General features: G+C 38.1%; 2 protein-coding genes across 4 annotated transcripts; both read right to left on the bottom strand.

Moving 5' to 3' along the window:
• Positions 1-8,402: 8,402 nt before the first annotated feature.
• Positions 8,403-10,398, bottom strand: LOC109236461 (premnaspirodiene oxygenase-like). The gene is made up of 2 exons (XM_019402643.1): positions 9,488-10,398; positions 8,403-9,191 (listed from the first exon to the last, which is right to left on the bottom strand). Exons 1-2 carry the CDS (start codon positions 10,376-10,378, stop codon positions 8,577-8,579), a joined length of 1,506 nt encoding a protein of 501 aa, XP_019258188.1. The 5' UTR covers positions 10,379-10,398; the 3' UTR covers positions 8,403-8,576.
• Positions 10,399-30,514: 20,116 nt separating this feature from the next.
• Positions 30,515-58,778, bottom strand: LOC109236452 (histone-lysine N-methyltransferase ASHH2-like). Of its 3 annotated transcripts, none has more exons than XM_019402633.1 (19): positions 58,587-58,778; positions 58,137-58,266; positions 55,312-57,059; positions 54,993-55,200; positions 52,550-52,707; positions 52,361-52,440; positions 50,878-51,009; positions 50,675-50,791; positions 48,111-48,203; positions 47,785-47,862; positions 41,449-41,505; positions 38,196-39,075; positions 38,062-38,117; positions 37,485-37,564; positions 37,292-37,374; positions 37,126-37,205; positions 34,559-34,638; positions 32,880-32,925; positions 30,515-31,936 (listed from the first exon to the last, which is right to left on the bottom strand). In XM_019402633.1, exons 3-19 carry the CDS (start codon positions 56,939-56,941, stop codon positions 30,815-30,817), a joined length of 4,980 nt encoding a protein of 1,659 aa, XP_019258178.1. In that variant the 5' UTR covers positions 56,942-57,059; positions 58,137-58,266; positions 58,587-58,778; the 3' UTR covers positions 30,515-30,814. The 3 variants fall into 3 exon arrangements, with proteins under 3 accessions (XP_019258178.1, XP_019258177.1, XP_019258176.1); XM_019402632.1 differs by having other exon boundaries at positions 58,181-58,266; XM_019402631.1 differs by lacking the exon at positions 58,137-58,266.
• Positions 58,779-72,089: the final 13,311 nt, after the last annotated feature.

The following is a 72,089-nucleotide window of genomic DNA, read 5'->3' as shown; positions in this document are numbered from 1 at the left end:
ATCGCATAGAACAAACAACTGGACAACAGCAGACAGCAAATCTGCAACATTTCTAAGGCTAAAACCATCCCAAAACACATCCGAATCACACCCGAGCCCTCAGGGCTCCTAACCAAACACATGGACTAACTCAACAACATCCTACGAACTTAACCGTGTGATCAAATCGCCAAAATAACATCAAAATCCATGAATCAAGCCTCAAAATCATCATTTTCATTTCAAACTTCATAAACTTTAAATTTTAGATATTTAGGTCCGAAACACGTCAGATGACGTCCGATTTCGACCAAACTTTACAGAAATCGCTTAACACATATTTAAGACTTGTACCGGGTGTCGGAACCAAAATACGAGCCCGATACCATAGTCTTTTAATCAATTTTCATTTCCATTTTCCTTAAGAATTTCAAAAAAACAATTTCACAGAAAAATTTATTTCTCGGGCTCTCGACCTCGAAATTCGACTCCGGGCATATGCCCGAGTCTCATATTTTTCTACGGACCCTCCGGGACCGCCAAATTACGGGTCCGGGTCCGCTTACCAAAAATGTTGACCAAAGTCAACTTTAGCAATATTAATATCAAAATTCTTCAAATGTTTCACAAAGTTCACATATTTCAACATAAAAGCTTTCCGGATTTGCGCACGCAAATCGAGGCAACTAAAAGCGAGGTTTTCAAGGCCTCGGAAGCACGGAAATAGGAAGAAGTCCGGTGATGACCCTTTGGGTCGTCACATTTACCCGACCATCTAAAGTTCTTAAAATTATTGAAGCACACTGTAGGAATTATATGTGGTCTTGAAGTAGCTCAATCACAAAAAAAAAGCATTAATTTCTTGGGACAAAGTATGTACACCTAGAAGTTATGGAGGATTGAACATCACTAATCTTCATAGCTAGGACAAGGCTGCCATTGCTAAAACGTGCTGGGATCTAGAAAATAAACAAGATAAACTTTGGATACGGTGGGTGCACTATTACTACATAAAAGGCCAACCATTTGGAAGTATTCATGTGCCACAACAAGCCTGTTGGATGATACAGAAAATATTGGAAGCAAGAACAACTCTAGAGGTGACTCAATGCAATAACAAACATGGGCAAAGCTTAATTAGACACTTCTATCTTCAGCTACTAGAAGATAGACCTAGAGTTCCATGGAAGTGCTTGATGTACCACAACCCTGCAAGACCAAAGGCCAGATTCACTCTATGGCTGCAGATGCATGGCAAGCTATTAACAGCTGATCGATTAGCTAAATAGGGTATGGAAGTGGAGACAAAGTGCATTATGTGCCAGAAATCTGATGAAACTAGGGAACACCTATTTGTGCAATGTGAATTTAGTACAAAACTATGGGAGAAATAATCAAAGTGGATGCAAGTTCAGGGATCAATTCCACAAACTGGGAGCAATATCAACAATGGGTGATCAACAGAGCTAAAGGGAAATCACAGACCACTCAAATCTTCAAAATGATATATACAGAATGGGCGCATAGCACTGGATTGAAAGGAATTTAAGGACATTTGAAAAGAGGAGTAGGAACTGGGAATCAATAGCAAAAGAAATTGCCTATATTTGTTGTGTGCGAGCCCCATTTAGAATCATAGCTATAGTGCATAGTTATATATTTTAGATAAGTTGTTATGTAGTAGTCTTGCGATTAGTTGATAGCTAGCTGAGATTATATCTAGCTATGGTTTTGTAAAATCCATTTGGTGATTAATAAAATTTTAGCTACCAAAAAAAAACTTAAAATAGCATAAAGTTTTTATCTCTTAATATATAAAAAACTAATACTCAGTCAATGTATAAGACTTTGATATGCAAAACTAAAAATGTCACGACACAAATTCCATCGTAGGTCGTGATGGCGCCCGACACCGTTGTCAGGCAAGCCAACTCTAATTCGACTAATGGGTTCTCATTATTTTTATCAGAACAAACCCATCATTTTCAACTTAACAGTTAATATTTAAACCAGTCAAATGATTAACAAGTTCGTAATAATGTAAATACATCCCAAAATAATAGTCTACAAGTGTGTGCCAGGAACTAGTGTCACAAGTACTAGGGCAACTAGTAGAATGTACAAAAATACCACTATCCTACTGTCTGAAACAAAATAGACAGTACATGATCAACATCAAAATAAGAGAACTCTGGTATGCTGCTAAACGGCTCAGGAGGGCAGCTCACTGTGATATCTCGATCAGGAGTCAGGAACAAGCGTTGGAGGGGTAACTAGATGCACCTACCTCGGATCCTGTACAGTTAAGTACAGAAGCGTAGTATGAGTACATAAACAACATGTACCCAGTAAGCATCCAGTCTAACCTCAAAGAAGTAGTGACGAGGGGTCGACTTGACACTTACTAAGGTCAATATCAATAATATTTAAGGTTTCGCTAAGTATGGATAGCATGAATATAATGATAGTCTCAGAACAAGGAGAAACGGTATATCAGTTGCAGTCATATCATATAATAACTTACATTTCGAAACATTTAAACAGAATAAGTCATGGATGAATTCCACATAAACAACATGCGCACATTATGCCGAGGTCATACGGCCCGATCCACATAATAATAGATGTGCACTACCAGAGGGTCGAATGGCGCGAACCATAGATGCATCTATTTCTACTGAGGCAACCGGCCCGATCTACAAATAGCAATTATTATCAAGAAGGCACACATTGTTCATTTATAGTCAAATGAATTCATACAAGTTCTCAAGTGAGTGTGTACATTCGTTTATATTTATTTACAATTCCTAACATACCCTAAGTGATCTCAGTTAGCAAGCAAGAACACAAGCATTTGCATGTATAGCATGATACGATCCTGAACTACCCGGAGAATTAGCATAATAGTGGCTACGCACGGACTCTCATCACCACGTGCGTACGTAGCCCCCACAAATAGTCATATACATTTATTAAGTTCACCTAGGGGGTTATTTCCCTCTTACGAGGTTAGAAAGGAGACTCACCTTGCTCCAAAGCTTACTTCCAAATTCAAAACGCGCTCAAACCCTCAATTTGAAGCCGAACGATCCAAAACTAATCAAACGGGGTAAAAACTAATCAATACAAGCTCAAGAGTTCATATCCTAACTATTAAAGTAATTTCTCAACCCTAAATACAAGTTTCCTAAAATCCATCCCCGGGCCCACGCGCCCAGATTCCGGAAATTCTCGAGGGAAGTTGTTACCCATAACCTAAGGATCAAGAATATATGATTTCCACTTCATTCCATAACAAGTTTCGTGGTTAAATCTTATTTTTAGCAAAACCCTAGGTTTTACTGTAATCTACCTCTAAACTATGTATTAAACTCATATTATGTAGAAATGACTTACCTCACAATGCTAGGCTGAAATCCCCTCTTTGGAAGCTCCCAAATCGCCCAAGAATAGAATGAAATGTGTTAAAAATGACACATTTCACGTATTAAATGAAGGCACTGCCTTCAGCGATTTCTGCACCTGCGGTTAGCGGACCGCATCAGCGGTCTCGCTTCTGCGAGGGAAGGTGCGCATTTGCGGAATTGGACCGGACTGGCTGGGACCGCATCTGCGGTCCTGGGGATGCTTCTGTGGTTCCGCTTCTGCGGAAGAGGGGCGCATCTGCGGTTCCTGGGCTCCTCCCCTTGGGCCGCACCTACAAAGGGTCGACCGCTTCTGCGGTCTCGCACTTGCGGCTGGCCAACCGCAGGTGCGGTTATGACAGCAACCTGGAGCTTCAGCTCCTTCAAAAATTTCCTAACTCAACTCGAGCCTCGACAAGTTGAAAATCATAAAACAGACTAGCTCAAACCCTCGGAATGCCCGAAGCAACGCTAAATCTAAGAATCACCCCCTAAAACCAATTGAATCAAACTTATGAACTTCAAGTTCTTCAATTCACATTCAATGCAACGAAACACACTTATACTACTCGGATTGACACCAAATTTTACGTACAGGTCTTAAATGACAATACGGAACTATTCCTGGTCCCGGAATTCCTTCCAGACCTCGATAACACAAAAACCCGCTCCAAACCAAATATTTAAGAACTTTAAAATCTTTAAGGAATCAACTTTCACTATTAGGCTCCAAAATGCTCCCGGGTCATCCAAAACCCATTAGACATACGCCCAAGTTCAAAATCATCATACGAACCTGTTGGAACCTTCAAACCCCGATTCCGAGATCGTTTACTCAAAATAATGACCGAAGTCAAACTTGGCATTTTAAGCCAACCTTAAGGAACCAAGTGTTCCGATTTCAACCCAAACTCTTCCAAATCCTGAACCAACCATCCCTACAAGTCATAAATCAGTAAAAGCAGGTATGGGAAGTCTTATTCAGGGGAACGGGGTTCTAGAAAGCAAAACGACCAGTCGGGTCGTTACATATGAAACAAATAAAAATTGCGACATAAAAATAATTAGAATAAAAGTTAAGATGCCATTGTTTCACGAACACATGACATTAACAACTTGTTTGGATGCTTGTTTTATATCCTTTCATAATGTATTATATCGTATTGTATTGTATTGTATCGTTTGACGAATACAATGTTTGGATATATTGTATTGTTTGTTATCGTTTTATGATATCACACCAGGCAATATGAAGAATAAACTTGCAATATTATAAAAAAAAAAACTATGATATGGGGTAAAACTATTATATAGAAATGTAGGATAAATGATAAATAAAATTATTTAATAACAATAAAGGGTGAAATGAGAGAAAAAGACAAGTTAACGACGCGACCACACCAAATCGGTTGTTACATAAAATGGTAAATTTCATCGTTACGTAACAACGCATTTAACGATACGATACAATAAAATTTCGGCAAAATACCTTAAAATCCCCCTAAACTTGACACGGATTATTAGTTACAGCCTTAAACTATTCGTGATCTTATTAGCTCCCTCAACTTGGCCTTTTGAGAGCCATTACCCCCCCCCCCTCCCTAGACGCTGATGTGGCAAACAGTGGGTGCACTCGCTTGCCACATGGATTTTTGCTATATATGTGGCATTTTTTTTCAAAAATAAAATATATTTTTACCTTTTTAAGTATGTTACTTCTTTAGATAATTTTTTTTGGAATACAATTTATGATAAAACTTAGATAGAACTACAATATTTAGGCTAATTTTTTTATTTGGCTAAAAATAATAAAGTTTTAGTTAATCTTTTTTTGAATTTGACCTTAAAATAAAGATTTATACAATTGAAATAAATAGTCAAGGCATCTAAAAAGTTATAAAGATACATAGTTTGAAATTAATTATTTCAGCTATAATTTTTTATATAACTCTAATTTATGGTGCTCTAAATTTTTTTTTTTACAGATATTCCTGAAAAAGTAAAAATACACAATTGAAATAAATAGTCATTGCATTAAAACAATTTCTTCAACTGTGTATTTTTAATTCTTCAACTGTGTACAGTTTCTTCAACTATAATAAGTGATTTTTTGGTTGTTTTCACACAGATTAAGAAATTTACCTTTTAACATAAATTAGCAATGAAATTGACCATATTGACCTTTACTATCTCTTCACATAAATACTACTAGCTAGGGTTGGGCATATATCGGGTATAACCGATAGCCCGAACCGATAAAATACTATTGGGTTATGGATATCGGATTATTGGTAAATAGTTCGATAACAGTTTAATGTTATTTGACTATTGGGTTAACGGTTCGGGTCTCGGTTTGCCCAATTTTATTAACAGTTTAACCGATAGACTAATAAGTTTTAACAAAATTATAATTTTACCCACTAAATATATAAAGCCACCTTATGTTTTCATACTCTGTAACGACTCGCCTGGTCGTTTTGCCTTTTTGAACCCCGTTCCCTTAAATAAAACTTTCCGTGCTTCCATTAGCTAATTTACGACTTGCGGGGACGGTTGGTTCGGGATTTAGAAGAGTTTTGGTGAAATATGCTCATTTGATTCCTTAGGATTTCTTTAAAAGGCTAAGTTTGACTTTGGTCAACATCTTGAGCAAACGGACCCGAATTCGTGATTTGACAGTCCCGGAGGATCCGTAGAAAAATATGGGATCTGGGCGTATGCCCGGAATCGGATTTCGAGGGCCTTAGCTCGAGTAATGAATTTTTATTAGAAATTGTTAATCTAATGTTTTAAGGATTTAAAGAAACTAATTAGTGATTGATTTCCTAAGTATCGGGCTCGTATTTTGGTTCCGAGGCCTGGTACAGGTCCGAAATATCATTTAAGACTTGCCTGTAAAATTTGGTGTCAATCCGAGTAGTTTTAGAGCGTTTTGGCCCGTTGGAAGAAAATTAAGAACTTGAAGTTCATAAGTTTGATTCATTTGGTTTTAGGGGGTGAATTCTAGATTTAGCGTTGTTTCGGGTGTTCCGAAGGTTCGAGTAGGTCTGCTTCGTGATTCAGACTTGTCGGTATGTTCGGGCGGGGCCCGGGAGCCCCGAGCATCAATCGGACGAGGCTCGAGTGAAGTGGAAATTTTGAGAGAGGGCTGAAGAACTACTGCTTCTGTCATAACCGCATCTGCGGTTCTTGGACCGCAGATGCGGGACCGTAGATGCGGCCCTACCATCGCAGAAGTGGCCCAGGGCGACCAGGCCATTTTCGCAGATGCGGCTCCTAAGTCGCAGAAGCGGTTCCGCAGATGCGGCCCTGAGACCACAGATGCGGTTCCAGCCTTCCCTCCCCTTTTCGCAAATGCGGTCACGTTCTCGCAGATGCGGGACCGCAGATGCGGTCCCCTGACCACAGATGCGGAAATCACTGAACCAGTGAGGTTCATTAAAGACGGGCTCTAAGTCATTTTTATGACATTTTCACTCTTCCTTTGGGCGATTTGGGAGCTTTTGAGAGAAGGACTTCACTTAGCATCAAGAGGTAAGTTTATTCCACCCATCCTTATTTTAATACTTGTATTTTAGGTAGTATTAAACACTAGATCTTAGGATAAATCAAAGGGTTAGAGCTAAACCTAAGGTTTTAATAAAACTTAGATTAAACCACAAAATTTGTTATGGAATCGATTAGAAATCATATATTAGTGATCCTTAGGTTGTAGAGAACAACTTCCTTCGAAAAATTTCGGAATCCGGGCACGTGGGCCCGGGGTCGGATTTTAGTAAACGTGTGTTAATGGTTGGGAAATTGCATAAATAGCTAGAATTCAATCTTATGAGTCTATATTAACTAGTTCCCACTTCGTTTAACTAGTTTGGGATCGTTCGGCTCCGAATTGAGGGCTTGGGCTTTTTCTTGGCATTGAAGGTGCACTTTGGAGCGAGGTGAGTCTCCTTTCTAACCTTGTAAGAGAAAATTGTCCCCATAGGTATAATATATTGAGTAATTTGTTGTTAAATGCGGGTGCTACGTACGCCCTAGGTGACGAGAGTCCGTGCGTAGCTACTATTATGTTGATTGTCCGGGTAGTTTAGGGCCCGTATCATGCTATATTGTAATCGTTCCCTATTTTATTGCTAATGTGATCACTTAGGATATGCTAAAGACTTGGAAAAGAGGTAAGCGATGGTATACCTTCATTGGACACTTGTATGAATTACTTTGGAAATAAATGCGCATTCATGTGCTTCCTTGAATTAAATTGATATTTGTGGATCGGGCCGATTGCCTCGGTAGAAATAGATGCATCTATGGTTCGCACCATTCGACCCTCTGGTAGTGCACAATTATTTTCTATTGGATCGGGCCGTCGACCTCGGCATAACGTGCGCATCACATATATATGTCTGAAATCTTAACCATGGCTCGTTTTGTTAAATATTGAAATGTGTACGGTTAACTGCCAAATTGCTAGTGATATGACTTAAGTAATAAATAATACCGTAAGCCGAAGATAGGAAGATAGCTTAAGCCTACATAAAGGCTGAGAGAGAAGAGGAAACTAAAGAGTTACATCATCGAAGTAAATCAGAAGTCTGATTATTAGACCAAGATAATTATAGAAATCATGATTAAGAACATTGCAGAATCACCCTTAATATCAGATGTACAAGATAGATAGTACAATAGTCATATTCTATAACAGATTTACGATAAAGCTAATTAGAAGAGTACTATCCTCATAAGAAGTCAGTATGGAGCTCCCGACCAGATTGTGNATAGATAGATAGATAGATAGATAGATAGATAGATATTGATAGATATTGATAGATATAGATATAGATAGATAGATAGATAGGTAGATAGGTAGAGATATAGATATAGATTACTATTAACCAAAATCAATTTACTTGTTAACTTTCATCAGTTTTAAATCTTTTTTTTTTTTTTGGTAAAGGAATATCATATTTAATTAGAACTGGGTTATAGAGCATAAATATGTCTTTGAGAAAATAAAACCAAAGCTCTAAAAGATAAATTGGGGAACAGATTATTTGGTCTGACGGATTGAAGCAAAACCGTGCAACCAACTATGGATGATGTTATTCATTGGCCATTTTCTTGGCGCTCTTCAAAATGATGGAGACGAAGAATTTGTGTAAGTCGTGCTCATGACATTTCACCATTTCAAACAACATATCAGAATTCTTTATAATGATTTGTGGCAGCTAAATATAGATCTTTTCGTTTTGTTGCACTTAATCCATGTGTTTCAGTCATATCCAAATCTTTTGGATTAGTTCCATATGGGAGCTCCCATTCAAAATGGGGGAGTAATTGCGCCAATGGAAGTCCAACATTAGCTAAACCAAATAGCATTCCTGGACAAGTCCTTCTTCCTGCACCAAATGGAATAAACTCAAAGTGATTTCCCATATAGTCAATAGAAGAGTTCTGAAATCTTTCTGGTATAAAATTTTCGGGATCATGCCAACTTTCGGGATCTCTCCCAAGTGCCCATGCATTGACTAACACTCTAGTCCTAAGAGGTATACTGTATCCATCAATATATGTTTGCTCCCTACATTCTCTGGGCAAAAGAGGAATTGGAGTATGAAGCCTTAGTGTCTCCTTAATCACTAAGTTTAGGTATGTCAACTTCTCAAGATCTTCTTCACCATAACTTTTCTTTCCCTTGAAGACTTGTCTCACTTCACTTTGGGCCTTAGCCATAATATTTGGGTCCTTCATCATTTCCGATAATGCCCAAATAATAGTTGTAGATGAAGTTTCTGTTCCAGCAGTAAAGATGTCCTACGATCAACAAACAAATAAAATAAAGTCAACAAAACACAATCTAATAAAATTTGGGTACTAAAATATTAAGGAGAAATCGTTAAAGGGCTCTGGAGCTATAAACTTCCAACTTTGAGTATGTATTAGTGGATACAACTTAATGTTTTTCCCTCAGACAAGTAATTTGTTGCAACTATCTTGTGTTTTTAGGAACTACTAGTAAAAAATCAAACCTCATTATATTATTAGGATTAATAAGGACTACTAAAAATGCTGTAGGGTGAACAAAGATTATGAGATGAGAGCAAACTTACAAAAATCACTGCTTTAATGTGGTCATTTGTGATTGGAAATTGTAGTTCAGCGTTCTCCTTAATTCTTAGGAAAATGTCAACCAAATCTTCACCTCCAAACTCACCAATTCCCTTGTTCCCTGCTTCTTTATTTTCAATATGCTCATTTAGAATGTCCTCCATAATTTTATCAACCTTTTGATGTGCATTCACCAATCTAGATTTCGCACCACTTAGTTTGTGAAGTAATTTCCATGAAGGGAACAAATCAGCCACATCAAATCCCGCTCCTAATAAGAGTACTTCCTTGATAAGTTTTATTAACTCGTCTCGATCTTTGAACATTTTCCCGAAGGCTGCTCTACAAGTAACTGAGTTTGTAAACTGGACTATTTTTTCTGTTATATTGACTGGAGAACCCCTCATTGAACGGATTGATGAAATGAGACTTGAAAGCTCATCTTGTCGAATTGCACCAAATGACTTGACCATCTTCGCACTAAGAAGTTCTATTGTACAAACTTTACGCATTTGTCTCCAGTATTCACCATATTGGCCAAATGCAATGTCTTTTTGATTGTAAAATATGATGTTTGTGGATGTAGATTGTGGCCTATTACAGAAGGCGAGATCGTGAGTTTTTACAACTTGTTTCGCAATACTAGGTGATGATACGATAATCGTAGGAACTTGCCCAAGTTGCAAGTACATAAGAGGCCCATATTTTTGTGCTAAACTTCTAAGAGTACGATGTGGAACGTCTCGTCCGATTAAGTGATGCAGACTTCCAATAAGGGGAAGTCTCCACGGACCTGGTGGCAACCTTTGGTTTTTGTTTCTCCATTGTCGAACTAGAATAACGAGGGAGGACAAAAGGAGAAGCAATGAAAGAAAGGAGTAAAACATCTCCATTGAACAGTAAGGAAAGAAAAGGAAGTTTATGATGCACGGATATTGCTTTAAATAACTTTACAAACATTTATAATGACTCAAAATTCAATTGACCTAAATAAAGAAGCCATCACTACAAGAAAATAGGACTACGACGACATTTTATAAATGTTGTGTTAAGTCACATAAATATCACAAAATTATTTACCGATATTTATTTGATTATATCAAATGTCGTAAATTTCGGTGTCGGAAATTTTCCGACATTTAAATTAATGTTGGCAAATAGATAGTGACATTTATCGTCGACTTTTATCAAAATATTGCCTATTTGAATATAAGCGCAATAAAGTTGCGACATATGAAGAAATGTCAGCAAATATTATTCGTCATTTCTTCATACATAGAAATGTCAGGTAAATTATCTTTGGTCAGCAACTTTTTTTCTTTATATACATAGAGAACATTAACTTTTCATACATTTCACAATCATTTATATAATTTTGATATTACAATGTCATACACTACAGAAGATATTTGAATTAAAACAAAAGAGTCACTTATACATTATTTTTATAAATCTTACACCACCATTTGGTAATGGTTCTCATAGAATATAAATTTTTCTCCTTGTACATCTTCAGAACAAGCTGAATGCTAACTATATATAAAGTCCAATGCCACTACAAGAACATTGATTCACAACAGTTCACTCAGTGAGCCTCCGTACAAATTAAAGAGGCAACTGAAATCTCTATGGCAACACCCTTTGCACAAGACTGTCCTCTTCTTGACTCTAATTTTTGCATATCAACCTAACATAAATCCAATGAAGTCATAAATTAGAAGTTTTTTTTTTTTTGGATAAGGGTCATAAATTAGAAGTTAAAAAAGATTAGGTAACAAAAATCAGTTAGCAGGTAACTTCTATAGAAATTATATGGCAAGTGGTATCACATGGAATGTTAGGACCTGTGCAGCTTAAGAACTTCCATCATACAAACAAAGAAGAACAATGATCTTACTTATCAAAAAGAAAAAAACAATAAGAAACTTCAAGTCTTCCAGAAACACAAGCCAAAAATGTAAACAAGTGATCCTTAAAGTAAGAAAATGCAAAAGGTGCTTGAACACACATACATCTGTTCAGTTAAAATAAATGCAACACAGAAGGAAAAGTTCCCTTTGTCGTTTTCCTCCTCCTACTCCCTTTAACTATAAGCATGACATTTTAGTTGTAGAGTTTACATGATGTTCTATTAAAATTATTTGCGTAGACTGATATCTTTCACAAGTGAACCAAAAGAATTTTCTTGATCTCATTGATTGTCACGACCCAAAATCCACTAAGAGTCGTAATGGCGCCGGACACTGCTATCAGGCAAGCCAACTAAAATACTTAATTAGATTCCAATTTAGACAATTTTGAAAACCCAGATTTTCCTTCTAATTTCATAAGTAAAGAGGCAACTGCTTCAATTCAAATTAAATAATAAGCAATTAATACAAAATGTTGCAAAACCATCCCAGAACCCGGTGTCACAAGTGCATGAGCAATTTCGAAGAAATAATATAATACAACATCCGTCCGGAATACAGTGGACAGAAAGTAAATACAATATACTGGAAGGGACTATACTAGCTGCGGGCCGCCTCGAATAATGCAACTCACCTAGTCCCCGAATCATCCGTGCTGCTACGCCCAGTAGGCCACTAGAGTTACATATACCTGTGCAACAAAAATGCACAGAAGTGTAGTATGAGTACGAAAACAACGTGTACTCAATGAGTATCCCGTCTAATCTCGAAGAAGTAGAGACGAGATGGTCAACTTCGACACTTACTAGTAGTCCAATAACGATGTCAATATGTCATTAAATCGTGGACTCTTATAAACATGATTTTTTAATGCAATAGGAGGAAACAAGCAAACAATTATTTCTTTTATAGGAAGTTTCCCAAAATTTCCTTTTCATTATTTATCAAAATATTCTCAAGCCATGAAGAGGCAATAACAACTTCAATAAGTTCAAGGAAGCAATAAAAGCATGCGTAAATCATGCCGAGGCGTACGGACTCCAACAAAAAATAAATTGTGCACTGCCGAGGGTCGAACGGCGCGAACCATAGATGCATCTATTACCCCGCTCGCGAACTATCCTGCGACGCGGTCAACATAAAATAAACAAATACCCTGCTCGCGAATCATACATGCGACGCAGGTACACATAGAAATACAAGCTCAAATGGCCAATTGCGAATTTATCAGGGAACATTTATCCAAATAAAGGCTAATTCCCTTTTAACGATTTACGAAAAATGAAGTTTAATCCTTTTAGAAATTCATTTACTAATTCAATGTTCTTAAGCAATTCAAGCTATCAATAGGTTCACAAATAATCCAAGTATAGCATGCTTTTGGGTCCTAACTACCCGGACAATAGTACAATAGTAGCTACGCACGGACTCTCGTAACCTCGTGCGTACATAGCCCCCACAAATAGGAGCACATAATCAATTATTTCACCTATGGGGACAATTCCTCTTACAAGGTTACAAAGGAGACTCACCCCGCTCCGAAGATCCATAACCCGCATTCCATGCCTTTCCGAAGACTCGAATCGATGCACAACGCTCCAAAACTAGTCAATAATTATGTAAACCCATTAATATATGCTAAGGTACTCATTATAATCCAATTTATAACAATTCCTAACCCCGATCGAAGAGCTGACAAAAATGCCCTCGGGCCCACGTGCCCGGATTCCGAAATTTCTCGATGATAAAGTTTACCCATGAACTCACGAACTCAAATATATGATTTTCTCTTAATTTCATCCCCAAAATCGTGGTTAAATTTTAAGAATGCTAGTTTTCTAGGTTTTCCCTCAAACCCCAAGTTTACTACAAATTTCATGCTCAAATTCATACATAATTGATGTATTTAACTCAAAATAGGTGGGATTAGCTTACCTTATCATTGATGATGAAAATCCTCTCTTAAACCCTTCAAGAATCGCCCCCAAGCCAAGAAAATATGATAGGAAATGGCCAAAACCCGACATTAAAACAACATTCTGCCTCCAGCTCTTTCCGCACCTGCGGCTTCCAGACCGCTTCTGCGGTTCCGCAGGTGCGGTTCCAGTACCGCATCTGCGGTCCTCACCAGGCTGCCCCTCTTCCGCTTCTGCGCTCCTTCTTCCGCAGGTGCGGTCCCACTTCTACGGCACCCTGACCGCATCTGCGGTCCCTTTGCTCCAGACCAAAATCCGCACATGCGGCCTCCTAGCTGCTTCTGCGGCTCCGCACCTGCGGCCCCTTTCTCGCAGGTGCGGTTATGACAGCAACCAGCAAGATCAGCCCTTCCAAAATCCCATTTCCGATCCGTTAACCATCCGGAATTCACCCGAGGCCCCCCGGGACCCCAAACAATCATACCAACCAGCCCCAAAACACGTTACGGACTTGCTCGAGGCCTCAAATCACATCAAACAACGCTAAAACCATGAATCAACCTCCAATTCAAGCTTTAAGAACTTTAGAACTTCAAACTTCTACTTTCGATGCCGAAACCTATCAAATCTATCCGATTGACCACAAATTTTGCACACAGGTCATATTTGACATTACGGACCTACTCCAACTTCCGGAATCGGATTCCGACCCCGATATCAAAAAGTTCACTTCCGGTCAAACTTCTCAAAAACCTTCAAGTTTCTAACTTTAACCAAATGGCTTCACAATGACCTCCGAATTCGCTTCTGATCGCGCTCCCAACTCCAGAATCACCATATGGAGCTACTCCCAGACTCGGAATCAAAAACGGACATCGATAACGCTGAAATGCAATTCAAGCCAAACTTATGAAATTTCTTCCAAAATGCTAACTTCCACAATAGGCGCCAAAACGCTCCCGGGTCATCCAAAACTCGATCCAGACATACGCCCAAGTCCGAAATCACCATACGAACCTGCTGGAACCTTCAGATCCCGATTCCGAGGTCGTTTACTCAAAATTCTAATCTTAGTTGATTCCTTCAACTTTAAGCTTTCAAAATAAGAATTCTCTTCCCAAATCAACTCTGAACTTCCCGAAATTCAATTCCGACCACGCGTACAAGTCATAATACCTAAAATGAAGTTGTTCATGGCCTCAGACTGCTGACGACGCGCTAGAGCTCAAAACAACTGATCGGGTCGTTACATTCTCTCCCACTTAAACGTACGTTCGTCCTCGAACGTGCTGAGAACTACACTGAAGTAGTATGAAATCACTGTTTAACACCTCATGCACCTTCCCGTGCTACCACAACTCAGTTGAGCACATTAGCTCGATCAATTCTGAAGATGTTCCCTTTTATTCAAGCAAATAAGCCTTAGAGTCCAATTCCAACATCCGGAATTTTCTGCCAAGCCTGTTTCCAACATACGATCACCATATCAATCACTACACGCTGTGCCCAAGCACGACTGCACAATTTTGCTGAATTCACAGCTTGCATCACTTTATTCACCGGACCACAATAACACTTTCTGATCGACTTAGTCGAAATTCCACGAATCTGATGCTCCCATTGTACCTCATGACATGCATAGGTCTTATTCTAACTCTTACAATACCGCCACGACGGAAAAGATGTGTAGAAATTTATAACCAGCTGCTGAGTCAACAATCATTGAGTCTATACTTCTGACAAGAACCACTACCTCACTCTGAACCAAATAATGATCGTTGCTCTTTAATATACTTCATATAATCCGACTGCACTGATCCTAGATCTGACAATCTCATCTCACCCAGTACGAGCTGCTCAGGCAATAAGTCACCTCGGACGTGACCAAAAGTCTCATATTATGCCACAATGTGCCAATAGGCTACCACTTCGAACGCGATACAAAAGGGAAACGAACTCTGAAAAGGAGATCCAATTACCCCGCTCGCGAATCATACATGCGACGCGGGCAACATACTAAACAGACACCCCGCTCGCGAATCATACATGCGACGCGGGCTCACAGTAAATACGAGCTTTCCTCAGAAAATAGGAAATGAAACACATAAAAACAGATATATAAGGAATTGTACTGAACATCACACTATTGCGGCGCGCAACTCGATCCAAACAACATACTTGAGTTAAATTCTTATATACACACGAATGCCATACTATTCTCTTTCTCTTGTTTCTTTCGGTTAATATATTCACATAGAATTTGACGTGGGCAGCTGGAAATGTGGCAACTACTTCTTTACTTCTCTTTCGATGAAATTTCTACCGTTTGCTCATTGAAAAAATGTTGGATAATAGTAGCTTTTGGTGCTTCTTTTTGACAGATTTTAATACTCATATTAGACATTGGTAGATCTTAAGGAAGCAAATATGTGTTGGCATTGTTGCTGAGAATGTGAAAGACGACTGTATATAACCTTTTATTTTTTAATAAATTAATACATCCATTCGGGGTATAATTCCCGATATGGTAGGGGTTTGTATTTGGCCCCTACTGTATACAACCTTGTAGAGAAGATGAATACTTAAAATTGGCCGAGGAGTTGGGAAGATGAAAGCATGACAAACAGAAAGGGAGTGAGTGATTACTAGTTCATACAGTAGCAATTTTTAAGGTTGAGAACAATGACAAGGCAGAAAAGTATGGACCCTAGTAGAAGCTAAAGTTGTGGATTTAACTAGACTCATACTTTTTACTTGAATCATTATTTATAAATTTGTAAAAATATTTAAAATATATTGCCACGACCCATAATCGACCGTCGTGATGGCGTCTATCGTGAAACTAGGCCAGCTCAACATAACAACCCAACATAGCAACAATAAGTTTGAAAACATAAACGGAAGCATTTAACATTTAAAGAAAACTGTTTGAAACATAAGAAATCCCAATATACGATACAATCCATCCCAAAACTAGGGTGCCACTGAGTACATGAGCGTCTATTCGGAATACAATCCACTACAAAGTCTAAAGGAAACAATTGAAAATACATCAAATGATAAAGAAGGAGACTCAAGGCATGTGAACGATGTGCAGCTACCTTGGTAGTCTCCAAATGCTGGGTCCTCAATCAGCAACCGCCACCGGGAACAGAGTCGCCTGGATCTGCACACGAGGTGTAGGGAGTAACGTGAGTACACCAACTCTGTAAGTAATGAGTCCAAAATTTGGACTGAAAGGTAGTGACGAACTCAACCGCAACAGATATAACAGAAATAAATGTGCAAAAACGTAGGCATGCTTTCAAGTTAAATAGACAGCTTAAGGTAATAAACTAAATACAGATCTGAACGCGACAACTGCTTTGCAAACGCGATACTTTACCAGCTCAAACCTTCGCGAACGCGATCCTTACCTCGCGAACTCATAGACCAAGGACCTGGGGGCCCCAACTGCCTCACTCCTCTTCACGAACGCGGCACCACTCACGCATTTGTGATGCACACACTTCCTTACCCTTCGCGTTCGCGTCCTCTCCTTCGCGAATGCGTAGATTAAAAACTCACCATCTCAGAAACACTCTTCGTGAAGGCGAGGCCCCTCTCTCAAACGCGCAAGAGGAAACCAGAAACAGAATACAGCAGCAGATCAGCTATCCCACCAAAGCCAAAAATGATCCGTTAACCACCCGAAACTCACCTGAGGCCTTCGAGACCTCAACCAAACATACCAACACGTCCTATAACATCATACGAACTTAGTCGAACCTTCGAATCACTCAAAACAATATCAAAATACCAAATTACACTCCGATTCAAGACTAAAGAACTTCTAAACATCCGAATTCCACAAACGATGCCGAAACCTACCAAACCACGTCCGAATGACCTCAAATTTTGCACACAAGTCAGAAATGACACCACGAACCTATTCCAACTTCAAGAAATGAAATCCGACCCCGATATCAAAATTTGCACTGCCGGCCAAAATTGTCAAAAATCTAACTTTCGCCAATTCAAACCTACTTCTACCACGGACCTCCAAATCACATTTCGGACGCGCTCCTATGTCCAAAATCACCTAACGGAGCTAACATAACCAACAAAATTTAAATCCAAGGTCGTTTACACATAAGTCAACATTCGGTCAACTTTTCCAACTAAGCTTTTAATTAAGAGACTATGTGTCTTAATTTACTCCGAAACCACTCCGGACCTGAACCAACTAACCCCGTATATCATAATCTAGCTGTAGAACACCAAAAAAGTAGAAAATGGGGGAACGAGGCTATAACTCTCGAAACGACCGATCGGGTCGTTGCATATATACTATACTAGTAATAAGCTTACACTAATTTTGAATCTTGAATTTGAGTCTTAATAAAATAATGTGGCTTGAGAGTACTTTACTCAAATTAACGCTACTGTTTATAATAGAGGAATTTTCATAAAACAATATAGTTTATAGCCTAATTACCTTTCATAGTTATTGTTCAATCGTTACCAGCTTATATCACTTGTATTCATTCGCTTCAAATAACTGTATTAACACATACAATGCACTAAAATACAGTGATACATATAGTTATTGTATCACTGTATGTGACTCCATATATTATATACATTGTATTTACCATTAGAATTTTTCTATAAAATACAAAGAGTAGCTACGAAATATAATTATTTTGAAGTGAATTTATGTACGGTAAATACAGTATATAAGTTAATTATACTATGTAATCTTTTCTTTACAATACACGCTTCACTGCATGTGTTCAAAAAAAATTAGACGGAGAATTTAAATTTTGAATCTTAATAAAATCATGTAGCCTAATATGAAGTGAGAGTCTAACTACAACTCAAACGAAGGCTAGTATTTATATACACGTCTCAGTATATTGACTGAGATTTCAAACTTCGAATCTTAGCAAAAACATGTCTATGAGGGTAGGGTACGAGCATGTCCTACCCAACTAATTTACTTTTGAGCAGGTTTGATTTTATGTCACCCTTCTTAATATATTCTTAGGTTGGGGTCTGAGCCGAACCCCTCGTCATCTTAATACAGATTATTATTAAAAAAGCACGTGGCTTGATAGTAATGAGAGTCTAATTAAAATTCAATCTAAGGCTATTATTTATAATACACGCGCCTCAATGTACTCAAAAACTTATTCAAAGATACAGACAACAACTTTCGAGTTGTAATAAAAGTTTAATTCGAAGTGTCGGCAAAAAATTATCGTCTATTTCAAAAACAAAAGCCCTTAGCGGCCCGGGATGGGAGTAGGGGTTGGCCCTACGCGCAAGCAACAAGAAGTATTGAGTCATAGTAAAATGCAACAACAACAACAACAATTATCCAGTATAATCCCACCAAGTGGGGTCTGGGGAGAGTTGGATGTACGCAGCCTTACCCCTACCCTGGAAGGGTAGGAGACTGTTTCCGAATGACCCTCGGCTAAAGAAGGTGAATGAGGCCCTGATATCAAGTGATAGCAAGATAAATAGTTAGAAAATTAAATCGGAGATAACAACAATGAATAGCTAGATAGTACCGATAACAAGTAATATCAAGATAGTATATTTAGACGGATAAGTCCAAGGCAGCATGCGAGAATATGACGAAGTCCTGCTAGCAAACTACGGAATTACCGAAGGTAAGTAGTAACAGAACAAGACACGCGGCTATAGCAAACTAAGGAAAAAAGGGTACCATACTAGTACTAATACTATCGAAATAGGGAAGGCCAAGGGGAAACGCCCAACTACCTACTAACCTTCCACCCTAATCTTCCACCTCCACACCCTTCTATATAGGGTCATGTCCTCGGTCAGCTCAAGCTGTGCCATGTTCTGCCTGACCACCTCACCGCAAGACTTCTTAGGTCTACCTCTACCCCTCCTCTCACCTCCCAAGGCCAACCTCTCACATCTCCTGACTGGGGCATCTGTGCTTCTCCTCTTAACATGCCCAAACCATCTCAACCTTGTCTCACGCATCTTTGCCTCCACAGGGGCCACTCCCACCTTGTCCCTAATAACTTCATTCCTAATTCTATCCAATCTAGAGTCATAGTAACATACGTGGCCTAAAAACTTGGCTAAATTGAAACTAAAAACTACGTATTATATATAATACAGTATTGTCATTGTACTCAAAAAAATATTGAACAAAAGAATATATTGAAAGAGAGACTTCAACTTTTGAATCTTAATACGGAAAAGGGTCGGATATACCTTCTCTACTGTCGAATATTATTCAATTCTATCATCCGTTATACTTTTTGGCTATTTATATCCCCGTCTTCCATCAAAGTTCTAAATCAGCCCCGACTTTAACGGGCATGACACGTGGCACACTCTGAATTAAAGACCCTACCACTAAAAAATAACCCACACCTGTCCGACCCCTTTTGCCATCTTTAAATTTGACCCAAACCCCTTTTAATTTTGGATTTTTTATATTCCTATACCATATAGGAAACCTTATTATCCTCAATGTTTAAGGTTTAATATAATTACATTTAGTATACCAAATTACCAATTCTATACCATAGTGTATTTTAAGGGTACAATTAATGCAGCGTATATCCCTACTTAATTTAAGGTACCGTACCGTATATCCCACCCCTCCCACGTTTTAAGCTTCGAGGTTAAGAATTACTGGAGAACAGAAGTTCAAAAACATGCAAAACAGCTGCACTGCGACGTCAATAGCCTACGATTTAGAGATTTCTTTCGCTATCAATGGCTTCCCTCTTTAGCTCAACAAATACGTGAAACGTCATCATCTATGGAACATCTTATGTCCTCTGTCTATCACAGAAACACTGAAGTAATATTGGAGAATTCTACTTTTCTTCAAACTGGGATTAATGGATCGACTAACATCACATATCCAATAAACCAAACTCCAAACGTTGCCCAAGTTACGTCACTAATGGAATTGAGGTTCGATTGTAGCTTGTAGCTTAATTGGTATTTTCGACATAATTGCATTTTTTGCAGAAGATTTGTAGAAGTTTTAGTCGTTTTGGATTTGTGAAAGCAGAAAATAATGCATCTACAATCAGAATACAAATAATCTATAATTCATCTACAAAATATCTACAAACTGGGTATATTGAATTTTAATATCCCAATTCCCATTCGATTGTAGTTTAATTTGGATTTTCGACATAATTGCGTTTTTTGCAGAAGATTTGTAGAAGTTTTAGTCGTTTTTGATTTGTAAAAACAGAAAACAAAGCATCCACAATTAGAATACAAATAATCTACAATTTATCTACAAAATATCTACAAACTAGGTACATTGAATTTTTATATCTCAATTCCCATTCAATTGTAGCATAATTGTGATTTTTGACATAATTGCGTTTTTTCAGAAGATTTGTAGAAGTTTTAGCCGTTTTTTATTTGTGAAAACAGAAAATAAAGCATCTACAATCAGAATACAAATAATCTACAATTTATCTACAATTTCTGCAATATGTCGTCTTCTTCTTCTTCGAGTTTCAATCTGAAATTCAGTCAAAACTAAGTCTAATCTTCACCAAAACCCCTCAAAATTGAGATATAAACTCCAAACCATATTCCCAATTATTTTCAACAACACTCACTCCAAACAAATAATGATTTTTGAAAACCCAAATTTGAATTCAAAGCTTTCATGCTTTTTAATGGCTGTCAATGGTGGAAAAAATCTGGAAGAATATTTATTTTCATAATTGTAGTGCGCCTAAATAGGAATATCTGGAAGAATATTTAGTTCCAGATTTGTAGCGCGCCTAATTAGGAAGGAATCAGCTCCTAATAATTGGTATTTAATGAATGGTATATATTTTGTAGAAAAACTGTGAACATGACGGGTAAATATGAAACTATGCACATTTTTGGTAATAACGTTTCATATATGGTATAGGAAGGAAAAAGTCTCTGATAGAATTTTTACATTCTTATGTCATATAGGAAACTATATTACCCTCAATGTTTAAGGTTTGATATAATTACATTTAGTATACCTAATTACCAATTCTATACCATAAGGTATTTTAAATGTACATTAATTGTACCTTATATCACTCCTAAATTTATGGTACGGTATATTCCTCCAAACCCCATCCCCCCACGTTTCTCTCCCAACCCCACACCCTCACCCACGTATCACCACACACCCAGAAACCAGAAAAACCAGAAAAACAATTGAAACCCTCTGCTAAATCCAGAAAAACAATTGAAACCCTCTACCATTAACGTCGAAAATCAAGGTTTTTTCTTCTACAACCAGTCAAAATTGAAGTCAAATCTTCAAAGTTTCATACACAGCAATAACTTTTGATGGTTATGATTTTGGGTTCCTTCAGTAATATAAGAGGAAAGGAAAAAAGAGCAGCAATTCCACCATTGACAGCCATTAAAAAGCTTTGAAGCTTTGAATTCAAATTTGGGTTTTCAAAAATCATTATTTGTTTGGATTGGGTGTTGTTGTAAATAATTGGGAATATGGTTTGGAGTTTATATCTCAATTTTGAGGGGTTTTGGTGAAGATTAGACTTGGTTTTGGCTGAATTTCAGATTGAAATTTGAAGAAGAAGAAGAAGAAGACGTATATTGCAGAAATTGTAGATAAATTGTAGAAAAACTGTAGAGTGTTGTTTATTTATTTTTGAGCTTTGTGTTTTTGTGTTAGAAATTTTGATGGGAGCTTGTTATTCCACTTCGTCTGTTTTGGAGCTAACTTGTGCAGAGGAGAAGATGTTTTTTAAGTTATATATATTGCTAAAACTTTAAATTCAAGAAAGTATGGTTGTATTGTATTTAAAGAGGCGTGAATTTGTAGAATAGGTTGAATGTGAGGAATGAGTCAAATAAGACTCACAATGGCTTATTTTCTACATTTAATCTACAACAAAACTACATATCATTTGAAAAATTAATATGAAAATACAGAATTTCAATGTTTCTACAAATTATCTACAAAATTTCTTAAGAAGATCTATCCCTTCATCATGTTTTTTTGGATTTCATATTTAGCATAGCAGTTTCGTAAGGAGTAACAAGAGCATATAGGAGAATCACAGAATTGTAGCATCATCGGGATTTTCGACATAATTGCATTTTTTGCAGAAGATTTGTAGAAGTTTTAGTCGTTTTTGATTTATGAAAACAGAAAACAAAGCATCTACAATCAGAATACAAATAATCTATAATTTATCGACAAAATATCTACAAACTGGGTACACTGAATTTTAATATCCCAATTCCCACTCAATTGTAGCATAATTGGGATTTTCGACATAATTGCGCTTTTTGCAGAAGATTTGTAGAAGTTTTAGTCGTTTTTGATTTGTGAAACATAAAACAAAGCATCTACAATCAGAATACAAAAATAATCAACAATTTATCTACAAAATATCTACAAACTGGGTACATTGAATTTTAATATCCCAATTCCCATTCAATTGTAGCATAATTGGGATTTTTGACATAATTGTGTTTTTTCAGAAGATTTGTAGAAGTTTTAGTCGTTTTTTTATTTGTGAAAACAGAAAATAAAGCATCTACAATCAGAATACAAATAATTTACAATTTATCTACAAAATATCTACAAACTGGGTACATATTTGGACTCAACATACTTCCCCTGAAACGAATGTTTCACATTTTTTTATACATATTTTTGTCCAAAACAGTACTAAATCATCCACTTAAATACAATTTTTATACAATGTTGTTCAACTTTCATACAATAAGTAAATGAATAAAAGAAAAATAAATAAACAACAGTCTACAATTTTTCTTCAATTTTTCTACAATTTTTGCAATATACGTCTTCTTCTTCTTCTTCGAGTTTCAATCTGAAATTCAGTCAAAACCAAGTCTAATCTTCACCAAAACCCCTCAAAATTGAGATATAAACTCCAAACCGTATTCCCAATTATTTTCAACAACACCCAATCCAAACAAATAATGATTTTTGAAAACCCAAATTTGAATTCAAAGCTTTCAAGCTTTTTAATGGTTGTCAATGGTGGAATAGCTGCTCTCTTTTCCTTTGCTTTGTATTACTGAAATTTGGACATAATTGCGTTTGATGTAGAAGAACTGTAGAAGATTTAGTTGTTTTTTATTTGTGAATTGTAGAAGAATAATCAATTCGTTTTTGAATTGTAGAAGAATAATCAATTCGTTTTTGAATTGTAGAAGAATAATTGCGTTTGGTGTAGAGACACTAAATTTGAAACGAAACTGACGAAGAAGATTAATGTGCATGATTTGCGTTTGGAAGATCTGGAATAATATTTAATCCCCCAATTTTAGCGCCTAAATAAGGAACCCTACAGCTACAATGATTCCTTATTTAATGCATTGTCTATATTTTATAGGAATACTATTAGCATAAAGGGTATGCAAACTATGAACATATATGATAATATAATTTCCTATATGGTATAGGAACGAAAATTTCCCCAAGTCCAAAAATACTTGCCGTTGACAGAGAAAAAGATATGGACTCCAGACCCAAATCTGTCTGTGCGTCGTATTCTCGATCGAGGGCCTCATACCCATTCATACTATTCTACTCACACTGTACATTTGTCTTGGAGTAAGTAACTTGTTGATATTTTTTACTATTATTTATATTTTCGCTACTAACGAGCAAATTCATATCTTTCTGACTCTAAGATTCACATTTTCCTGTCCTTCCAAATCCAAAAGCTTGTGGCCTCACATGCTCTTCAGATAGTGTCCTAATTTTAAAGAATTATCATATCTTTAGATCCGCAATTCTATGTTAATCATTAAGCTCTGATTGTCACATGTAATACTTCCAAGAATATATTGTATTTTTCGTCGTTTGGATCAAAATCATGATATTCCAAGATCATAATTTTAATCGGGAGTAGAATTTGGATAACTTATCTCACCTTCTATATGAATAAGTTATACTATTAATATTTGGTATAAAAATAATACCATTTTTAGTTAATACGTTCAACGAAATACGAAATAAATTTAATCCTAAAATTTATATCGGGATAATCCACCTAATTCCTTAAACCAAACGAAACTAAATATCTATGTTCCAACTGGCGACACTCCCCAAATAAAATAAAACTTTCCTGAAATAGCTCACGTAGTAGATAAGATTTTCCTAAAAAGTATATTCAGAAAATAGTTTGGAGTTTGTACAGACCCGACTCCCCAAATTAATTTGAATACTTTTCTCACATTGTATATTTATAAGAGCATGTCATCAAGGATAAAATTGAAAGCTTAAAGTTAAATAACTTTCAAATATTAAAATATGTTACCATTTTTAAAAGAGACTAAAAAGACGTCAATGAAACAAATGGAGTAACAATTACGACACAGAGCCTCTGAAAAATGTTCTTGGACAAATTTTTCTTTTTGGTTGTTGCGGAGGAATAACATTACTCCAAAATGCACAGGTAAATCGAAAGAACTGCTGAAACAGTGACTTCTGGTGGCATTAGTATAGCAGTTAGCAGTAACGTTATGAAATGGATGCATAAGATACTGTTTGACTCAAAAGTTGTTTAAACCTTTTTGAACAAATCAATCAAAGATGAAGGGGTAAATCCTAGTTAAAGATAATTAACTCTAGATCCGAGACGAATAATACGAGTAGAAAAACATAGCCGAGTATAAATATTGGGCGTGATTATAGCCAGATTTAATAGCATAAAGAAAGATGCATTGAATAACATTAAATGGCGACAAAATATAGATAGAGGAGAAGATTCACCCGATCTTGGGTGAGTCGGATCTTCTTTCATTTGATAAAGATGAATGATCGATAAAATACAAGACCCATTAGACCCTTTTTGGATCTGATGAAGGTATGGGATCATAGATCCTCTCCTCTCGAAGGAGAGGAATGTTTACATATTTTTCTAGCAAGAGGGAGAGGGAGAGAGCCAGCCCCCCTTTTTGGGAAGTCCTCCCTTCCTATTTATAAGGGGTATTCCTAGAAAAACATTAAAAGAAAAGGTACAATTAGAGGGAATATTCGGTAGAATATTCCTTTTGAGGATTCCAAAGCAGACTAGTTGTTTCATCACTGTCCGACCTTGGCTTGTCCGACCTTGGCCGGTCCGACCTCAGCTTTACTGATGACGGTCCGACCTTGGCTTTATTGGTGACGGTCCGACCTTGGCTTGTCCGACCTTGGTCGGTCCGACCTCAGCTTTACTGATGACGTTCCGACCTTGGCTTTATTGGTGACGGTCCGACCTTGGCTTGTCCGACCTTGGCCGGTCCGACCTCAGCTTTACTGATGACGGTCCGACCTTGGCTTTATTGGCTTGTCCGACCTTGGCCTTATGTCTTCGCGTGCCGAATTTCTCCGATCTAATTTTGACTCATACAGTTAGTCCCTCCGCTTATCGAGGTCGTCTCTTGGTCGAGCTCGGTGAGCGGACCATTAATCGTAGTTCGAGACATTCAGATGGGGAGGTCGACTAGTATGGGTTGCAGCTGAGGATGTCGATGCCGATGCCGAAGGAGAATATCTTGGGGATGGTGGTGAAGAGAGTGGCGATGGTGCCGCCGAGTGAAAAGATAGCTGTCTTTTTTGACCATTGATCAGGGTCGTATGTAATCTGCGACTATTTGCGCAGTGACTTCGTATAAAGAAGAATTTTTCGTTGTTATTCGCCGTGTACTTTCTATGTTTTTGCTTTTCGCGACTTTGGTGCGAGGTAGATTCCCGCATGGCGAGTCCCGATCTTTCTTTCCCTTTGTATTTTCTGACAACACTTGGCCTTAGTGACATTTCGAATTCTCTTTGGCGAAGGCCCATGGCCTTAGAGGGTATTATTTTGATTTTATCGAAATATTGGCCCGTCATCGTTCGATCGAGGTCGAACTCTTCTTTTTAGTGAAGGCCCTTGGCCTTAACGGGTGTTATTTCGAACTTATCGAAATATTAACCTGTCGTCGTTCGATCAAGGTCGTACTCTTCTTCTTTGGCGAAGGCTCCTGGCCATAAGGTCGATTCGGACGAGGCTGAATGTTGATTCGGACGGGGCCGGATGTGGTTTCGGACGGGGCCGATAGTTGACTCGGACGGGCCGAATGTTGATTCGGAAGGGTGAAGGTTGATTCGGACGAGGCCGAATGTTGGTTCGGACGGGGCCGAATTCTGATTCGGACGAGGCCGAATGTTGATTCGAACGAGGCCGAATTCTTCTTTTTGGTGATGGCCCTTGGCCTAAAAGGGTGTTATTTCGAACTTATCGAAATGTTAACCCGTCGTGGTTTGAACGAGGTCGAACTCTTCTTTTTTGGCGATGGCCCTTGGCCGTCAGGGTATTATTTCGAGCTTGTCGAAATGTTAACCCGTTGTGGTTCGAACGAGGTCGAACTCTTTCCTTTGGCGACGGCCTTAGCCGTAATGGTGAAGGTTGATTCGGACGAGGCCGAATTGTTGATTTGGACGAGGCCGAATGTTTGTTCGTACGGGGCCGAATGTTGGTTCGGACGGGGCCGAATTCTGATTCGAACGAGGCCGAATGTTGATTCGGACGAGGCCGAATTCTTCTTTTTGGCGATGGCCCTTGGCCTAAAAGGGTGTTATTTCGAACTTATCGAAATGTTAACCCGTCGTCGTTCGATCAAGGTCGAACTCTTCTTTGATGGCGAAGGCCCTTAGCCTGAGTCCCAGTTCGAGCGAGGTCGAACTGTCAAACTTTGATGGCGAAGGCACTTAGCCTGAGTCCCAGTTCGAGCGAGGTCGAACTGTCAAACTTTGATGGCGAAGGCACTTAGCCTGAGTCCCAGTTCAACTGTTGTTGAACGTAGTCCATTTTGATGGCGAAGGCGCATGGCCTAAGTCCCAGTTCAACTTTTGAACTTAGTCCATTTTGATGGCGAAGACGCATAGCCTGAGTCCCAGTTCAACTGTTGTTGAACTTAGTGGCGAAGGCGCATAACCTTGATTCAATGGCGAAGGCGCATAGCCTGAGTCCCAATTCAACTGTTGTTGAACTTAGTGGCGAAGGCTCATAGCCTTGATTCAATGGCGAAGGCGCATGGCCTGAGTCCCAGTTCGAACGAGGTCGAACTGTCAAACTTTGGTGGCGAAGGCACTTAGCCTTAATCCCAGTTCGAGCGAGGTCGAACTGTTAAACTTTGATGGCGAAGGCACTTAGCCTTAAAAGGTTCCCTGGGGGAGTCCCAATTTGCTTAATTCTGCTTGCATTGGAGAATATGATGCGTTTCTCGGGTGACTGCCCCTGCGTTTATTCCATTTGGAGAAATAGTTAGTTAAAACAATATAAAAGCATTTGTTACCTCAGTTTGATCGCGTTCCCTTCTCCTGTTATGCTTTCGGTGGTCGCTACCAAGTTGGCAAGGCCGTCTATTTCGATGTTTTGTGCTCGGGGCACCTGGTCGAGTTGACACTTGTCAAACTCGGGCAGTAGCTTATGGATTCCTGCCTGATATTTTCGTGGCCTTTGTTCTTTTATTTGGAAAGTCCCTGTGACTTAGTTGATGACGGGTTGTGAGCCATATCGAAGGATGATTCGCCGTGCTCCATACTTGAGAGCTAGTTTCTTGTCCTCTCAACCGTGGTATTTTAGCAGCAGCCAAGTGTAATGTTGGGCCACTTCTTAAATCTAGATTAGATGTCAATGCATACGACAGGGTAATTCCCAAATATTCTACATCTTTTATTCAATAAAACTCCAATAGCTCTGGATTTGGAAATTGTTTAAAGATTTGTCAGTAATAGTCTTTGTTGCATGATAATGCGGACGAGGCGAGTGATCAAATGGAAAGCTCTAATGATTTTATTTTAATGCAACAGACCGAAGGCCTTCTAGTTGAGCTAAATATCTTGAGCTGTTTATGATTTCTTGGAGCAATATTGAGACCATATCTTTACTCACCTTGAAACCATGATTCAACAGAGGTACTTCAATCATTATTTTATTAGGTGTATCAAATTCGTTTGGCTTCCCTGAAGACGCTCCATAGTCGGAATTGAATCTTAGATCTAGAGGAAATTAAAATTTTAACTAGAAAATCCCCACAGACGGCGCCAAGTTGTTTGACTCAAAAGTTGTTTAAACCTTTTTGAACAAATCAATCAAAGATGAAGGGGTAAATCCTAGTTAAAGATAATTAACTCTAGATCCGAGACGAATAATACGAGTAGAAAAACATAGCCGAGTATAAATATTGGACGTGATTATAGCCAGATTTAATAGCATAACGAAAGATGCATTGAATAACATTAAATGGCGACAAAATATAGATAAAGGAGAAGATTCACCGGATCTTGGGTGAGTCGGATCTTCTTTCATTTGATAAAGATGAATGATCGATAAAATACAAGACCCATTGGACCCGTTTTGCATCTGATGAAGGTATGGGATCATAGATCCTCTTCTCTCGAAGGAGAGGAGTGTTTACATATTTTTCTAGCAAGAGGGAGAGGGAGAGAGCCAGCCCCCCTTTTTGGGAAGTCCTCCCTTCCTATTTATAAGGGGTATTCCTAGAAGAACATTAAAAGAAAAGGTACAATTAGAGGGAATATTCAGTAGAATATTCCTTTTGAGGATTCCAAAGCAGACTAGTTGTTTCATCACTGTCCGACCTCGGCTTGTCCGACCTTGGCCGGTCCGACCTCAGCTTTACTGATGACGGTCCGACTTTGGCTTTATTGGTGACGGTCCTACCTTGGCTTGTTCGACCTTGGCCGGTCCGACCTCAGTTTTACTGATGACGGTCCGACCTTGGCTTTATTGGTGACGGTCCGACCTTGGCTTGTCCGACCTTGGCCTTATGTCTTCGCGTGCCGAATTTCTCTGGTCTAATTTTGACTCATACAGTTACAAGAATGGGACTCGAAGTCCTTCAGCCTTCAGTTCTACGACAGAGTAGGGATCATCTAGTAAAGCTTCTTGATGAGGTGGAAGTTAAGCTTGGTGAAACATCATATTTAGCTGGGGAAGAGTTCAATCTATAGCAGATTTGATGCTTATTCCAGTTCTAGGTAGATTAGAATTGTTGAAGTTGGAAGATGAGCGAGTACATAAACAGTCGACCAGATTATTGGGTTATGGTGAAGCAAAGACCAAGCTATAACAAGGTGATTGGTAGGTACTTTGATGGACAGAGAAGTCGAAAAACACTGCTGAAAACCTGGTGCTTCATCCGTATCAGAAGCTGAATTGATTTGTTTTACGAAGAGACTGGAAAAGCTCTACTATAAAGGGTAGCTCGGTGAACTAAGCTCCCGCTATGCACGGGGTCTGGGGAAAGGCTGGACTACAAGGGTCTATTGTACGCAGTCTTACCCTGCATTTCTGCAAGAGACAGGAAAAGCTCTAGTATGATGACCATCAATGCTTACAGTCTAGTGGTACTGATGAGTTCTCTACACAATAGGCGTGGATTCCATTCTCACAATCCCCCTTTCCCTTCCCACATGTAATAGAAAATTTAAAATAATAATTAAAAAACCACGCTTGTACGATGTAACTAGTCATATTCTCGTCCCCCTTCTCCTTCCCTCGTGTTTTCATGAAAAATATTTTTTCTGGAAAATGTTTTCGGTGTTTAGTTGGTGAATAGATAATATATATTACAGAAATCATATGGCTCGGCTACAAGTCAAACTTAAACCAAACTGAAAAGTAGAATGTAGTTTCAAAATATAAATGGTTTGATTCGTCTTGGAATGTACTCAAACCGTGCTTTTCCAGTTTGGTTTATTTTCCCAAACTATATCAGTAAAAACTATGCACGCCAAGAGTTATCTTTTTTACATTTAAAGAAACTCAGGAGTTCCACGCCAGACGCCAGCAGAAGTTCAGCAGGTCCATTACCTCAAAAAATGGAAGGAAAAGAAAAGAAATCTACTATACACAAGATTTACGTAAGCCCAATGCCCCTGGCAGAATTAATTTCTAGGTCCATGCGTACACTAATATGCAGAAGCAACAACCAAGAAATCAAATGGGTCATAAGCAAGTACACGAGGAATTCACACGTACGCCTTTCCATAGAGGCCATCAGACAACTTTTTTTAAGAAAAATCAATTAATAACGAAAAGAATGAGCCAGTTTACCTCTTTGAGGCATTAAGGTCACTGTCAATGCGTACACTAATATGCAGAAGCAACAACCAAGAAATCAAATGGGTCATAAGCAAGTACACGAGGAATTCACACGTACGCCTTTCCATAGAGGCCATCAGACAACTTTTTTTAAGAAAAATCAATTAATAACGAAAAGAATGAGCCAGTTTACCTCTTTGAGGCATTAAGGTCACTGTCAATGTATGACATCAAATAAATCAGAGTAACTTTGGTCCTAAACCTAAAAAAAATTATGAAAGAATCAAATTTAAAAATCTAAATGGTGCTTTTCATTTTCTGTTGGTGACAGAGAATTGCGAGTACAAAAGGAGAAGCACCGGAGAAAATTTGGAAGCTGCTGAGAACTTTGCCTCTATAAGATAAAACTAATACCTGTGGGAAGTATGCTGTCGTAAAGTATGCCCCATATCTTGCATTCCAAGGTTATGCTCCATCCAACTATGAATACTTCTGAACTCATCTTCCCTGCTTGCTACACCTGCAATGCACATGTTATTGCTTGAGTTGTTTCCTGTGTATTCCCAGCCACTTCTTATCCGAAGCCAGGGAGGTGCTAATTTTGAATTATTGTACTTTTGCTTCCTAAAGTATCTCCTTCCCGAGTTACAAGAGTCACTATCTCGTTTAGAGCCAAGTTGGTATCCAGTGCCATCCTGAGGCTGGTCTGCTCCAGATACGCTTGGAGGATTTTGAGCCAAGTGACCAGGAGAAGAAGTATGGCAATCTTGTCCAGTGATTTGAGGTAGTTCACTGATTGCACCCGGATTAGAAGCAGAAGGCACAGATTCTCTTCTATCACGGGGATATGGAGGCAAAGGAGGAAAAGGCTGGAAAGGTATTCCTGGGGCAACAGTCCAAGCATCAAATCTTCCTTTTTGAGGAGACCCAAATTGCTGCACCTCAGAAAATGGAATTCCATAAGAGACAGGCAATCGTGAAATGAACCGCTGCTGCAAGTTCCCCGTAACGACTGGCAGTGGATGTTCTCTGCATCTACGTTCTTCGGGACTACAAATAGCTGCTGAACACGAATCAGATAAAACCATACAAGCCTCAACCGGGAACAAAAATCCAGGAGGGAATTCATAACCAGGGGGAGCGTCATCATCTAGGACCTGCCTTTTGTCATCAGCTACATTGCTCTCATTTCTTGGATCTGGCTTTTCTTCAGCCTCTTGATCCCACCGACTTTTATGCTTACGTTTCCTTGGCCTAGAGGCTGCCCCGATATCAGAACATGAAGCAGAGGAGCCATCAGGCACACAAGCATCTGCTTGAACAGATGAAACTGTTGGATGGCAGGTATTCTGAGCTGCTTCCGAAGGTTTACCACCCAAATCGCACCATTGATTTTGTGATGCTAGACACCTATTGTAAGGTGAACCAGAATGCATGTTGATTCGGCTGTCATCTCTGTCAATGCAGCTTCTGTTCCTGAGAGGTCTGCGTAACCACTTATCTCTAAAGTTCCTTGCAATTTGATGAACCTGACATGCAGTAAATCACATAGATACTTTGTCACCTAATGGTTCTGATAAAGAAAATTTTTAAACAAAGTAATTAACATGAAAAGACTCCTGCAATCAGGCTACAGATATAAATCAAAACATAGAATCAACAATAAAAACATAACAAGAATGTGAAAAATTTATTGCAATGGGTAAAAGAAAAAAAGGAACAGAAGCATACACATAAGGTCGAGAAAAAGCAGTAAGAATAAAGTGCATGCAACCTTTGTCCGGCAGCACTAGTATATAGCATACTAACCTTCGTGGAAAAGACCATAGAGCTAGCCCAAATAGCACCTCCCTTACCAAGTTCTATCAAGCTAATTTAAGTTTAATAGCTAAGATCAGCAGAAAATTGTATTTCACTCCCAACTATAAGATGATAGACCCAGGTCAAACAATCCTTTATCCAGCCTAGCTCTTTCTTCTATCAATCAGTCAAGTAGTGATCGGTTCGGGTACGTTGCATGCTCTTTTAACCCAGGGCTACCTCCTTCCTTCCTTCCTGTCTTACAAGGGTAATTAAGATGCTAGTCTCTTACTTATCCATCATCCCCAAATGCAGTTAATGTGAAATTGGAAAATCAGTAGCCTAAATCATTTATAGTAAGATTAAAACAAGCAAGATGACAACATGAAATAATCTTTGACGAAACCAGCTTTCCTCATGCATCTACACAACATCAAGCAACAAGCACAAACAGAACTGCGAGTTCTTATTTCTTTTTCATTTTTTTGAGAAGGAACAGAACTGCGAGATAACTATGAAGCATTTCAATTTCATACCAATATGAAATTTCGACTCTTTTTAAGAATCAATTAAATGCAGATATTTTGCTGGAACAATTAAAAGGAAAAAGAATGTGATTCTACAACCACTTGATGGAAACAAAAGACCTGCATGGTAACCAGATTGGATTACCTGTTTGTCTTTGTGCTCTGTCAATCCCAAAATTGAGTCCCTAAAGCTGCAGAGCCAAAAACAACACTTTCAGAAGTAATTTGGAATCTGGGGTTATTGCTTGCAAAGGCATTGTATAAACGTGATTTTCAGAGAATTACAAGAAGCAAAAGCAGGTTAAAAATTTGACGGGCGCCACATAAGACAGAACACACAATCCTAAGTAGTCAGTCAGCATTTGGAGAGACGTTATTGCCATAATAGTCAGGAAACACGTGTCATAGCTGTCATCAACTTCAGTAACACTACACGTGGTATATTGTTCTAGGGCAAAGTAATGAACCAAGCATGCACGCAGGAAATTAAAGCAAGTTGCAGGAAAAAGTAGATACAAAAATAGAGTGGAGGAGAGTGTTGGAATGTTAATTCTAAAGTTTGATATTGCACATTGAACAAAAAAATATGTGGTCGTTAGGTTGACGGACAAGTGTGAACAGCGGTAGGAAATATTCCCATAACTGTGGTAATTGGGATTACACCAGGAATCAGCATTGAGCCCATGCTTGTTTGCCCTAGTTATGGAGCTAACAAACAGTATACAATGGGACAAAGTAACGACAACATGACCACGAGCCTGCAATCATTATGAACACGGAGAGGCTTTACGAAGGGATGATCGAGAGTTGACCAAGTTTGATTGGTGTTTACCAAGGTTTGACCAATGTTGACCGCGAGTTGACCAAGACATGACCACCACTAGAGTTTCCGGGATGAGTCAAGCCTGGTCCCACACGCCCCACTAGCCTCACGTCTTTTTTAATTATGTTAGGGATTTTATTATTTTAATGTAATTGAACTTGAGTCCCAGCCAATTGTTTAGCTAGTAGTGTAAATAGGAGTAACATAGGGTTTTACCAGATTTGGATGAATTATTTATGAAGAACTCTCTAGAGAGAGCATCCCTTTGTGTTAATATCCTTTACCTCTTTAATTGAACCTCTCTTAAATTCTTCTTGCAAGTATTCATGTATGAGTTCAATTTCTCTTCCCCTTGAATTATTTCTTGTAGTAAAATTGCTAGTTGGTAGGTATTACTTGCTTGGGTTGACTGGTTGCTTCTTCTATTAAATTCTATCCTTTCTTTCTTATTTTATCTCTATCTTCTCATTTCTTTCTAGTTGTTGCTCTTTCCGTCGTCACGTGGGAGTAGTAGTATGGAATATCTTAAAAGTTCAATGCGAATAAAACAAATGTAATATACTCATCATATATGGATACGAGATGAAATTCTAGCAGCTCTTCCCCGATTTAGAAATTTAAAAACAAAATCAAGTTTCAATTCCACATTTTAGAACTTCCAATATGGTGGCATATTGATATTGCAGTTGTGCAACCTTTGTTTCTTTTAGATGAAATGTGCAACCTTTGTTTCTGCTACCATTTTTTTCCTTCTCTTAAATAACTAATGTAAAAGAGTTCCGCTTCTGTAGTTTCTAATCTACCATTCGCATATCTTTTAGTCTTTACACTGTAATTCATATTTGGGTTTCACATTCGAGTTGCTTTATTAGATCCTTATCACTGCACACAAAAAAGGAAATTCTACCTGGACGTCATATGGAGGCATTAAACCCACTCAGATTATCATAATAAAAGTTAAAAATATTCTACATAAGTAACATGCGATAACATCTGCTAACCTCTCAACTCCAGCTCTGGACGTGTCTCCATTAATGTGCTCAGGAGAAAGGATGTCTCTTACAGCTAGATACTCCAAAACCTGTAAAGTACAGTTGACATTGTAAAACCAGCTTGGTAAGATAGAAATGACAAAATGTTTAGCCAACAGAAGATGTTTAGCCAACAGAAGATCTCACGTTAAGGAAAAAATGGGTACAACAAAATAAAGAAGTGACTAAAGAAGCCACTAATATATTGCTCAATTACATATTGACGTACGTCTCACCGAAATTTTCTGGTACAGCATCTTATTGACAAGAAAGACAATGTTCTTACCCATTTAGATCACCAACCAATTTGCTGCTTTTGTTAAGACTTTTTTGTTAGTTAAAGGCAAAATATTGAAAGGAGCAAATGTTACCTCTTTATACCTGATGAGACTTCGTGAAAATTTTGAATCTCCAAGGCCATAAAGGACGAGGAGAAGATTACTAATAGATTTAGATGTGACATTGTATTTTGTGTTCTTACCAGTGTTGGAAACTACTTCACGTTGTTTTTATCCGTCTACCATTCAATGATTTGAATATATTGTTACTGATTTTAGAATGGATAAAATACAGAGAGTATATCTGGTGTTTCATGTTTAATTAGTATATTATATGTATATTATCCTACTTGTTTAGTGACATCATAATGTCAGACTGTAGGCATATTGTCCATGCTACTCGGCTTTGATCTTTGAACTTACTCACAGTGCATGAAATGATAAATAACTTGCCATATGCTTTTTTTTTCTTTTTGGCAAACTTAACTACAGTGATTATTGCACTTATATGTTAGCTAGTTGAGACCTTTTTTCCATAACCTGTTAGCTATTTAATATATGTTTATACACAAATATGTTTGAGTGACACATTAAGACGTTGTGCAACAACAACAATGCCCCAATGGGGTCTGGGGAGGATAGTGTGTACGCAGACCTTACTCCTACCCCGACGGGGCAGAGAGGTTGTTTCCGATAGACCCTCGGCTCAGGAAGACGGAGATAAAACAAGAAGAGACAATATATCAGTATCGTCAACTTAAACCATAGAAATAGTACAGCATCATATAAACCATAAAATAGATGGCATGCAATAACAATAACCAGTAATCAAGGCAGGAGCTATGAAAAATAGAAAGGATAGTGTGGACACAACAATAACCACTAGCCGTCCCCGGTATGAAGTAGAAAAAGCTCGACTACCCCCTAGCCTACAACCCTAATGCTCGACCTCCAAACCTTCCTATCAAGGGCCATGTCCTCGGAAATCTGCAGTCGTGTCATGTCCTGCCAGATCACCTCTCTCCAATACTTCTTAGGCTGCCCTCTACCTCTTCGCGTGCCCACCAAAGCCAACCGCTCACACCTCCTCACCGGAGCATCAAGGCTCCTCTGCTACACGTGCCCAAACCATCTGAGCCTCGCTTCCCGCATCTTGTCATCCACAGGGGCCCACGCTTACCTTCTCCTGATATTTTCATTCCTAATCTTATCCATCCTGGTGTGCCCGCACATCCACCTCAACATCCTCATCTCTGCTACCTTCATCTTCTGGATATGAGAGTTCTTAACTGGCCAACACTCTGCCCCATACAACATGGCTGGTCTAACCACCGCTCTATAAAACTTACCTTTGAGTATCGGTGGCACTTTCTTGTCACACAGGACTCCAGATGCTAGCCTCCATTTCATCCACCCCACCCCTATACGGTAAGTGACGTCCTCGTCGATCTCTCCGTTCCCCTGTATAACCAACTCAAGATACTTGAAACTACCTCTTTTGGGGATGACCTGTGATCCAAGCCTCACGTCCATGCCTTCCTCCCTCGACTCAGCGCTAAACTTGCACTCTAGGTACTCTGTCTTACTCCTGCTTAACTTGAAACCCTTAGACTCGAGGGCCTGTCTCCAAACCTCCAACCTCTTGTTAACACCGCCTCGCGTCTCATCAATCAGAACTATGTCATCAGCGAATAACATACACTATGGCACTTCCCCTTGAATATGGTGTGTCAGTGCATCCATCACCAGGGCAAATAAGAACGGGCTAAGCGCAGATCCTTGGTGTAACCCATAACAAACGGGAAATGCTCTGAGTCTCCTCCCACGGTCTTAACCCTAGTCTTAGCTCCATCTTACATATCCTTGATCGCTCTAATGTAAGCTACCGGCACACCCTTTGACTCCAGGCATCTCCAGAGCACCTCCCTAGGGACCTTGTCATACGCTTTCTCCAAGTCAATAACCACCATATGCAGATCCTTCTTCTTATCCCTGTACTGTTCCAACAACCTCCTAACAAGGTGGATAGCATTCGTAGTCGAACGACCAGGCATGAACCCGATATACCTCTCAAATAAGACGTTGTGTAGTGAATAAATAATTTGTCAGTTAAAAAACTTCTGGCTCAAGAGTATGCAGATCATGATTAGCTGGTGGTAAAACTGACATTTTCTGATATACCTCTCAAATTCTGGTACTTCCAAGCTAACTACTCAATCACTAGAGTAGAAGTATAGGACAATAGAATAACTACATTACCTTAAGCAACTTTCTGAGAATTGGGATCTTATTGAACTCCCTCCTGTATCGCTTCATTATGTTGTGTAACATCTGTAGACCTACCAGCAAAACAAACACAGATCCAACAATCGGTATATTTGAAAATAGGAAAAGCTAATACATGCAATAAGCACCAATTTATTACCATTCTTGTTCATAATATCCATCAAAACTGTGCGTGACTTTGTTTTCAAGATCGCATCAAGGATCATAGAAAGTTCCCGATTACTGCTAACAAATAAATGCACAAATTAAAAATTATATAAATAAGAAGTAGCAGCAGCTAAGAATTCAACTCCTAGCACTACAAAGAGTCAAAGAGGCGAGCCATTTGTTACCTCTGGATAGCTTCACCATTACAGCCATCCCCTGAAGCAGCAGTTAAAAGGAGGAGCTTCAAGTAGCACCTTGATGCATCCTGCTCCAAGAAAAGGGAAAACTAATAACTGAAAGAAAATGTAGAGTTCCATGGAATCAGCATGCACACATTTACACATATGGCAGAAGTTAAAAACAACAGGAATGCTTCAGAATATTATAGTAGAACGATTAAAATCTAAATGGAGAGGTTACTAAAGTCAAGGCTGAGTTACGAAACTGGAAATGCCTCAGAAGATCAAAATAGGACCATGAAAATGTGAATGGAAACATTACTAAGCTGGGGCTACATTATGTGCCCAGCAATGAACCCTTACTACCACCCACTGTATGGACTCCCAGCCCTCCCTTTCACCAACGTTTTGGCCTATTCCCTTTTGTAATTAACACCAAAGAGGCTGCACCAAAGTGCAGTAGAAGAAAGGTAAAAAAGAGGGGAGCATTCCCACAAACCAGCACAATGAATAATCACAAATCACCAAGCAAGATATAAAAGAAAGAAATGCAGATTATATCTTGTAGCTTTTAACTACTCACCTTGCGTTTGCTTATTCCACCATTATGATCCAGCAACTCATTCAGTTTCTCTTCAACTGCAAATTCAGGTAAACAAGATAATGCGAAAGTACTCCACAATCTGCAGATTCCACAAAATGATAATGATGACATACCTGCTTCAAAATGGCCATGTAAGGAGCCATCCGGTGGTTTCTTGAATTTAGGTTGTGAAACTTGCAACATGTCCACATCAGGCAGGGGTCTGGAATTCACAGCATTATTCCTCTGTTTCACCTTCTTCACTAAAGGTGATTCACGCGAAGTTTTCACAAAAGGACAGGGTTTTAAGGGATCATGTGTCTCTCGCCCATTGCTGGATTTTGACTTTCTCAAAGACTTGCTAACCACTGCATCAAGAGAAGTTACCTCAAATTCCTGTGTGGTAGAGAAAGAGTTCTTTGATACTTCGCCAGCTACTGAGCACTCTTTTGTCACTCCAGACATGGTTTCACATGTATCCTTCAATGACAAAGAAGTCTCTACAGGTTGAACAGAAGAATGAGACATACACTCTGAGGCTTCCAGTGCCACAGATGTTTCGGCATTTAAAGATGATGCAGGAGATCCATCAGGGAAGTTTACGCTTTCCTCTCTAGCATTCAAGCTAACAACAGCAACGGGGTTACCCAAATTAACATTTTCTAGACCCACGACACTGTTCATGTGTCTTTGATGGGAAGTATCCTGATTTCCAGCAAAAGTTTCATCCACTGTATTTTTGTTTTTAGGCGGTTTCCCTTGAATTTTAATTTCAGCAACATTAATAGCACTTGTAGCACAAATACTGTTGTCTTGTTTATGATTCATGTCAGCATCCCCATGCAGCATGACAGGCTCAGGATACTCATCATCCGAATCATCCTGAACAATCACTTCTGCATTTAGCGGGTCACCACCTATATAGCCCCGACAATGAGGTGAGCCACAGACACACTTTTTAACTGCAGCCCCGAAGACTCGGACATAATTGTAGTCAAATGTCACCTCTTCGCCCTGATAATAGCATCCAAAGCACAGTGATCTATTAAGCCAAGAATTGATTCCATTCAATAGTCATACAGGCAGCTTATAGATTTCACAGTAGACTGAAGGGCTGGACACCAAATAAATTATTGCAATCCACGATAAAAACGGGAAGTAAACCTTGATTGCAGTCCACAATAAAAACAGGAAGCAAATCTTGAAACTGAAAGCATGTCCTAGAATTTTTTTTATTATTGTTAAGGAATATCCTAGAAGTTGTTGAAGTCCAGTAACTTTTCTGCATTTAATTTACGCTTTGAACAGAGCCTAGTTTGCTAGTTCTTTAAGTTCCATCCGATTTATGTATTTAGTAATACTCTTTTGATATATATGCATTTAGTGATATTATGGAGAACCTGTTCCCTCTTAACAACTTGAAGCAATTCTTCAAATCAATGTTTTAAAAGGCGGAGGCGTGAGGCGAGGCGTTTAACCTCTGACGAGGCGAGGCGTAAGCTCTGAGACATGGGGCGTAAGTCCCACAGATCTTTAAATATTACTAATTTCAAGAATTTTAAGATAGTATAAAATAAAAAATAATTATAAAAACATTAAAATCATAAAATTATAACAAATAATCTATTTAAAATATTTATAAATTATAATTCAACTATGGATAATACGAAAAGTATGACATATATCATAAAATATGCAAATTAGCTGCAACGGCGTTACAACTCAAACATCAAAAGTAATGTATTCGATAAGAAATTAAGGAGTAATGAATCTTGAAAGAATTTCGATATTATAATTTGATATTTTTCTAAAATACTCCTTTTATTTATAATGCTTTCTATTTGAAAGAGAATTTATATAAAAACATAATTCAAAATTTAAATATGATTCTCGAGCATCATTCATTTTTAAGTTTCAACAAGTTAATAAAGTGACACATAATTCACCATACAATACCATGATAACTAATTATTTGTAAATAGTTACTAGCTAATACTGAGCTATTAAATTAATAAGTATTGTATCTCGTAAACGTGAAAAAAATAGTATTTAGAAAAATAATTATTAAAAAAATTATAGACTATTATATAGTAAAGACATAACAAAAGTTAATAAATAAATACTTTTCAAATGAAAGATTTATTTAAATTTAACTATCATAGCAGTCTTAGTGGATAAGATGCAATAATTTTTATTTTAATTATGCCATAAAATACTCTCAACTTAATGATTTATAATTAGGAAAAAAGTAATTTTGAATAGTCAACGATTTATTAAGAAAATTTGAGGATTTACAAGGTTAGTTACATACAATTGCATAAAGTTCTATTAGGCGAGCCCAGTACGCTGGGCGTATCTGGGACGTAAGCCCCGATGGCCGAGGCATAAGTCTCACGGAACTAAGCCCCACACATAAGCCCAGAGGCATTTTACGAGTGCTCCGCCCCGGGGCGAGTCCCAATTCTGCCTTTTAAAATAGAGCTTCAGATCAGACAAGAAGCAAATTATGTGAGGAAAAATTAATGTTACCAAAGTTTGAAAACTCTTTCTGTATGCATTTTAGCATCTATAAAGCATGTCAAATAAATCACCGGGGGTGCAACCCATGCACACCACTGGATACTGGACACAAGATCCACAGGAATAGCAAAGACCCCCCCTAAAAATTAAAAGAGGTTCTAACAATTCCGAAAATTCCACTTCACCTAGCAAATGTTAATCCCTAAAAGAATCTCTAATCAGCACATCACATTTAAAGTATGTTTGACAATAAGAACAAAAAAGAAATTGCTTTTGAAAAAGCAATTGTTTTGTTCAAATATATTTTGTCGTTTTGATTTGCTAGTTTCCAAAAAGAATAAAAATCAATTCTCTCACATCAAACGCAAAAAATCCTCCCAAAATTAAATTCTTAATTCACAAAAATAAGACAAAGAACAAAACGAAAGAGACACATACACACAATATTTTGTTTTTCAGTCCAGAGACTAGTTGTGAGTGTGTATTGTTTACATCTCTCTTTTGGCAACGTATGCCATGTAGTAGCACATGCTAGCCAGCACTAAGGTCAGATCATAGCAGCCCCAACCTCACCTCCATACTTTTGAAATCACTAGCAGCAACCACCGAAGTACTTATCACAGTTCATGATTTGATGATTGCAACAAAAACACCAGTTACAATTTTCGCTATGTGTTATGCTGATGTTTACAACTTATTAGGTATTAAAGTGCTCAGAACTACTTGTATACTTGTTGGCTGTACATAAGACTGGAACTTAGTAAGGGGTATAGAGGACACATTTTTTTGCTATGTGCAGAGCATTTAAGAAAATATTAAATAGTCAAAACTAAGTAACATGGACTACAATAGGAAAAAAGACTTTACCTGCTTAATGTCCCTTAAAGCAAAGAGTCCAATGCAGACCTCGCCATTCACCATCCACTGTTCAGCAAATGAAAGAAAGTTGTGTCACAACATTAATACTATTGAAGCATGCACTCAATATAAACAAGTTGAGAGAACTAGGTGCGAAACTATATCAAGCATTTTCTGCTGAAAATAATTGGTGGGAGAGGAAGGGGGGAGCTCGGTGTGATTTTAGCCCAATGAACAAGGGATCTCGATGCACAGGTTTAGGCGCATCTATAAGCGATGAAGCTACTTCCTATTTCTAAAATACCTCTAGAATTGAAATAATAAGATGCAAAATCAAAACAGATAATTGGATGGACATAGATAGCTTTCCTAAAATAATAAAAGAAAACAGTCATATTCTCAGATAATACAGTGACCAACGACCAAGGTAAGATAACACTAACTGAAAAAATCTTGCAAATTTTCTAATTCAACCCCAACGTAAAGATGATTGCGTCAGGCTTAAAACTTATCTTTGTTATGTAGTTTGCAAGTGATGGCATTTTTACTTCAATAATTTAGCTTACCTAAGATAGAGTTATGACCATATATAGGACTTTCAATACATATCGAGTCCACAAAAGAACCAATTCAACACTTTTGATCACTTGTATACATTATTGGGCAAACAACTAAGCTGCAGTAACTATTTATAATGTTTTTGTTGAGTTGTCTCACATCGGTGGGATTTGAGGTCCTTCGTCTCCTTATATGGTCTTGAGCAATCCTCACCTCATAAGCTAGTTTTTGAGGATTGGGTAAGGCCCAAGGTCCATTTATCATGGTATCAGAGCCATTGCTGCCTCTTTTAGGTGAGTTATCTCCCTCGCAGCACTAGGGTTCCTTTTTTATCAAAGAGGTCGAGTTTTCTCTCTTCTTGGTTGCCCGCAACACAAACTCCTTCTGATTTCCTTCTGATTGGGCTGAAATATAGAGACATTCAAGGAGACGGTTTCTGGAGAAATCTTGTCTTCGGATGAAATTCAGCTTCTCCATCGCCTCCTAGCCAAACTTGACTCTGCTAACGTTGCCACATCCAATCATGTGCAATCAGGTACTGCCTTTGCTGATACCTTAATTCTTGGATTGTCGATTCTGGTGCAAATAGACACATGACAGGCTCTTCTAAAGGCATTCAAAACTATTCTCCGTCTCCCAAAGGAGATAATGTTAAAATAGCCAATGGTTCTTTAACACCTATTTCTGGAACAGGTTCTGTCATTTGTACTCCTAATATTAAACTATCATCCGTGCTCCATGTCCCTGAGTTCCCTATCAATCTTTTATCTGTTAGTGCCATCACCAAAGCTCTAAACTGTAAAATTGAATATTTTTCCGATAATTGTATTTTTCAGGATCTTCAAACACGGAAAAGAATAGGCAGTGGTAGATTGCGTGATGACTTGTATATATTAGATGGGAATCAAAACTCTGGTCAAGCCTTTTTTGGGGAAAGTAAGGATGTCAACCAAGAAATAATACAACGGCATGGACGGTTAGGACACCCATCATTCTTTGTTTTGAAGAAGTTATATCCCGATTTGTTTTCAAGGGCTCGATTTGAATCTTTGTTCTGTGATGTGTGTGAATATGCCAAGCATACTAGAAACTCTTATCCTTTGAGTGATAATAGAAGCACAATTCTGTTTATGACTATTCATTCTGATGTATGGGGTCCTACCCAAACTGTTTCTTTGTCTGGTAGTCGATGGTTTGTTACTTTCATTCATTGTTGCACTAGGATGACTTGGGTATATTTGTTAAAAGCCAAAAGTGAAGTTTTCTCTTGTTTTCAGTCATTTCATAAGATGATTTGTACTCAGTTTGATGCCAAAATAAAAATCTTGAGAACTCACAATGGCAACGAATACATGGATAAAAGATTTGGTGCTTATTTGGAGTCCATGGGATAGTCCATCAGACTAATTGTCCTTACACTAGTGCACAAAATGGGGTCGCTTAAAGAAAAAATAGGCATCTGTTAGAAGTAGCAAGACCTCTTATGTTCACCATGCATCTACCAAAACCTTACTGGGGAATCTTATCACCAGAATGCCACTTAAACCCCTCAATTTTCAAAGTCCTCTGGAAACTTTAAAGGGTAAGACTGAATATACTGTTCCTCCAAAGGTGTTTGGGTGTGTTTGCTTTGTCCACACTAGAAATTCTGGGAAACTTGATCCTGGAGCTATAAAGTTAGTTTTTATTGGGTATTCTCCGACACAGAAAGGTTACAAATGTTATCATCATCCCTCTAGGAGATCTTTTGTTAGCATGGATGTTACCTTTCGAGAATATGAGCCCTATTTCAGTGTTACCTCATCACCTCTTCAGGGGGAGGGCAGTAAGGAGGAAGAGGCGATTCTACCTAGTTCCACTAATGGACCTTTTGATGACATTCTCACAGGGGAAAGTGAAATTGGAGAAAGAATTCAGGGGGAGACTATTGGGGGTTTGGATAGGCCTGATTTGAAAACGTACTCAAGGAAAAATAGAGCAGAAAAAGCCATCATGCAATCTACCGAAGTTGAACCTTCTTCTACTGGTGAGTTATCTACATTTCCTAATGAGTTAGATGAACCTATTGCTCTCAGAAGAGTCAGATCTTGCACCACCAAACACCCTTTATCTAATTTTGTCTCCTATAATTCTTTGTCTCCCTCTAATAGAGCCTTTGCCTTGTCTATTTTTTCTGTGTCTATTCCCTAGAATTGGAGGGAAGCTTTTGCAGATCCTAAATGGAAGCAAGCTATGATTGAAGAAATGAAGGCCTTGTCAAAAAATGGACATGGGAACAAATGGAAGCAAGCTATGATTGAAGAAATGAAGGCCTTGTCAAAAAAATGGACATGGGAACTTGTCACTTCACCACCAGACAAGAAGTTGGTTGGCTGCAAATGGGTCTTTAGTGTGAAGCACAAAGCTGATGGCTCAATTGAAAGATCCAAAGAAAGATTGGTGGCTAAGGGATTCACTCAGACTTATGGAGTGGATTATCAAGAGACATTTACCCCTGTTGCTAAGATGAACACTATTAGAATTCTTTTATCTTGTGCAGCTAATCTTGATTGGGACTTGCAACAGTTTGATGTGCAATTCTTCATGGAGACTTAGAAGAAGAGATGTATATGGAGATTCCTCCTGGATTTGATACTGCACAGAGTCAAGGAAAGGTATGCAGATTGAAGCCTTATACGGACTGAAGCAACCCCCCAGAGCTTGGTTTGACAGATTCAGCAAAGCAATGATCTCCTTCGGTTACCAACAAAGCAATGTTGATCACACCCTCTTTATAAGACATCAAACGGGTAAACTCACTCTTCTCATAGTTTATGTTGATGACATAGTAATGACAGGAGATGACAAAGAGGAGATGTCTCGATTGAAGAAGTTGTTGGCACATGAATTTGAGATCAAAGATCTAGGAAAATAGCAATACTTCTTGGGAATTAAGGTTGCTAGATCCAAAAGAGGAATCTTTATTTCTCAAAGGAAGTTTACTCTGGGTCTTTTGAAAGAAACCGGTATGACAGGTTGCAGACCCGCAGAATCGCCCATTGAAAGCAATCACAAGTTACAAAGCGGAGTTGGAGAGTCAGTTGATAAGGAGAGATATCAGAGGTTGGTCGGAAGACTCGTTTATCTCTCCCGCACTAGACCAGACATAGCCTATTCAGTTAGCCTGGTGAGTCAGTTCATGCATGATCTCCGAGATCCTCATATGCAAGTTGTCTTTCACATTTTTTTGTGGTATCTGAAGTCTGCTCCAGGGAAAGGTCTACTTTTTCTCCAAACATGATCACCTCCAAATAGAAGCCTTTACAGATGCGGATTGGGCTGCATCTCTAGATGACAAACGATCAACATCCGGTTACTGTACGCTCGTAGGAGGAAACTTGGTTACTTGGAGAAGCAAGAAGCAAAGTGTAGTTGCTAGATTAAGTGCGGAGGCAGAATATAGAGCTATAACCCAGGGTATTTGCGAACTGCTTTGGCTACAAAAGCTACTACAGGAATTGAGACCGTATGAAAAAGGAAAACTTTCCTTGTACTGTAACAATAAAGCTGCCATCAGTATAGCTCATAATCCAGTCTAACATGACCAAACAAAGCATGTGGAAATTGATCAACACTTCATCAAAGAAAAAGTTACAACTGGTGTCTTGAGTTTGTTTCATATGCCATCGGAAAAACAGCTAGCTGATGTGTTTACCAAAGGTCTCAACAAGCGAACTTTCCATACTTTGAGTTGCAAGTTGGGCATGTGCGACATCTTTGCACCAACTTGAGGGGGAGTGTTGATTAGCATGATTCAAGGAGACTTGATTTAGGAGTGTTGATTAGCATGATTTCAAGAGATTTGATTATATTTAGGAGATCTGATTTTATTGTGATTTTAATTGATTTGATTTGATAGCTGGATTGATTGTATAGATTTATTTTATTTCCTTAATTAGCATTAGGAGCTTTGTATAAATTCCCTTGCTCATAGGATGTAAAAATACACAGAAATACAAGAAGCCTTTTCTTCTTCTCAAAATCTACATGGTATCAGAGCCAGGCCCATCCCGATTATCGTTACCGATGTTGGGCCCCCATTTATGTTGTCCACGTTCCAGTTTGCAGGCCTGGGCGTGAGGGGGTGTTGAGTTGTCCCACATCGGTGGATTTGAGGTCCTTGGTTTCCTTATATGGTCTTGAGCAATCCTCACCTCATAAGCTAGCTTTTGAGGGTTGAGTAAGGCCCAAGGTCCATTTATCAGTTTTAAGGCAATAAGCAGCTGGACTTCATTGAAACCATGCATCACAACTTCAATTTTTTATCAGTGAAAAGCCAGAGGTAGTTGTACTTTTGAAGAAGTGAGCCCAAACGTTGAATTAAAGATTACTTCATGTTGAATCTGAGATCCTATAAGGAAAAATGTAGCTGCAACTAACTTGTAGAGCAGCATACCACATGGTGTCCAAAATGTTCTGATTTGCCATGAGAATCAAATTCCGCTTAAAGGAGAGCTTACATCGAGGCAAACCACAAAGAAAGCAAGAGGAATATGATGGAATAAACTGACCATGAGTTTTGAGTTACAACAAATAAAAGGAGCGAAACTTCCTTATTAAAAAAAAGGAGCGAAACAATCACAAAATTTGGGGTTAACATAGAATGACTAATCAAAATCCTTAACAAAGAATATAGCGTGCCCTACCTTGTCCAATTTATGTGGCAAACTAGACCTTGAAAGAACGTAATCATGTCCTATCATTGTCTCAATTTATATGGAAAACTAGACTTTTGAAAGAATGCAATTGTGCCCTCCCTTCGTCCCAATTTAAGTGGCAAATTAGACGTCTGAAAGGATATCTAAATATTTCAAAAATCTAAAGATTGTAGCACATACAATTTTTATTTAGTTTTTGATTGTTCATGTTCATTTTTAAAGTTGAAGTAATTCACAACAAAACTGATAATTTGACCTCAAAATCCAAACTGTCTCATATGAAAAGGTTCAGATTAGAGAATAATTTATCATCTAGCAGCTTCTAGTGTATTTCCTACTGTGAAGAAGAGTAAAGTCATAATGACGCAATGCTTTCCGAAATTCATCTGTCTCGTCTCACTTCCTCTGCCATGTCAGCATTTCATGCACCATAATCACTACCTCTGTCATATAAGCCTGATCTATGATCCATTTGTGCCCAAAAAGATCACAATAGTTTTAAAGCCAAAGCAAGTGCAACAGCCTTCTGATCTTTACCATGACTACAACAACAACAACAACAAACCCAGTTTAATCCCATAAATGGGGTCTGGGGAGGGTAGTGTGTACGCAAACCTTACCCCTACCTTATAAAGATAGAGAGGTTGTTTCCGATAGACCCTCGGCTCAAGGAATAGTAGGGATAAGATAAACTAGCCAAGTAGTAAACAAAGGTGACAACAATGCATTATGGTGACGGGCGTGAATAACTAAGAAACTATTATTATACGTAATTGAAAAATTCTTGAGTAAGCAATAATTGCTGAATATGTACATTGTTCAGGGAACTAATAGACTAATACAATTTAAAAAAGCAAAAGAGACTCCAAATTCAAGGCCACAAAATTACAATGAAAGGGTAACAAAATCTCAAGGGAGAAGACAAGCTACACAATAACATGAAATGGGCAAAGTATAACGAAAGGATAAGCAATTTCTTCTCTGTGCACAAATTCCTCAGTAAAAAAGATTCAATTTTTAGTAAATTCAATTGAATTGGAATGGGAATTTACTGAAGTAAATGCGAAGTGCAGTTGCCTAGTACATTTACCTTTTCGGTACGACAATTAGGGTCACAACTATGGTTGATAAAACGGCCCAAATTCCCCTTAGCACATGCATCAATTACCTGAAAATGAGGCATAAAAAGGACATTACCCAACAACGTGAGAAAAAACAGAAAGATTAAAGAGTCCATAACATACACCGAGTCATTACAAAATTGGATTATTGACTGTAGAATTATAGCGGTTTAAAATAGATACACATACCAAACATTCATCTCCTTCATATTATAAATCTGTCTACATCAAATACCTAACATTAAGATGGAACTTAATATCTATTAGTTAGACATATCAAGGAAAATTGTAATACCTCACTGCCATTAAGTGTCATGAAATAAAAATGCTTATGACCCTTCAATGCGTACTCCTTTTGCCGTGCCTCGTAAGCATGCATATCCAGCACCTATGAAATTTTAAAATTTAAGGCTAAAATATTTCAGTAATGCAATGCAAATCATGCATAGATACATGTCATACGCATGAAGAGGAAACCTGTAGAAATCAAATGACAAATTTCTAGACAATCTTTTGATGAAAATAAAACAAGGATCAATGACACTAATGGTAAAATGACGTGAATTTGGATCAAACTTACACCTATGTGAGGCATTCTCTACTACTTCTCTTTTTGATCTTTAACATACTTCTGATAAATTCACCTCAAAATCAGGTCTAATCGGCTCCTAGGGAAGTGATAAAGTCGCCATCCGCAAGATGAAGGTGTTGCATCAAGAGCAAATAGCTTAAATAGACAATTGGACGTTTGAACTAAAGGAAATGCATCAACCAATAGAGGTTTAACTTCTTTCTAACGGTATGTGTTATGTTTAACTGAAAAGATTTTTAAGAGAGATTCATAGTTGGAGCAAGCCATAACCATGATGTGGGAAGTTCAAGTAACTAGGGTGCAAAGTGGGAAAGGCCACTATGTAACTCCTGGGAAGGGCGGTTAGGAACTGAGGCTTACCGTAACAAATAGCTCAAATAGACAATTGGACATTTGAACTAAAGGAAATGCATCAACTGATAGAGGTTTTACTTCTTCCTAACGGTATGTGATATTTAACTGAAAAGATTTTAAGGAGAGATTCATAGTTGGAGCAAGCCATTGTGGTGATGAGGGAAGGATAAGAGAGATGGAATCTATTAGAAAGCGAACAATGGTAAGGATATATTCCTTCTTCAACGAAAGAATAGACAACCTACGAGTACCAGAATACCAATATATATTCATAGCAGAGAGGGAATTAATGGTTTACATGATTCCTGAATGAGGTATCCTGGAAAGGACCCTCCACCTCAAACCATGATGTTGGAAGTTCAAGTAACAAGGGAGCAAAGTGGGAAAAGCCACTATGTAACTCCTGGGAAGGGCGGTTCGGAAGTGAGGCTTACCATAACAAATAAAATAAATTTCTGAATGAGCTATGCTGGCACCAAGTTTGATGAGGAAAGCTGAGTAGTGTGAGCAACTGCAAAAATGCAAATAAGTACGGGTTGATGTAAACTAATTGTATATCAAGACAGGAAGGCCATAGAATAAGTGGAAGAGGAAAGCCTCATATCCAAATATGGATAGTCAATCCGGGAGAAGAAGTTATGAGGAACTTTCTGAGTAGTAGACAGATGGCCTAAACAAGAGTCGAGAAGTGAAATATGTCCCAACCAGCCCTCAAAGATAAATTATGGGCAAGATAGATAGATAGGAAAATAGCCAGAAACAGTTAAAGACTCAGTCTCTAAACCGCTACTTGAATCATATATTATTGGAGTTCAATGGTAGGAATTTCAGAGAATTCTTGGGTTACAATAATGCAACACTGTTCGAACTACAGTTGAGTCAAGTAGGTAATAACGCCAAAAATTATCAGCAAACAGAGGAATAATTAAGTTGGTGACCCCTTGGTTACATTATCGTTTCTCTTTTTGAATACAGTAGTGTACCAGAGTTTGATAGGTTCAAATCAGAATTCACAAAAAGCCATAATATCTCAGGGATGAAGGCAGATTGTTTAAAGGTGTCCTTATAACTGGAAAGACGCCAAAACAAAAAGAACAGTATAAAGATGACTACAGCGAAGGATGTGCAAAATGAATGGGGAAATCGGAAGATGATTCTCAACTCTCAAGGAACTAAAAGAATTTGGGAACAGCAGCACAGGAGTAGGAATAAAGCATTATTGTGGCATTAATCACCAACAGCTGTGAAGGGGCATGCCTGACCACAAAGATCTGAGTTGACACAAATGAGACAAGCAATTAGCCACAGACACTGAGAGACAGCATCTTAAGGAGGGCGGGAAAGTGTTGAGGATATTGTGATTAAATAAAGGAAGAAGCATGAGCCTAATATGACAATCAACAGACACTAGCAGGAACGTAATGATAAAGAGATTCTAAAGAAAAAGGAACAAGCCCAAAAGCATAACTTGAACCAAAAGAATTGAAATTTGGAGTGACTTATGTTTTATGATACTAGAAAGTCCAAAAGTATAGTTTTGACATAAGTTTATAGAAATGAAATCGTGTAAAAGGGAGCAAAGGTGTTCTGTTCTCTGAAGAAAAATCAGGGTACTGTTGTTTTCTAGGCAAATAGGTTTTGATGTAAATTTGATGCCTATGGGTTTTCCACCTCAAGTTGGTTATTTTCCAAAAAAAAAAATTAGTTACTACTAGCAAGGTCATCTCCTAACTTTCAGTCTCTTTTCACAGAACAGTACCCACCCAGTGGTGGGATTGGGATAAACAGAATAAAGTTTTGGTATTATTAAGGTTAATGTAGGAAAAAAATCTGTGGTTCCACGCATTCCGTCCACAGTCCACTTCCCCTAACTCCCACAACTCCGTCCAAACTTTGTAGAGAAGATAGCTCACCTCCCCGACGTATTCAATAAGAAACTGCCCTTCATATACATCTTCAAGCAGCTGCAGACCATAACCCTTCTTTCCATATTTAAAGCACTTCAGTTTAGCATAGCTGCGTTTCTGGAACTGCAAGCAGTATATGATAGAGATGATACAATCTGCATAGTAGAAGCAACATACAAGAAAAAGTAACCCTTTGCAAGTTCAAGAACCTGTTGATTTGAACAGAATTCTCCACAAGGACAAGTCCCTTTAGCGCACTCTATATTGAGCATCCGGTTCAGGCATCCATCTCCACAACCCATTCGACCATCTGAAGGTGGCTTGCAATGGCAGACCATGATCTAACAGGGAAGGACAACAAAAGGAAGTAGAAGTTACTGAAGGAAGTAAATTACTTTCTGTTACCTCAAGCACATTAGAAATCATAAGTTGATTGTAGATGAACACGGAAATACTTGAAGAAGCAGCAGTTCACAAAGAAATAAGTAGGGACAACGGAAGGTACACTTACAAGCTGTTAGCCCAACATAGCACCAGCCATGGGCATGGTTTGCATCTTGTAAGCATTGCATATATCATTTGATATCTAATTCTACAAACGATTTGCTGCTTTAAAAATTTCTGAAGAATCTCCATTCTCCTCAAAATCGAGCTTATATCAATTGAGAGTTTAAAATATATTTACTTTTTCTTTCCGACTTAAAAATTAAAATATATTTACTTCAGCCATCTAAATATGCTTTAGTTAACAACTTAACATAACATAGGTCCATTTCTTTGTTTTAGCTCCCAGAGGTTAGCTCAATTGGCAAAGGTTGAGGGACTTGTGTCTAGGCCGCAGGTTCGAGCTCTGCGCCAAGCGAACTAACTCGGGTATTTAAATGGAGAAGAGTAGAGGAGCGAGTCCATCATCCCCGAGTTACGAAGGCTGCGGTTGGCCCAAAGGATCAGTTCCAGACGGATTTCTTGGTCAAAAATAAAGTCCATTTTTTTGTTTTAGAAGTTAATTTACTGCTGTAACTATTAATGGAGAACATGTAGGCTTTTTATCATCAGAATGGACAAGAAGCCCTTCTAAAAACATCATTGAAGGGAACCCCAGAAGAACATCCTTCCTTCTCAACAAACAACGATTTCGTTCCTTCTCAACAAACAATGATTTCCTTTCATTTTACCGCAAACATCTACTACACATAAATAATATATCCACTTAGTGTCACAGCCAGGTTGAAAATGTCAGCTCATAGACATTGAAACCATGGTGGATAGTGCAAATCACCAATAGATTCACAACAAGAAAGATCCCAAGTAAAAGCACCAATTAGTTGTCTAGAGGAACCACGCATTACTCAAACACAGCATTTCTTCCACGGGATGCACCTGAATGTCTCATTGTAACCAACAGCAAAAATGTGATTTTATTTATGAATCAACTTCTTCGAGTGAAATTTCATTTTTTATGGCAAAAGCCTTCAATCAAGAATAAGTAACAAGTTTATTTTCAATAAACGAAAAAATCAGGTGATCAAACTTTTAGAAGCTTTTTTATGCTAACGAATTTTAAATTCAGAGAATTTTTTTTGTCTAAAACCACCGCAATTCTAAGGCCTTTATCCTCCTCTTCTTTTTATTCTTCAAGATGTACACCACAGTGTATATAAGGCAATAATGCAGACTAGATCAGGCATCTACCTCATCAACAGTTTGATTTTTGCGGTTGCGATGCAAAAACATGTTTGACTTGATCCGAGACCAAGATGATTGATGGGCCACTGTAACAAACATAAAGAAGGAAAACAATCAGATCAGTGCAAGTCTACCCCGAGAACATGTACCCAAAGACAATACCAGCGCCATTTCATAACAACAATCAGTAGATACCAAGTGGATTTTTCTGTCCTGATCCATTCGAACTCAAGTGCACACGAGAAACATCTTCCTCGTCTGATATTTCCAGCTCAGCATTAATTTCTGAATTTGACTTCTCTTGGGGAAATGAGCAACCAGCAAAAGCTTTATCCAGATTATCCATACAAGTCCTTTAACATTGATAGAAGAACTGTAAGCCATCAAAACTCTTGTAAACCCAAAAAAAACACAATATGCTTTCAAAATCACAAGAGTTTCCATCTCCATTACTAACACCTCCAATACTAAATCGAGAGATTATACAACCCCCCCCCCCCCCCCGGTGGGAAGTGTGAAAAAGCATTTATCATCCTGACTTATAGAGCTAAGAGTCATCTGATGCTTAGTTTTGCAGAAGCAAATATCAAACCAAACCATCACCTGAGCGTTCCGACACCAAACAGCCGGCTATGGGAAGAATTTTGGATGCACTCAAGTTAGAACTTTTTACAAGTCAATAAACAAGAGACGGGAGATCTTCCATTATTTAAAAAATTAGTTACCTTATCAAACAATTAAGCCAATAAACAAGAGAAAGGACAATATGAAAGACACAATAAGTTGCCTAATTTGGGCATAAAGAATGGAATAAGCTATGCCACCTCAGGATTTCGTATTCAGAAATATAGCATGTCACCACTTACAATGATCTCCACATGCTAAACCTTTCATTGTGTGGCAACTTATCTCGGAGATAGTTTTGGTCTTCACAATTTGATCAATTAAAACAAGTAACGAGTACGATGCACCTTCATCAGGATTTCAATACATCTAATAGGAGGATATAATCAGCTATTCATGAATAAGATGCACAAAATGAATTTCTTTTAAGAATCTGAATTTCGTACAACAAAACCTTAAATACTTCGCATATACAACATTGGAGTGGCAGTGTCATTTATCAAAATAAAAAGAAGAAGATAAGCCCCACTTCCCATGGACTAGTTCTCACAACAAATGATATGTTACTTTTTCCTTTTACACCTGTCATTTCTGAGAGGACAAGGTTAATTCCACAAAAAGAAAGTTCATTTCGTAGGCCAACAACTAGAATGTTTAGCTATCTGAGTGCTCAAGTACACCAATAAAGCAAGAAACCTCACTTGGTCAAGATAATAAGACTACACACAAACTACTATTAGGTTCCTCGGGGAAATTGCAAAGCAATGGCTGTTAGTCATATTTAATTTTTTTTTAGCTGTTAGTCATATTAAACTACTCGCAGCTCCAAAGGAAATGATCTATGTTTCTTTCTTATCTCCCCCATAAAACTTGATTTTTTCATTAAATGGAAAAGTTTTCTCTTTCTAATACTTCACGCTAACACAAAAGTATTATTCCCTTTGTCCCATTTTGTATGACACCAGCTGACTGGCACAAGTTTAAGATCTTAATTTGATGTGTGTGTACATACATATACAGACAGACATATACATGTGTGCGATACATATACACACAGACATTTATATACAAGTGTGTGGGTGTATTGATAACAGAGAAATCCGTGGTTTCCAGCTTTGAAACTTGGTGGATAAATCGACCCACCCCATTACACCTAAGTAGCACATTTGGTTCACATCTGGTTTCCGACTCGTGATGTGGTGCCTATCACACATCTCGTGTTGTACTAACCATACCACTGAAACCAAAACCCTGATTTGATGTATATATTACATTAGTGATAGTGGAGTAAAAACTTAAAGTTGGTAAATGAAAAGTTAGTTTAATAGAGAAAAACATCACATCAAAGTCTAGAATTGAAATACATTAGTGGATTCGAATCCTTAAAAGTTGTGTAAGAATAGAAGAGAGTTAAATGTTTTGGGTCACAAAATGAGAAGAGTGTCAATTTTTTAGAAGAGTCTCATATAAACTGGAAAGGAAGGAGTGCCAGCGCTTTTACAGTGCTCTAAGTAAACCCCACAAATTACAGAAAATACAAAAATTACCTAACATGTAGATGACTTAGTGCTTAAGACAAAAAAAATTAATTAACATTTTCAAACTGAGCATGCTTAGTTTTAGAGCATACAGAATCACCCTAGCGTCTAATAACAGAAGGGAGGCTGACTTTTATGGTGACTCACAGAAGCAACGGATTGCAAATCCCAAGAAGGCAAATCTTGCAAGGATCATCTTACTAGTTTTTTTGAGTTACAGCAGGAATATATAATGCATGCATAAACACATAAAAACGCATATGCACGCGCACACACACGAAGAGACGCATAAAGAGGACGAGTGATCTAGCCATAGTCCACCAAGAAAAGGCTGTTCCTTCAGCTGTCAAAAAAAAGGAAAACCAAATCCTTTCACACTGCTGAATTTCGACGCACATGCAGTCAACTAACAGGAAACATAAAAGTATACTATTGGTACGATTGTAGTTCAGAGATTGGATGAGCATATCACATACCATCTGCAGTTTGTTTCTTCTATTTGATCAGCAAGGAAGGAAGGTATACGCCTCCATTTATGGCAATCATCACACTGCACCCAAGCATTTCTTGGTGGCAAGAGACGCTCGCCTACCTCAGTCGGCAGAATGTCCAAGCTCGAAATGCCTCCACCCAAAATTTTCTTTTCAGAGCCAATTTGTCCAAGCCCAGATGGTGTTCCATTTTCTACGACATTAGTTAATATAGTCACAAAAAACTTCAATCTACCTAGGTTAGCCTTACATAACTTGAATTTAAAAAGCTCAATATACTATTACGTGTATCATCCGACAATACCTGTTCCTGGGTGCTGTCTCACTTCACATAAACCCTTAGCAAGGTCACTTTTGTGCTTCACTTCATGCAAAATGTCTTCCTTTTCTTTGTTCTCCTTCTTTTTACAACCTCTTCTTTTTGACGGCTTTGGGACTTCTGACCTGCTCTTTCCTGATACCTTTGGTCTTCCCTCTTTAGAAACTTTTCGCTCATCAGGAGAGGATACCAGTTTCTCTGACAACCCTGACTCCGGAGACTCAGTGCCAAGACTAGAACAATGATTGCCCTCTAGATCACTTTCCAGCTTTGAGGAAACACAGGAGATTCCCAAGCCTGACACTCCTGAACAATGTAACAGTTCTCCTGAAAATATCTCATTGCTGAACATGTTACCCGTTCCATTTCCAGCTGTAGTTAAAACAGAAGTATCACAACAACAAGAACCATCCCTTTGTTTTTCTCCCTGCATGAGATTCCAGAATACTTGTGCATTGCTCATACTTTCTGATCTTTTACTGATCTTCTCATGCATCAAAATTGGAGCATCCCCAGGAGCAGCACATGGCTTAGACAATGTCAAATCATGCAAGTTGTCTGGAACATTGACTGGAGTATCAGGAATCAGGTTGATGACTTCTGAATCAGGTGAAGTTCCAGGATCTGAAAACCTGTTACCGATTGATCCTCCCTCCTGGGAAAGTGACTCATCATGGCAAACTAAAGTCATAGCACCTGTATCTTGAACTGCGCTCTTTCCAGGTTGGCATCTATCTGATAAAGAAAAATAGTCATTATCCAAATTTCCATTGCAACCATGGAGCTGCATATCTAGCAACTCCTCCCCCAACCTATCATCAACTTTGCTGGCAATTTTAGGCAGTTTTTTCAGTTCTTCTCCAGTAGTACAATTTTTGTTAGTATCATTATCAATAAGAGGAATAACATCCTTCAGGCAACGGTGACCAAATTTAACCTTCAAGGAGATAGGTCCAGTTGGTATGAAGCGTTTACCCTTCGATTTCCGTGACTTTCGATCAGTCTGATTCTCACCATGCTTCTCATTTTGCCTACTACCCTTAGTTGCTGTTCTTATATTTTTCTGCTCCCCCGATGTTATCTCAAGCCTGATATTATGTTCAAAAGATTGCACCATATTTTCTAGCAAACCCCAAACTGAAGATCGAGCTTGTTTACTGAAATAGCTTCTTCTCTTTCTTGTAATCTGCAAGGAACTAAGATCTATGGATGCCTTTTTAGTGGCTATTCTCCTGCCACTTGTTGCTGGTACTGTAGCCAGATTCTGGCTTAACTTGATGTTGCGCCCACTTCTTCTCCGAGGGGCAATACATACATTGACAGGGCATTCACTTTCAGAGGCATTATCAGTTTTTACAGTGTCTTTGCTTTTATCATCCATCTTACAGGACAACGCCTCAGTTATGCTAATTGAGTCAAAAGCATTCACAAGAACATCAGTTTCTGAAACATCAAGTGCAACCATTCTCTGAGGCACATCATCATCTTTTATCTCAAAGGGTTGAGGTGATTGCAAAGAGACAGATAAGTTTCCGGTTGTGCAATTGGGATTCATGGCAGATGAAATCTGCCCAAACTCGCAGACATCGTCTCCTATTGATATCTGAGAAGCCATATCAACAGTTTAACAGCAACGTTCAAAGAAAGCATAGGCCTCAACGAAAACTCCTTATACCAGCACAAGAACTAACTGCCATGTAAAGATACCTGTCTCAGAAATTCGTTGCAGTAATCTGTAAGAGCAAATGGTAGTTATTTTAATTAGAAAAGCATAATCTTCATCAAACAAACATTGAAGCAAATAAATACAGAAAAAGGCGAACTGGAATTAGAGAGCAACTCCCCACACATTAATTAGGGGGGAAATGCTATAACATGGACAAAAACTGATCACCATAAACAAAGATGTCAGAAAACATAGCTCTGAAGTGTATTGGAGCTTAACAAATTACCAGGCATGAGAAGGAAGTGAACATTAACCTACTACTGCATTGCATTTTTGCAACAGAGTTATGGGTCTATTCCATGTTTAATATGTCATGATTGCCACCTTGAGGTGGTGGATGTCATGGCAAGTTGGATGACAAGCAGTCGGAGGTCAGAAAGAGAAGAGTTGTGGAAGATTGCTCATATTTGCAGGTTTTGATTGATAGGGAGAAAGAAGTAAGAGAATTTTTTTAAGGTGTAAAAAACTCCTTGTTGAAAGTAAAGAGCTTCCTTTATCTACATTTATACTTTTGGCCCAGAGTATGTTGAATAGATAGTTGGTTAAATCTCGTGGAGTTTGATGTAAAACCGTACTTTGGTTTGTGTCACTAGCTTGGAGGGACATAAATGAAATATTATTCTGGATTATCCAATGAGCCCTGTGCATCCACGTGCTTAAGGGAGTTTTATCAATTAAACAGTACATGACCGACTATTTTCAAATCTGCTAAAGATTAATTATGATTATGCAGCCCAACTCTTTCCAGAACCCACTTAACCTAATTTACTGCTGAAATAATCCACACAAGCACATATAAGTACAATATAAACTTTTATTTTGTTCTATACATATTTTGGTGCGTAACAATGGTCGGAGCTGGAATTAAGACTACGGGAGACCAGGGTTTAAATCCTGGCAGAGTCATATAAGCTGGGTGATTTCTTCCTATCTACCTAAGCCTTGATGGCAGATAGTGGTGGAGCCAGAAATTTTAAAAAAGCGGATTAGAAAACATTTGCGAGTTAAGCAGTTATTGAACTACCTTCCTTATGTTAATTGTCAAGAGGATACAAAAGCTCATATAGATATGAAAATGAAAAACCTTATACTCTATTTGTGCAGTACTATTTTGGGATTCAATCGAACCTCCTTCCTTGACTATGGTTCCGCCATAGGTGGCAGAGTTACCCACTACTTGTATGGAAGAGAGGATGATCACTTGCTGCATTGAGCTAGAAAAACCGCAACACAAGAAAAAACAAATAAATGCTTAGTTTTCAAACTGCAGCTTTAATGCAAGACACAGATAACATATGTCTGCAGAGAGAAAACTGAAAAAGTAACGGCGTCCCGTTTTCTGCCAGAAAATTCCAAAAGCGAAAGAGTAGATAAAAGAAAAAAACCCTAAGCAGCTAACATTTAGCAGTGCATCAAAATCCCTAAAATCAAAGCTCCAACACCAATGCAGATACATACATATATCTACCTCGTTGGCACAAAATCAAAACAAAATTAAATTACAAGAAAAGAACAATCAACATAAAGATCATACCTGGTGGTGAATTTGAAGAAACTTCACGAATAGTAGGAAGACCAATTTCAAGGAATATATGTACATAAGTGTATGTCTGTAGTTTTAGAGAGAGAAATTGGATTTTTTTTTAGAGAGAGAAGAGAGGAATCGCTTGGCGGTAGTCAGCAAACGGTTTTTATAAAGAGTTGTTTGCGAAAGAGAAAGAGAAAGGGCTCCGATGGAAGTCATTGGAGATTTTCTTCTTTTTTTATTTTTTTATTTTTTGTTTCCGACTATTATTAGTATTTGGGCTGTAAATATTATTTCCTGGAACGCGAGGGCAACCCCTTTTAGTTTTGGTGTCTAATTAGTTTCTTAATTTTCTTAACATAAATTTCGACATTTAACAATTACATAAAAGTATTAAAAATTGCACGTGATTTTTAATTTTAATAAGAGTATTTTGGACATATGAACAAAATTAATTGATTCATTAAATAATATTAGTGGCATATAAAAAAACAAATAAAGTAATAGCTAAAGCTTTAACATAAGTACTTACAATAGATTATATTACTTTTAAGTCTTGTATGTCCTTTAAGCTATTGATATATTTATTAAGAAAATTATGTGATACCGCTAATTGAAAAAATGTTTAACTAATATCCTTGTATGTCTTCTGTGAAATAGTAAGTAATGAATATATATCTTTTTATGAGTAACAAGGACATAAGTGAAATAGAAATTAATGCCTTCCTAATTTTTTTAAAGTAATAGTAAATATTTAGGACCAAATTTATTTTAGTTAAAGTGACACTAGATAAATGGACAGTAATTAATACAGTGGAGTTTCATTTTTGCACTTCCTTTTAGTAAATGGATGGTTAATGACACGTGGCATATGGGGGGGGGGGGGTGTTTTAGAGAATTTCTAGGTCTTCGTCATTTCTTGTATTTTTTGTTTAAATATAAAGTTCCTTTTGTTTTGACCAATAGCCAAACTAGGTTTGACTTTAGATATCGATTGATGTTGATTTCTTTTTTCTTAGTGAACCTAATGATGGAATGCATTCTTAGCTTTTAGCCTTTTACCCAAAATTTTAGGTGTTTGGTTTACAACTTCACGTCATATTTGTAGAGTTTTTCCAAAGCTCAAAAAACCCAACTTGCTTGGTTTTCGGATGGCTTAGTTTTGGAAAATGAGTCCACAAAATATTTCAAAAATCCTAAAATTCAGATTTTGGAAACCAATTGAAAAATATGTCTCTTTTGTACTCAAAATGCAGATTCCTCTCCAAATTCAAAGGCTTTAAAACTTTACCCCCAAAAAAAATCAAAAATTAAACCAAAACCAAATAATTTCAGTCAAATATGTTTATATGAAATTACCCGGGATTTTAAAATTTTCTTTTTTCTATAAGTATATAATAGTATACCAACATGAAGATAGAATATTTTTCTTTAAGATATTGATTAACACAAATCACAATCTCCTTGTTAAAATTGATCATACTACGACAGAGTTTCTTTTTTGTCCCTAAAAGTAGATATTCTTTATCCTTCATTCCCCGATACCTTCCTTTGTTTACTTTTGTCGCACTTAAACTTTTAATATTTTTATACTCTAGCTTTAATTTTACACAATCAATTATTAATTGCTTTTACAAAATAACTTTCACATTATTTCATACCCCCTACCGGGTATATATTTTATCAATATAAAAGTTCAATTAATATTTGAGCAACAAACAAAATTGACAAACACAAATTATTAAGGGATGCAAAATTTTAACTTTATAGCACACCAATCTCTTTTGCAATTTGAAAATATTTACACTCGCCTTCCTTATTTTTAACTTTTTGTTCCTTATTTCAATTTTTTGTAACAACTTCTTTAATTTAATCATCGATATGCAAAGTTTTTGATACCTAACCAATTTTCAAATTTTAATATATTTTATTATAACTCACCATTTGTAATATATACGCATTATTTTACATAAGCCTCTTTCCAACTCAGCTGGATCCCTTTTTTCGGGTTAAGTCTGGATCCTCAATTAAAGCAAATGACGTAGTAGCACAATCAATAAATGCACTTAATTGCATACATTAGCATATAAATTAAGAGTTACACTTTAGGAGTAATTGAAACTATGGATGAGCTCATGAGCCCTTTAATATCAACCCAATGTTAGTTCACTACTTTCTTTGTCCAAAATTAGTTGTCATGTGTTATTTCTCGAGAGTTAAATTATGTGAACTCTGGTTAATATTTTAAAATATCTTTTTATTATATTAGCATTAAAAAAGTTATAATTTGTAGTACTTTAACTACAAGAAAATACTTATTTTGTAGGGAGGGTTTTTGTCAAATTGTGACGGTTTTTGACGCCGTCAAAAAGAATTGTGGCGGTTTCTAAAAGTGCCACAGTTATCTTTGCCACGAGCATTATTGTGGTGATTTTTTAGAACCTCCACGACAACCACCACAAAATGAATTTTGAATTTGTGGGAGTTCTTAAAGATAATTAGTGACAGATTAGAACACTTGTAACATGATTTCAACGTGTCAATAAAAATATTGCGGGGTTTATAAACCCCCTCAATATGTTATAATGGTTCAAAAAAATTATGGGCATTTTTAAACCCTCACGATATGATTTAAATATTTTTTTTAAACAGATTGTATGGGTTTATAACCCTTTTTTTAAAAATAGTGGCAGTTTATTTCCGCCACAATGAAGGGGATTTGGTCCCTTCACTCTACCTAGTACCCACAATAGCAAAAGTCAGAAATTTAAGTATTGTACGTTAAACTAAAGCAATATAAACACAAGTCTAGATAGCAACAAAAAAATTAAGCATTAGCTAAAGTAATATAAACACAAGTCTAGACAACCATTACAAATTTAAATTCCTAGAAAGCAAAAGTTGTCCATAACGAAAATATTAAGCATTAACTAAAGCAATATAAACACAAGTCTAGACAACCATTACATATTTAAATTTCTAGCAAGCAAAAGTAGTCCACAACGAAAAAATTTAGCATTTAATTGGTGATTTTTGTTGTTATCCGCCGAGATCCTCCTACATTCACTAGTGAAGTAGGTTCATTCTATGCAGCGTCAGGCTGAAACAATAAAAACAATATTCGGTGAGAAACTTATTTAGATTAATTCCAAACAAGATTGAATCAAATGTTTCTCTTATCCTAGTTTCAAATCAAAGCCTTAGCTTCTGCAAGGAGATGGAAATTCCTTTCCACCACCTCCATATTTAGCAAAGTTAGCAACAAGTTTTACTAGAATTAGATGATATTGAACTGTATATTGTACTAACTAATTATGCAGGTGCAAAACCAAATATCGGACTTTGGGCATTGCCATGTTATAGAATGTTTAATTGTCACACCATTTTACACCTACCTTTTCAATTATAATATTATATGGCAACAGTCGACAGGACCAACAGTGGGAAGACAACTCAACCCAATAATAATATATATTAGACACAGCTAATCTCTTCCACATAGGAGAGCTTGATCAAATGAACCATGTTTAATATTTTTTATTCGCTTTATTTTGCTATCACATAGAAGTACAATGCAATTAAACTGATCAGAAGCTGTTGTAATAGAAGAAATACAAAATTATATTACTTCTTGCTTGTGGTTGAAGAGCAAATAAACCAGCAAATTCTTCAGGAACCAAACCTTCCTTTGACATCACGTAAACTTTCAACGCATTTAAGGTGCCTTCTAGTTGGGATTCCACACGCATAATCTTTTGTTGCAAATGAGTATTGATGCAGATGATGTACCATAGCTAGATGAAGAAACACTCGATCACTAAGTCGTCCTTTGGTATTCCTGAATGTGTTTGAAGGAGCTGCTCTCATACACATACATCGTACTCTCCTAGAGTGCTTTTCCCTATCTTGCCAATAACATCATTTAGGAAAACTTCACACTCATTAGTATCACATTGAGTCATATTCAATTTGTTTCTACAAGCGAATAAAACATCAATTAGTAAGTAAAAGATAGTAAGACTTGAGATGCAGAATGTTATCCAAAAATAATGAAAATAATGTTAGAAAAATGCACCAAAGCTATATTTCCACGACTAGAAGTTTTTCCAATTTCCAAAATCAAGAAAGAAATGTATTAAAAAAATTATCATAAAACATTTAATTAGAAAAAGTGAAATAAATATGGTAATGTAGATACCAACTCATATCGTCTTCTCGAGTTAACTTTTGAACCACCAGTGAGTGATATTTTTTGCTTCTTTTGAATTTCTTTATTTCTACTACAAAACTTTTATCAACAAAACAAATATAAATTAAAAAAGTCATCTTCATTTAATTATAATGAAACTTGTTAAAATAATCTGAATCTTACCATTGTTGATAATTTTTGACAATAAGCATCGAAACTAGCCTATTGATCTTTATTTATACCTGCTGGTACATCACTTATAATTTTATTTTTGCTTTTGGTTGGGATCAAAATATTCATTCCACAACCTCTGCCTATGTGTAGCCCACTTCTTTGAAAGACTAGAATTGCAGAATATGTATGCAATGGACTCACTTACCCGTAAATTAAATCGAGGCTTCAAACAAAGAGTGAAAGTTAGTTTTTTCATGTGTATAAAAATCTAGGTGCAATAAGTGTATATGTATGTAATAGCACTTGTACCTTCACTATTGTTTCAAAGCAGTCTTCCACGTACTTCTTAGGCATGCCTGATGGCCCTGACCACTTGTTAAAACTAATCGGCAACAAACTAAAATCAATTGCCCAAGATCCACAATATCCAGTAAGCAATCCTTGCGATTCACCATATATTGTGTTGTAGTCATCAAAATCCACAATGATGCGCTCCCCAATAAATAGGTCGTTAACCTCATTGACCTTGACCCTAATTTTCTTAGTAGCATTTTCTGAGTCTTTAACAAGAAAACAAGTTACTCAACCAAAAAGGAAGAAAAAAAATAAGATTCTCATAAATTAAAGTAAAAATACATGTAAGGTATATACCCTTTGCCTCTACTGTGTAATATTTTGTAGATTCACGTCCTGCACGGTGCACAGAAATTGCACTTGAATTAGAAGACAGAATTGGAGCTTGTTCTTGTTGTGGGACTTCATGAGCATGTAGGAGGGCTTGTACTGTTGTTGAGGGCTCTAGCATGTGATTGGACTGGAGTTGATGATGATGAAGGATGTCCATGAGCATCATGTGGTTCACGAGCTGACTTTTGTGGATACCGGAAACGTTTAATCTTTGGCATGACTTCATATCATAAGAAAAAAAGAGAGAGGTGAATCAAATATGAAGCGGAATTGAGATGAAGCATTCATTGATCAAATTAAAGTAGTGCATATTTTAGGCATTTTAACATTAAAGTTGTGAGCAGACTATCCTTGGCTTCAAAATAGTAGAGATGATTTGCAGGAACGGTAATTATTGTCCTTAGTTTAATTTTCGGAATTGAAAAATTTTACTTGACTATAAACAAGGATACATCTTCTCGAATTACCAATTAAGCAAAATAAACAGAACACACTTTTTAAGATACACCAAAAAGAATGATCGAACACTGAAAACTAAACATCAGGCAAAAGATGATACAAAATATTATCCACAATCTACCCAACAAACCAAATCTTGAGACCCAAAATATCTGCTTTTTTTATCTACAAAATAAAATATAAAAAAACAAACCATAATATACTCTACAAACATTCAAACCCAAGTAATTGGCAAAGAGGACCACAGAGAATCAGTGAACTACACAATGTCACAATTTGGGTAAAGCTGAGCAGTTAAATAAACTACATATCTACATCCTAAATATAAAGTACAAATGTGTGTCCAACAATCATATTGTCACAACTCAGAATTCCAACATCGGGACCATGATGGCGCCTAATATCCACTTGCTAGGCAAACCGACGTGAAATACGTAATAATCCTTTTTAGCAGTTAAAAACGAAGTAATGATATTTAACGAGAAATAAATTCCAAATCTAACACGCTGCGAATATAACAACGTGATACTAGCTACTCCCAAAAATCTGGAGTCACGAGTACATGTGCAACTACAAGTCTACAAACATTGTGTGAAATAAATACAACTGTTCGAAAGAGATAAACAGTAAAAGTAGGGAATAGAATGGGACTTCAAGGTCTGGGAACGCCAGCAGATCTACCTTGAGTCTCCGTAGTGAAGGTGATCTGAGTCGACACACCTCTTAGCACCGTTGGGACTGATACCAGTATCTGCACAAGAAATGCAGAAGTGTAGTATGAGTACAACTGACCCCATGTATTCCGTAAGTATCGAGCCTAACCTCGACGAGGTAGTGACGAGACTATGACAAGACACCTACGTAAAAACCATGTACAAATATATATGAAGCAACAAGAAAAAAAGTAGAATGATAAGATATTAACTGGGAAGGGACATGTGAAAGGGGGAAAAACATCATAAAAACGGCAAGTACGAAATCGTAACTAGCATCTTCCGAATTAAATAACAGTATAACCAAGTAAATCACCAAAATCGAAAATCAAATAAAGCAATGATATGAAAAATGGTATGGCATCACCTTTTGTGCTATTCCTCTCATCCTCACCATGTAATATCATAAATATAATGGCACGGTATCACCCTTCGTGTTTTTACTCACCGGCAAGGCATCACCCTTCGTGCTTTTACTCTCAAATCTCTCAATGTGTAATAATGAATGCAAATAAGGCACGACAATACCCTTCGTGCTTCTCTCTCTTCCTTACCAAGCAAAAATACAAATTCGAATAATAAAAATTCAAGGCGGGAACAATTTCAGTTCAAATATAGTGCCACGATATCAAACTCAAATTTCAAAATATGGAACATCTTTGAAATAAGCAATAAATACGAACCGAATAATTTAAAGAAGTAATAATATAACCAAAGCATGGATAATATGATTAAGAAAATAATTTAATACAAAAACAATTTTTATCTGCATACTTTAACTCAATAACAACGGATGAATACTCGTCACCTCACATATACGTTGTCCCCACGCATAAAAAAAGTAGCAAATATACTAAGAAGTCCTAATCCCTCAAGTCAAGGTTAACCACCACACTTACCTTGCTTCACAATAAACGAAATCAATCAACCACAACTTTGCCTTTTAAACAAGCCTCCAAACCAACCAAATCTAAAAAATTATCGATCAAACGGCTCAAAATAAGATTTAGAAACTACCCATCAATGAAAAACGTTCAATTTTGATCCTTATTAAAATAGTTAACAAAAGTCAACCCCAGGCCCGCTTGGTCAAAACCCGAGGTTCGGATCAAAACATGATTACCCATTCACCCCCGAGCCCGGTTATGTGATTAGTTTCGAAATTCGGTCTCAATTTGTGGTCTAAATCTCAATTTTTCTAAGTCCTCAATTTCTGCCTAAATCCCTAATTTCTACCATGAAAATCCTAGATTCGAAGTTGAAAACACATAAAGTAATGGGTAATTTAAAAGAAATGGATTAAAGTTGTTTATCAATGATTTTGGGAAGAAAATTCTCTTGAAAAATCGCCTCTAGAGTGTTTACGGTTGAGAAATGGTGTTAAATGAGCTAAGTCCCGATTTTTTCCTCTTTTATCCAGTTGCAGGTGTTGCATTTGCGAAGAAATATTCGTAAATGCGAGACAAAGGTCGCAAATGCGAACCCTATCTCAGAAGCCCAGATGTTGCAAATACGACATTTAGATCGCAAATGCAGAAACTCTACCTTCGCAAATGTGGCTAGAAGCTTCGCAAATACGAAGTAGACTCAAGTGGCCTATGTCACAAATGCGACCACTTCCTTCGTAAAAACGAACGACCACAGTTCGCAAAAGCAAAAAAAAATCGCAAATGCTAGATTCACCCAGCCCATGCTCGCAAATGCGAATAATTCTTCGTAAAAAGCGAGGCTCGTAATTGCGAGCCAGAACTGTCACGACCCAAAACCAAAACCGTCATGATGGCGCTACTGAGACATTTCCAACACATAAAATCTTTGAAAGATACGAAAATAATTTAATTTAAGGAAAAAAATCCTTTGTAAAAGACGAATAGGAAGTCATAACTCAATACAAATATCCCTCCCAAAAATCGGGGTGTCACCAAATATATGAGCATCTATACATAGCAACAAAAACTGATACATTATCTGAAAAGTAAAACTAAATACATAAACTGAAAGATAGGAAAAAAAGGATCAAGGTCTACAGACGCCAAGTAGCTACCTCAATGATCTCCGAATAGATAGACTCCATGATCAACAACCGTCGTGCCCGGATATGCCTGGGTCTGCACACGTAGTGCAGGGTGTAATGTGAGTACAACCAACTCAATAAGTATCGCAAATAAACAAGTCAAGGTAAGAGAAGCTTAATTTGTTGAGGTCACTAGTTAAACGAGTACAATCCTGTTATTTTTTATTAATATAGTATAAGATTTAAAGCTAGTTCATAAGGCTTCGTGGTACAAATATACGTGTGTGCATGTGCACTGGTTCTCAAATACCCTGCTCAACAGTATTATGACATGCAGTGGAAAGGAACAAGTAAATCAGATAAATGATCAAGAAGATACGAGTTTCACACACTGCACGGACAACTCACATGCTAACAATAGAATCTACACAGACAACTCACGTGCGACACGGACAACTCACGTGTCAATATTATCAACATATGGATCCGCACGGACAACTCACGTGCTGCACGAACAACTCATAAGCCAATAATATCAATACATGAATTTTCACGGACAACTCACGTGCTGCACGGATAACTCATGTGCCAATAACATAATCTACCCGGCATAGCCGCAGGCTCCAGTCCAAAATATCATACAAAGGCAATAAAAGATGTTTACAAATATATGATGATTGAAATAAGATTCCCTTATCCTTGGACTGGTGTAAATAGCATGCTAGAGTGTAGGCATGTGCAAAGTGTACTAACGTAGCTCAATCCATCAATCTCATCAATGAAAGCATTTATCAAGTTCGTTCAGGGATTAAACCTCTAAGTAGACTCATCAGAGCATCTAAACTGGTACCACATGTTAGATATCGAAGATCGAAGCTTCATAGTCATTTCTGGGCTTATAGGAGCCCGAGCACACCCCAAACATGAATATACAATCCCGGTGCCAGCACATGGGATCATCCCCACGCATGTGCGCACCTAAAAGCACATTTCTATCACAACAATTTAGGCAACTGGTGCCTCAACCAAGTTTAAATACGATACTTTACCTCAAGCAACTCGAATCACTTTGCTAGAAAGCCCTTGGCTCACGGATCGGCCTATGAACGTCCCGAATCTGGCCATAAACAGTTCGATACAATCAACACGGGCTAAAAGAATCAATTCCATAAGAAAACACTAAGTTCTGAATCAAATCTAAAAGGTCAATTCAAAAATCGGCCTCCGGGCCCACATCTCGGAATCGGGTAAAAGTCACAAATCAAACACCCATTAATCCACAAGTCCACCCATATCAAAATTACTCAAATCCGATACCAAAATCTCGATCAAAACCCCTAAATTCGGCCTAAGAACTTTCCTCCCTTTTCCCCCAATTTTCCACCCCAATCAATAATTTAATGATGAAATTAAAGACATAACCATGGAAATTAACCAAAACTAGGTAAGAATCACTTACCCTAATCACCCACTTGAAAATCTCTTCAAGAATCGCCTCCCATGGAGCTCCCAAAATCAATTTTGTATTATGAACTCAAACCCTCGTTTTGAAATATTTAAATCTGTTGCCCAGGCGTTATGCATCGCGATCACGAAGAACATTAATCACAGCCTCCAAAAATGGTCTACGCGAACGCGGAAACACTACTATGAACGCGATGCTTGCCTGACCTGATCCTTCGCGAACGCGTGCACAACTATGTGATCGTGTAGGCTTAAAGCCTGATGCCCCAACTGACCACTCCTCTACGCGAACGCGTGATGCTTCTCGCCTCCGCGATGACATGAATCTCTCATAGCTTTGCGAACGCGGGCCTTATATCGCAAACTCAAAGCATAAATCACCACCTGCCATCAACAACTCTTCGCGATCGTGTCCCTATCTTTGTGATCGCAAAAGAGGAACCAGATACACAGACACCAGAAAACTTCAGCACCTCTCTAAGTCCAAAATTGATCTGTTAACCATCTGAAACTCACCCGAGGCCCCGGGGACCTCAACCAAACATACCAACAAGTCCCAAAATATCATATGAACTTAGTCGAGCCTTCAAATCACATCAAACAACGCTAAAACCATGAATTGCGCATCGATTCAAGCCTTATGAACTTCCAACTTCTACATTCGATGCCGAAACCTATCACATCACGACCGATTGACCCCAAATTTCGCACACAAGTCAAAAATGACACCACGTACCTACTCCAACTCTCAGAACCCTAATCCGAGCCCGATAACCACAAAGTCCACTCTCGGTCAAACTTTTAAATTTCTAACTTTCGCTATTTCAAGCCTAATTCAACTATAGACCTGTAAATCACAATTCGGACATGCTCCTAAGTACAAAATCACCCAACGGAGCTAATGGAACCATCAAAACTCCATTCTGGAGTCGTTAATGCAGAAGCCAACATCCGGTTAACCATTTCAACTTAAGCTTTCAACCTTGAGACTAAGTGTCTCAATTCATTCTGAAATCCCTCCAAACCCGAACCGACTACCCCGGCAAGTCACATAATAGCTATAAAGCACAAAATGAGCAGTAAATGGGGGAAGGAGACTACAACATTCAAAACGACTGGCCGGGTCGTTACATCCTCCCCATCTTAAACAAACGTTCGTCCTCGAACGGGTCTAAAAACGTACCTAGAGTCTCAAATAGGCGTGGATATCTGCTCCGCATCTCTCGCTCGATATCCCAAGCAGCTTCCTCCACTAGCTGACCTCTCCACTGCACCTTCACTGAAGCTATGTCCTTTGATCTCAACTTTCGAACTTGCCGATCCAAAATGGCCACCGGCTCCATATCATAAGTCAAATCACCATCCAACTAAACAGTGCTGAAATCCAAAACATGAGACAGATCTTATACATACTTCCGGAGCATAGAAACATGAAACACTAGATGCATACTCGACAAACTAGGTGGCAAGGCAAGCTTGTAAGCCACCTTCCCAATCGTCTGAAGTACCTCAAATGGCCCAATATATGGGGGCTCAACTTGCCCTTCTTTCCTAATCTCATAACACCCTTCATGGGTGAAACCTTGAGCAGTACCTTCTCCCCAACCATGAAAGCAACATCACGAACCTTCCCATCGACGTAACTCTTCTGTCTAGGTTGCGCCGTATGAAGCTGGTCCTGGATCAATTTAACCTTGTCCAAAACATCTTGAACCAAGTCAGTACCCAATAGCCTAGCCTCACCCGGCTCGAACCAACCCACCGAAGATCTACACCATCTCCCATACAAAGCCTCATACGGAGCCATCTGAATGCTCGACTGGTAGTTGTTGTTGTAGGCAAACTCCGCGAGCGGCAGAAACTGATCCCATGAACCACCGAAGTCATTGACACAAGTGCGTAGCATGTCCTCCAATATCTGAATAGTGTGCTCAGACTGCCCGTCCTTCTAAGGGTGAAATGTTGTACTCAACTCAACCTGGGTGCACAACTCTCGCTGTACGACTCTCCAAAACTACGATGTAAACTGCGTGCCCCGATCTGAAATGATGGACACCGGCACCACCGTGAAGGCGAACAATCTCGCGGATATAAATCTCAGTCAACATCTACGAAGAATAAGTAATCCCAATTGGAATGAAGTCTGCGGACTTGATCAACCGATCCACAATCACCCAAATAACATCAAACTTCCTCGAAGACCGTGGGAGCCCAACTACAAATTCCATGGTTATACACTCTCATTTCCACTCCGAAATCTCTAGCCTATGAAGCAATCCACCCGGTCTCTGATGTTCATACTTTACCTGTTGACAGTTTAGGCACCGAGCTACAAACCCCACTATGTCCTTCTTCATTCTCCTCCACCAATAGTGCTGACTCAAGTCCTGGTACATCTTTACGGCACCCGAATGAATGGAATACCGTGAAATGTGGGCCTCCTCAAGAATCAAATCACGTAACCCATCTACATTGGGCACACATAACCGGCTCTGCATCCTCAACACACCATCATCCCCAATAGTAACATCTCTGGCATCGCCGTGCTGAACCGTGTCCTTAATAACAAGCAAATGAGGATCGTCATACTGGTGCTCTCTGATGCGATCATATAAGGAATATCGAGAAACCACACAAGCTAGAACCCGACTGGGCTCCGAAATATCTAATCTCACAAACTGGTTGGACAAGGCCTAAACATCAACTACAAGAGGTCTCTCACCAATAGGAATGAATGCAAGGCTACCCATACTCACTGCCTTCCTACTCAAGGCATCAGCCACCACATTGGCCTTCCCGGGATAATACAAAATAGTGATATTAAAGTCCTTTGGCAGCTCCAACCATCTCCGCTGCCTCAAGTTTAGATCCTTTTGTTTGAATAGGTGCTGAAGATTTCGATGATCTATAAATACCTCACAAGACACACCATAAAGATAGTGTCTCCAAATCTTTAATGTATGAACGATGGCAGCCAACTCCAAATCATGAACGGGGTAGTTCTTCTCATGGGGCTTCAACTCACGCGAAGCATAAGCAATATATCTACCCTCCTACATCAAGATACACCCAATACCGATCTGAGAAGCATCACAATACACTGAATAAGAGCCTAAAGCCGAAGGCAAAACTAGAACTAGAGTTGTGGTCAAGGCAGTCTTGAGCTTCTGAAAGCTCTCCTCACACTCATTCGACCACCTGAAAGTAGCACCTTTTTGGGTCAATTTGGTCAAAGGCGATGTAATAGACGAGAAACCCTACACGAAGCGACGATAATAACCAGCCAAGCCGAGAAAGCTCCGAATCTTCGTAGCTGAGGACGATCAGGGCCAACTCTAAACCGCCTCTATCTTCCTTAGATCCACCTGAATCCCCTTACTGGACACCACGTGCCCCAAGAAAGCCACTAAGCTAAGCCAAAACTCACATTTGGAGACCTTGGCATAAAGTTTCTCCTCCCGCAACCCCTGCAACACAATCCTCAAATGCTAGGCATGCTCCTCCTAGCTACGAGAGTACACCAGGATATCATCAACGAATACTATGACAAACGAGTCGAGATAAGGCTGAAACACATTGTTCATCAAATGCATGAATGCTGTTGGGGCGTTGGTCAGCCCAAAATACATCACAAGGAACTCATAATGATCATAACGGGTCCTGAATGTCGTTTTTAGAATATTCGAGTCTGGAATCTTCAACTAGTGATACCCAGACCTCAAATCAATCTTAGAGAACACCCTCGCTCCCTGAAGTTGGTCAAATAGATCATCAATGCGCGGCAAAGGATACTTGTTCGTGATTGTAACTTT

The sequence above is a fragment of the Nicotiana attenuata genome, unplaced genomic scaffold, assembly GCF_001879085.1.
Source record: "Nicotiana attenuata strain UT unplaced genomic scaffold, NIATTr2, whole genome shotgun sequence".
In the NCBI taxonomy this organism is placed as follows: Eukaryota; Viridiplantae; Streptophyta; class Magnoliopsida; order Solanales; family Solanaceae; genus Nicotiana; species Nicotiana attenuata.
Note: the sequence above shows the minus strand (reverse complement) of the source record. Positions and strands in the feature narration are given on the sequence as shown.

Coding starts and splice junctions, on each gene's coding strand:
- LOC109236452 (XM_019402633.1), bottom strand. CDS start 56,941: ATGGCTTCTCAGATATCAATAGGAGACGATGTCTGCGAGTTTGGGCAG. Junction 47,863..48,110: donor TGACACTTAATGGCAGTGAG/GTATTACAATTT, acceptor CCTCATTTTCAG/GTAATTGATGCATGTGCTAA. Junction 39,076..41,448: donor CTTTAAGGGACATTAAGCAG/GTAAAGTCTTTT, acceptor TGCTATTATCAG/GGCGAAGAGGTGACATTTGA.
- LOC109236461 (XM_019402643.1), bottom strand. CDS start 10,378: ATGGAGATGTTTTACTCCTTTCTTTCATTGCTTCTCCTTTTGTCCTCC. Junction 9,192..9,487: donor ACATTAAAGCAGTGATTTTT/GTAAGTTTGCTC, acceptor TGTTGATCGTAG/GACATCTTTACTGCTGGAAC.